The 72,089-nt window shown below is 34.5% G+C and overlaps 5 protein-coding genes across 8 annotated transcripts; all 5 read left to right on the plus strand.

Annotated features, from left to right (window-relative positions):
• The first annotated feature begins 9,789 nt into the window (after positions 1-9,789).
• LOC140003940 (stellacyanin-like) lies at positions 9,790-11,098 on the plus strand. The gene is made up of 2 exons (XM_072070112.1): positions 9,790-9,949; positions 10,716-11,098. The coding sequence occupies exons 1-2, from the start codon at positions 9,790-9,792 to the stop codon at positions 11,096-11,098; spliced, it is 543 nt and encodes a 180-aa protein (XP_071926213.1).
• Positions 11,099-22,298: 11,200 nt separating this feature from the next.
• On the plus strand, positions 22,299-32,222 carry LOC113717782 (histidine kinase 4). Of its 4 annotated transcripts, XM_072070264.1 has the most exons (13): positions 23,527-23,660; positions 24,573-24,976; positions 25,182-25,415; positions 25,537-25,706; positions 27,349-27,567; positions 27,647-27,707; positions 27,789-27,833; positions 27,924-27,975; positions 28,092-28,321; positions 28,541-28,639; positions 28,943-29,646; positions 30,849-31,352; positions 31,593-32,222. In XM_072070264.1, the coding sequence occupies exons 2-13, from the start codon at positions 24,644-24,646 to the stop codon at positions 31,861-31,863; spliced, it is 2,922 nt and encodes a 973-aa protein (XP_071926365.1). In that variant the 5' UTR covers positions 23,527-23,660; positions 24,573-24,643; the 3' UTR covers positions 31,864-32,222. The 4 variants fall into 4 exon arrangements, with proteins under 4 accessions (XP_027098392.1, XP_071926364.1, XP_071926365.1 ...); XM_027242591.2 differs by having other exon boundaries at positions 22,299-23,660; positions 27,647-27,833; XM_072070263.1 differs by having other exon boundaries at positions 23,524-23,660; positions 24,578-24,976; positions 27,647-27,833.
• Positions 32,223-37,034: 4,812 nt separating this feature from the next.
• LOC113718441 (brassinosteroid-related acyltransferase 1-like) lies at positions 37,035-41,803 on the plus strand. Its single transcript, XM_027243347.2, has 3 exons — positions 37,035-37,466; positions 37,913-38,371; positions 41,266-41,803. Exons 1-3 carry the CDS (start codon positions 37,035-37,037, stop codon positions 41,761-41,763), a joined length of 1,389 nt encoding a protein of 462 aa, XP_027099148.1. The 3' UTR covers positions 41,764-41,803.
• A 2,816-nt stretch (positions 41,804-44,619) lies between these two features.
• LOC140016563 (uncharacterized) lies at positions 44,620-46,948 on the plus strand. Its single transcript, XM_072070113.1, has 3 exons — positions 44,620-45,294; positions 45,630-46,090; positions 46,231-46,948. The coding sequence occupies exons 1-3, from the start codon at positions 44,620-44,622 to the stop codon at positions 46,946-46,948; spliced, it is 1,854 nt and encodes a 617-aa protein (XP_071926214.1).
• Positions 46,949-58,548: 11,600 nt separating this feature from the next.
• On the plus strand, positions 58,549-62,594 carry LOC113719237 (receptor protein kinase TMK1-like). The gene is made up of 2 exons (XM_027244393.2): positions 58,549-61,168; positions 61,773-62,594. The coding sequence occupies exons 1-2, from the start codon at positions 58,852-58,854 to the stop codon at positions 62,291-62,293; spliced, it is 2,838 nt and encodes a 945-aa protein (XP_027100194.1). The 5' UTR covers positions 58,549-58,851; the 3' UTR covers positions 62,294-62,594.
• Positions 62,595-72,089: the final 9,495 nt, after the last annotated feature.

Here is a 72,089-nt window from a genome sequence, read left to right on the forward strand (position 1 = left end):
CAATGGTCGATAAAGCTGAAGATGTAAAAGAAAGTCTTTGTAATTGTACCTACTGATATTCCTACTCGTGAAGAGAAGAAGAAAAAAATGCCTGAAAACCTATTTTATAAGAGTATTGATCAACATCCTTCTATTCCATCAATAATATTATAGTCTTGGGTAACTTAACCATGAATTTGTCAATCTATAAGATAATTTTATGTCATGAACTAGTCAATTTCAACCCAACTTTAAGTCTAATAATGGCAAGGGACGAAAGATTTTCACTATGGGGAAAGACCACTGGATTCTCTACCCACTATGAATGAAGATATAACGTGCAAATGCCCATGCATTACGTTCTTACTTAACTAAAAAGGTGCTTAATCATGTTCTCATTACTGTTACATTTTATTCATGCAAAAGAAAAAGAATGTTGCGTTCATTTAGTTTTCTTGTCATAACTGATAAAATTAACCATGAGAGTGCTTGTATAACATTTGTTATTACTAATAATAATATTACTTGCACAATTTCAATAATTACCCAATGTTGATAACATATATTAACTTCCTCAAGTTTATCTAATTTTCAGCCTCTCTTTTTCTTCACGAACTTTTACAAAAGCGCAAACATTCTGCACTAATTTTCAACGTTTCGTAATAGTGGGATCATCTTGTGACATCGTTCTTTGAATCACTAACTAATATGAAGAACAATGACTCACCAAAAGGGCATAGAAGAGGGAATTTATGAGTGAAAAGTCAGATTCTCATAAGGAAAAACTTTCTAAGTGGAATTGCAGATTTAACAAGATAACCAAGGGAATAGATGAGGGAAATTACGAGAGGAAAGTCAAATTGGAGCAAGGTAGAATAAAACTACCAACAAGTTAATATCTAACTGCTCTCAGCGAGCAGAGCGTCTGGTTCCGTAGCCCGCTCTTTAGTACCCAGTTCGACCCCCACTAATAACGTGCTGGCATTCTTGGAAAGGGCTCTGCTAGGCTGCTAGCCGTAGGAAATTAGTCTGATCCACAAGATCAGGATAACTTGCGTCATAAAATAAAATAAAAAAAAGGTTAATGTCTAACTAGATAACTAATTGAGAACCATAACTTTGCTTCCTTACCTCGAAACATCAAGAGAAGCATAAACAAAAATGCCTTATTTGCAGTGATATTGAAACAAAAGGGACAAATAAGATATTACATGATCAATAGTGAGCATGCATCAAAGTGGAATTCAACTTGAAGAAAGTAGTGTTGTTTAACTTTCAAATGGGACCGAGGGTGTGAATTTAGTCCTTAAAGTTCATTACATGTGTTACATGTTTTGTTAAAAAGTACAATTTGTTTCAGTGAATGTAAAAAGTGTACATAATACACAAGTTTTATAATTATACTTGTTGATGTGTACTATACATGTACAGTACAAGTTTTTACTAATTATGGATCCCATGCCTTTTGACTAGAAAATTCTCTCGAGGAAAAAGTATGGATGAGACAAGAAAATTAGGCACGATCATGTTATCTGAAAAACTTTAAACTTGCTCCTGGTAATAATCACTCTTTCAATTTAAACACAGTAAAAACAAAAAAAACTTCGCACATATTTTCTTTATCCAGCTACTTCAAAGTTAAATTTTAAAAAAGGGCAAAATCCATACCCTTATATCCTAAATTCACACCATAATTGCGCTGATAACTTTTACCGATCATATTGAAACTTGAACACATTATGGCTACAGAATGGAAGAGCATTGTTTTAGCCTCTCCCTAAACTTTTTACATATTATACTTTACCAATAAAAGTTCAAGTTATGATGGGATTTTAAATTTTTTTTATGAAGTTGAATTTGTATTTTATGTGTTACGCAAAAAAATATAAGGATATCATTAAATTTCATATACTTGGATATAACATCAAATTTAATATCTCATACACAAAAATACAAATTGAAACCATTGTTAATATAAATGCATAGTATTTAAATGTATTGTATTATTCACGTAAAATATATAAGTGACTCATATTTTTTAGTGAACTTTTAATCTTACTTTCAAGCAAAATATTTAATTTTAGGCATTTTCGTACCTTATTTTACTAACAACTACTATATAATAACTGGATGAAATATTTGTGATATCTCAATATTCATTTACTTTTCAAACCTAAGATTGGACTTCGATATCATCATTTCTTTTCAACTAATTTTTTCTATTCATGCCCTTCGTCGATTATTTCGCTGTCAATTCTCGGCATATTTGGAAATGAGTAGATTGTTGGTAAGATTTGACGAATGTAAATAGCACTAAACAAAATCTAACATTTTGCTTTTTAAGATAACTGAAACTTCATTTACAGGTACACCTGCGTGATGATAAATTGTATAAAATGGTTTGGATAAAAATTATGGCTCTGTTTGGATAACTAATTTTTTCACAAACTATTTTTGTTTGTGGGATCTACAATAACAAATTCTAAAAACAATTTCAAAAGCACACAATCTCAAATATATCTATAAATAAATAAATAAATAAAATTTATACCCTCGTTCTTCTTCCAATCACCCTCACTCACCATACATCACTATCACCACCATCACCTCCTCCCTCCTCCTATATTCTCCCCATCCTTCCTCTTCCTCCCCCTTCCTTTCTCTTCTTCTCTCCTTCTCTTCCCACTACTCCCTCCCCTTTTCAATCGCAACTCCTTTCTCATTGTGATCGAAGTGTCACAAGCAGATATGAGATTTGAACCCTTTGGTTGCAACTGGAAAAGGGGAAGGGACAAGGATGGGGGTTCTAGCGAGGGGAAAGGAGAAGAGGTGAAGAGAGAGAGGTAGAGGAGAAAGGAGGGGAGAAAGAGGGAGGGGGAGGAATGAGTGGACGAAAGAGAGAGAGAGGAGAGAGGAGGCGGAAGGGGTGGTGGATGTGACGGTGACAGTGGCAGTGGCAGTGGCAGTGATGGGTGGTGTAATTTTCAATTTTTAAAAAATATCTCAAAAAAATTTAAAATTCTAAAACTATCCTAAAATACATTCTCAAAAACATCCAAAAAAAAAACCATTTATAATAAAAAATTTTCACATATACTACTATAGTAAAATTTTTAAAAAATATTCAAAAAATATCTAATCCATAGGTAGCCTATGGGTTTATGGGTTTTGAGACGACTTCTCCATAAAAAGTAATGAATAGCTTATTAGTTAAACTAGGTCATCTTTTCCAGGCAAATAAAAGAAACTAGTTTATAGAAACTTAGTTAGAGATCAAACATAAATGAAAATCAGAGGTTAGAAATTCTGTTTAACAAATTAAGCTAGCGGTAGCACTAAGGATTAATTAAGCATTCATTCCAATTTACTTTTAACTCGTCACTGGTGACTGATAGCGTAATTCTCTTTCTATGTAACATTTCCTTGTCAATGATTAGTTGTGTGGTATGGCATTTTAGTGCAAGTAATTAAGCTAGCGGTAGCACTAAGGATTAATTAAGCATTCATTCCAATTTACTTTTAACTCGTCACTGGTGACTGATAGCGTAATTCTCTTTCTATGTAACATTTCCTTGTCAATGATTAGTTGTGTGGTATGGCATTTTAGTGCAAGTAATTAGTGCAAGTAACATTTCCTTGTCAATGATTAGTTGAGCTGTATGGCATTTTAGTGCAAGTAATTAGTGATAAAATGGGATGATTCATCTACAGGAGCTATTACTAAGAAAAAAACACGAATTTTAATGAGGGGTTGAGGTTAAAACAAACACTCAAGGTACATGTCAAATCAAGACAACTTTAACACTAATGTTTATGAATAATGTTTACGTCATATCAAGAGCACTATTAATCTTCAGCAAGTACCATTTGGCTCCATTTGTTTGGACATATACTTATAAAAAAAAATTATAACTCATTTTCTAACCATATTTTTTGTATCTCTAAAATACATTTACCAACGAAGGTATGTGATGGTAAAAACATCCCAAAAAATAAGCATCCACACAAATATGTTGTCAGACTTGAAAGTACAATTTGAAAAATATATCCTGATTTGTCTGTGTATTGTTTTTTGGGGCCTTTTAGAAGTTGGACCGTTGATCCAGTTTTCAGCTGTTTCTGAATCGTGATTCATTTTGACGATGAACGTAAGACAATGGGCCTTCAATGTTAATGGGCTTCACATGCTTCTGTCAAAATAAAAAACGTGCTTTTGTATCGCAACAACTTGCGAGCAATTCATGCACAAATTTAATGTTCTTTATCAAAAAATAAAAATACAAATTTAACCCACTCAATTCCAATACTTAGGGATGGCAATTGGGACGGGTGCCCCAATTTCGATGAAGTTTGGTACTATATATAACATGCAACCAAAAAATGTAATTTTAACCATACTAATTCCGATGAAGTTTGGTGATTAAAATTCTATATTCTATCGCTTTTCTGGTTCAGCACGTAGTTATTAATTTTCTTACTTATCATCCAGTTTATATTAGAAAACTTTGCTAATCAAGCCAGCTATTTCACTTTAGTCCAAAGTCGTAACAATGTTCAAGAAATTGATTGAATTACAAGAAGGTGAGGAACAAATCCTACAATTGCATTGTTTTTCTCCTTGTACTGGTCTTACATTGGCTGAAGAATATTCCTTAACTGCAAATTGAGGAAAAGGAATTGCCATAGGAAACAATAAAACAATTTGCTTATTTGGTTGAAATGGTTTGGGAGCGAAGTTGCAACAACTTACGTAGATAAACTAGCTACATGTTTTTGTATTTTGGTGGCACAGACAATAACTATTGCTTCAAACATAAGGACAAGAACATTTTGTGAACATTTTTTTTCAAAAAAAAAAAAAAATTTATCTTAAGTATCATCGTGATATATAGTCACTAATTAAGAAACAAATCAACAAGAGAAAGCCTATCAAGATGATATATATTTATTGTCTTTGTGATTGCCATCTAACTTTAGTGGCTCTAGATCTCCCAAGTCCAGGGGCAGATTTGCTGTTTGAGATTCAGCCCCTACTAATATCTCCTTCGATCGTGAACCCATCATTTTCTGCTGCAGAAAATTTTCACCTAAACTATTAATCTTTGAGATCATAGTCAACTAGCTTTATTGCCTCTAGATCTTGCAAAGGGGTAGATATGCTGCTTAAGTCTCATCTGTATCTCCTTCAATTGTCAAGACATCAATTGTTGGCGCAGTCAAGAAACCTTCGGCTGGAGCATCTGTGCCTGTCCTGCACACAATTCATCCATTAGTCCATTTGCATTTTCCAAATTTGGTCAACAAGAAACATTAGAATATTTTCCTTATGAATCTATTGAATATAAAAATCACAAACATTTCAGTTGGTATTTATGACAAAAAAATAGATGAGGAAAAATATACTAATATTTTCTCAAAACTTGAGTCTCAGCTGGCGATGAGGTCTTGGTTTACTAGGTTTAGATATTACCAAAGTGTGAGTCTCTTCTAATGTTATGTAGTATTTGTCTCACCAAATGTGGGTGTAAATTATAACTTTGAATTAGAATATGATCCCTTATAATATCTTATGTTGGTCTCACAATCAAGGGTTATATATAATCTTATCTTAAAAAATGAGAAGGAAGAAGAAGAAGAAGCGGAGTCTTAGCTTTGTATAGGGGAACTCAACAATGGCGGATCATTTTCTTTTATTTTCAGCCTTTAAAGCACAAGAAACAATACTTTATGCTTTCACCTTTTGAAATCTTTTGATGATTCGCTCCTTTTTTTCCCTATCGCTTTGAAAGCATGGTAGTGAATCATAATACTTATATCTAAATAATTGTCGAATTAGTATTCTAAAATCACATAAAAAGATGTGAGTCCAATGTTATTTTTCCTGCAAAACAATAAAATTGTTCGGCGAAAGCATTGCAATTTAGAGGGCGGGTAGTAATTTTAAAAATTTAATAGTGGAATCACTTTCCTTTTTGGTGTGCTTATTGTTGTCCTTAGGACACCTAATAGAAAAAAAAAAATCCCTTATTATAGACTTTCATGCATGCCTTGGCCAAGTTTTTTCTTTTTCAATGGGAAAAATCGTTCAAAACGTCTTTCACATTTTGCAAAATAACTTTTTTTATCCCTTATTTTCAAAAGTATACTTTTATATCCCTTACAAATTTATATTAGTCAAATTTGATCCCTACCTAAATTTCTGACTAGTTTTTAGTTGAAATCTACCACGTGCCTTGCACGTGATCATTTTTGAAGAGTAAAATTATCAAATCAAAATTTACATAATACAACCCATAGCCCATCACATTTTATAAAATAAATTTTTTCACTCCTCATACTTTATAAAATGAATTTTTTCATCTCTCACATTTTACAAAATGAATTTTTTTCATCCCTCATTGATCATGTATACGAATAACTTTTTTTAATAAAAACTCATATATATTTATTTGATTTCACCTGAACAATACGAATAGCATGTAATATATTTCTATTTAATTTCATTTAAATGTACTGTTGAAATTAAATAGATATATACAGGAATTTAAAAAAAATTGTTAGTTTTTCATTGGTGTTCATTTCCTTTTACTCAAAAATTGAAAATAACGGAGATATTTAATTCTAAACATTATTAAGTATTTATATCGAATTAAATTTGAACAAAAAAATAAACAATGGAAAAGTATGATAAAAAGAAGTAAATGATTGACACTTTCAAATTTTAAGAAATCACAAGGCAAGAAATTCAACTGTTAATATTAAAGGTGGCAAGTAGAATTTTCAAATTTAAATTACAATTTGTTAACATGACTATAGAATTTGAATTAGGGCCGATTAATTAAATGACCTTATTACACAGCTCAATAAATGAATTATTACTAAAAAAGAAAAGACCACAAATATTGACTAGATTCACATGGTGAAATCAAATATATATATATATATATATATATATATGGATTTAAAATAAAATTGTTAGATTTAAACCCATATACATATTTATTGAATAGCATGTGTACAACTACAATTAGTCTATTTAGGTGAAATCAAATAGAAATATAATATATGCAATTCGTACTATTCAGGTGAAATCAAATAGATATATACTTAGATTTAAAAAAAAATTATTCATACACATGGTTAATGAAGGATGAAAAAATTCATTTTGTGAAATATGAGAGACGAAACAATTCATTTCATAAAATGTAAATGACTATAGATCAGATTATGTAAAATTTGATTTGATAATTTTGCCCCTAAAAATGATCATATGCAAGACATGTAATGAATTCCAACAAAAAACTAGTCAGAAACTTATGTAGGGACCAAATTCAACTAATATGAATTTGTGAGGAACATAAAATTACACTTTTAAAAGTGAGGGACGAAAAAAGTCATTTTACAAAATGTGAGGGACATTTTGAATGATTTTTTATTTCTCGATTAACATGTGCCAATTGTTCAATTCCTTTTTTTTTTTTTTTTGTAAGACCAAGTATATTGTTTTTGTTTCCTAAAAAGATTAACAAATTAAAGAATTTAACTCCTGTTTCATTGTTTTTTTTTTCTTTTCACTGCTATTATAATATTTTTGTAAACTAATCTATCCTAATCTAGATAAAGGGGAGTCCAAAGAGAATACTTTCTAAGACATACTTGCTAAAAGGAGGGGCGGCAACAATAATATTTATATAATATAATCTATTCTATTTTAAAGGGAGGAGAGGCAACGATAATATTTATATAATCTAATCTATCCTATTCTAGAGGAAGGAGAGGCTATGAAAGGCGCTAGTAGGGAAAGGAGGCTAAACAGTGCACCCGTTTGATCCGATGGTGGTTAATCTCCTCTAAATTATCCCAAGATCTCTTCAAACCCTCCCCTTCTCCATAATATAGGGAGCTATCGTATCGACAAAAAAAAAAAAAAAAAAGGGAGGGGAAGCTAAAAAGACTAGCAGGTATACAGACCTGACTAAACAAAAGGGTACTGTATATGGGATTCAAACCCCTGATCTACAATCCAAAAAGGGATTTAGTCCTTTTTCAGTGGTCACTGAGTTTTGCCTAAAGAGAATACTTCCTAAGATATCTCCTTTTGAGAGTTCGCATCCTATTCTTCCCTTTTCTTAGTGGTGAATGGCCCACGGAATATCCTTAAAAGAAAGATCAATGGTATCATACAATGGCGCAGCCATGAATTTTGCGTAGATTAATGAAGTTAGAATGTAAAAGAAAATGTTTTCTTATAAGTATGATTTTGAAAATTATGAATTGAGTGTTAATCTTTTCCATTTCTTTAGTTTAATGATTCAGATTTGAAATGTATTTATAACTTTATGAAAAAAAAATTTCAAAGCAAAATTTTATAACAACTTGGCCCCCTATGCTTATTTTCTGAATTAGCAAAATACATACATCAAAGATTGGGAACCGAGAGAGAGAGAGAGAGAGATCAAAGAATGCCTAAAGAAAGGAAAATTTTCAGCTTACATTGTTTAAGTGGAGACGAGCAAGGCAAGGAGATGAGCAAAGTCCTGCATATTTGATCAAAGTGAACTTTTAAGAAAAAAAAAAAAGGCCCAAGGAGAATGCTATTCTCGAATATCAGCCCCACTCTTCTTATTCTGCTTGTCCTCTAAAATGCAAAACATGCATTTCTTGCAATAGATACATTAGCGTGGCAAGAAATTACCTACACACTTGGCCCCAAGTGTATAGATCTGTTAGGGCACTACCCGATTGGCGATTGGTGATACTTCTCCATTAGATTTGCAGACTCCAAATTAAGATTTTTTTTTTTTATTTTTAGTTAGCATACAGTCCACACGACCACAAAAGTGCAAAATTGAAAAATGTGTTCACGAAAAATATAAAATTTTTTTGAAGAAATATGGCAATTCAAATCCAGCAAGTTCCTCCAGAATTGACCAAAAGATAAATTGAATTTGCCTCACTAGCTAAGTGAAATTGGCATCTGGTATAGCCCTATTGTATGTATCCATTAGGGTACGATAAGGTTAACAGTAAAATGAAGATACATAAACTAATTGCAGTAGAAATTACACTACCTAAACACTATTGTCATTGGTCATCCTATCATCATAAGACATGTATATATAGAGTCAATGCAGATACGTTTAGAGAAGGATAAAATTGGACTAAATAAATTACTCCATTTCCCTCATAATGCACTAATTAAATTGACTTCATTTGCCGAAATTTATCGAAAACTTTCCTATCATAAAAATTTAATAAACATGTTAATCCATGCTGTGGTCCTTCATAAATTACGAAAAGAAAAAAGAGAAAATCATTTCTTTGTGCATTATCAAATAAGTAATTCATGATTCAAAAAAAAAAAAAAAAAAGGAGAACTTCAAGCTCGGGGCTGGGCTAAGTCAAAAAGGAATTTGGTGTTGGAAGGCGTTTAACTCCCTACAACCACCCTACCAAAACTGTCCCCTGGACAAACAACTTCCTCATATATCAAGTCAAGCCTGTTTTAACTATGGATTATCAACCTTAATACTTTCATTGAACTAGTAAGATCAGCACAAACCTAACCTCAAAAGCCGTACAACCAATAATAAAGCAAGCAGAATTTTGGAGAAATGAGTCTTTTAATTCATCAAGCAATTGAGCTTTATGGAACCATCTCTCTTTTATTTAGTTAGGTAAGCTAATCTTGGCTATAGCCAACAACTCACATCCGTTATATATATATATATATATATATATATATATATATATATATACACACACACACACACACACACCTCATAACTGATCATGCATGTCTGATTAGCAATGGAGAACGTCTTCCTAGTTTCAGTTGCCATAATCTTGGGCTTTGCATTAACATGTTCAGGAACTGTGTATACCGTGGGCGATAGTTCTGGCTGGGATATTAGTACAGATGTTGATACATGGTCGAAGGACAAGATTTTTCAAGTTGGAGATGTTCTATGTAAGTGATCTTATGCCCTTTTTGCTACCATATTTTCTCCATTCACTATAGAACGAAAATTTCTGTAATAGAGTCGGTCCATCCCTTGTGAGGCGCTCTAAATTCTCATATTTTTCAAGAAAGTAGATGTTGTTGCATGTTATGATCACTCATTTATAGCTCAAGCGTCTCTAAATTTACAGTGGTGATTGTGAAGTGCAATTAATGGTGAAGATTATTTCAATTTGAAATTGAATGGATGAGATTCAATGATAATCGAAATCTGTCTCCATTTATTATTTTAAAGTCTACATATGTTGTTCTAGTATTGAGCTTTGTTGGCCATGGAGTCTGATTTTCCCCCTTCGTTCATACTCTAAGAGTATGTTAATAGTATCACTTTTTGTAAACATTGTACAGTGCAATTACAATTATGACTAGAAGTTGTAAAAATTCCCAACTCTCCAGTTATTAATCCACTCAGGGGCATGTTTGATAAAACTGAAGTCTGAAATCTGAATTCATTAAATTATTGAATTATTAAGTATTAAATTTAATACATTTGAGTGCATATCACATTCAGTGCCACTTAATTAATTCAGATGTTCAGTTTTTGGTTATCAAACGGTGTGAATATGTTAAGATTTGAATCCATTAAATTTAAATTTTGAATTGAGTTATCAAATAGGATTTTAATTTCTGCAAAACATTTGCTAATTCAATCACCTTATACTACTACACGTGAAAAAAAAAAAAATTTAAATTGACAATTGACGACTTATTGCAGTGTTTCAATATTCATCTTACCACAGTGTAAGCGAGGTAACGCAGCCAAATTACGAGGGGTGCAACACGACCAATGTACTACAAACGAGTAGTAATGGGAACACATCAATCCCTTTGAAGAATCCTGGTGACAGATACTTTGTCTGTGGAAACAGGTTACACTGTCTGGGAGGAATGAAACTTCATGTACACGTACAAGATGATCGAGCCCCATCACCAGCATCTGCACCTGAAGCAGAGGCAGGGGGGTCCCTTCCCCCTGGTTCTACTAAGAACAATAACCCTCCCAGTTCAGCCATTTTCAACCGAGTTGGGAAGGTTGATTTGCTTTTTCATGGCATTTTGGGGCTTGTATTGTGTATTATTTGTTGTGGTGTCGTGTGAATTTTAAACAATTTCGCCTCTTGATGGGAATTAGTAGAAGGATCATTCTTGTTTAGCTTGGATTCTTTTTTTTTCTTAGAACGTCAATTTCTTGTTGGAGAATCACTCAACAGAGGCATTTGTAGGGATTCTGATGACTCCAACAAAACAGGAGTAATCCACAGGAAACAATTCAGTCAGTTAATAATAAAACAAAATGCTAAAATGCATCCCTCAACAAGAAAAGGGCATAAACAATTACGTATTAGTATTTAAATCGTCCGTGAGATGTCAAGTAGGGTTAGCATAATTTCTCCAAAAGTAATTACAGACATTGTTGCACAGTATTTATCTTTGTGAATCACAACCTCAAATGATATTTTTGGATTATAGTTTTCATGACGAAAATTTTTTAATATTTTTTAATTATATTTTTATTTCATGTGCATCAAATCACTACAGTGCAAATTTTTATTAAAAAAAAACTCCAAAAAAGTAACAATCCAAGGGGCGGGCTGCATGTCCGTCCTCAAAACTGCAAGTCTTTAAGAACATAAGTCGAACAAATAATTTTGGCCCAAAACCAACAAATAACTTTTTTTATTCGGGCCAGACTCAACTTCCAAAATGCTTTAGCTCACCAGGCTTAATTGACAGGCCTGCCCTGTAGAAGAATGGTTTGCTAGGAAAAGTGTGAAAAAGGAAAATGGCCAAGTATCAATAACAATAATGTGATGTGATGTGTATGAATAAAAAAGATAATTAAAAAGATATAAAGGGATTTATGGGGTAACTTTCTCAAATAATTGTCCAATCTGACCATATACAATCAAGATGTTTCTCGGTCATCCCACAGATGTGCTGTAGTCTAATTGGAGGCAGAAGATGATATGCTGTACTCCAGAGATGGAGTCCACGGATTGGAGATTTGCAGTATTTCATTATGTCCAATCGAGTGCATTTTTGTTTTTGGAAAGGCCACACTACAAGATCAATAAGCCACACAGCTGAACCACAAAAAAGTTATATTTTTGTTCTTTTTTTTTTTTTTTAGAGAAAAAGTTTGCATAGATTCGACTCTGATCATCATTATAAGTCAGGATATGCTCTCGAAATTATAGGTCGCTCTGGTCTTCATCATTGGTTAGGTATGCCCTTGAAACTGTAGGTCGCTTACAAGAGTTTTTATAAATCGCTTGCCAGCACAGCTCTTACGTTGGCAGTGAAATTTAAACACACGATCTTTTATAACGAAATGATTCATCCTTATCAATTGAGCCAACTTGTGTTGATGTGTATTTTTGTTTCAATTTAGACTTTTGCTGAAAGACCCTAACAATACAATATTCATCTCCTCCACGAGGAATTAAATTCTCATATGCAACATGATGATAAATTCATTAAAGAAAAAGTCAAAATGAATAAGTAATCATACGAACAAGTAAACCAACGTTCACAGTAACAAGCTATGTCAGTATGTTCTCATCTCAGCATGAGGAACTAATCTTTAAACTTGCCATGTCATGGCCAACAAGAAACATAAAAGAGGGTTAACCCACAGTTGATTAGATAAATAAAAAAAAAAAAAAAGAGAAACATGTTGATGTCTATGATCATGAACCATCAAAGATTTGAGCCATTAATTTCTGGTGGGGTTTTGGTTCCACTTTAATTACTGAATCATGGGAACAGAATTCTAAATTAGACAAAAAAAAGGGGTGCCATCCATTGATTTGGGTCGAATAAAATATTAGATTCTCTTGTGTCATTGAAGCTGACCCAACTCATAAATTGAGATGTGAAAGATCATGTGGAAACTCCATTGGAGATATGACTTAGATTTTGGGTTCATATAATCAAAGAATAGACGAGGTTTCAGCCTACGGTTTTTTCTTGGTCTAATTTTAAGTTTTTTTTTTTTTTTTGGTCAATATGAAGACTATGCTAACAACCCTGGAGCTTTGGCCTCTCTTTTCATACATTTTTCATGCAAAAAATTTGACTTGGAGGCTCGAAATATTTGCTATTTTTTTGCTGAGAAAAGGGGAAATACCTACTATTTTTATCATGAAAACTCAAATATTAGTGGCATTTTCTAACAGGGATCGGCTTTCAATGAGTTTGATTGAGGATGACAAGTTTTTAGCTAGACCTCCAAATAGTCAATCACATTTAGTTCAATGAGACAAAAGCATACAAACCGGCAAACACCATGTCAATTTCAATCTGTTGAATTTAGCTATCAATGGGAAAATGTGGATCGTTTCTCAATTTGTTTTCTTCAAGTTTAGGGCTCATTTTGTTTATGGCACCACATGTTTCCATGTTTAGTTAATGTGTTGGCATGAAATGAGCAAATCCCTTTAGCATCATTAACTCAGGGGAGAGGGGCCAGTGCAGTTTGAGTCTAGTGGAGTTCGGTTCGATTATTGTATTTCTTACATTATTTAATGTGTAATTATATTATATTATTATATTCGGAGAAAAAGTGACGTGTATAAATAAAATATTTAGCATATATTCAGTACAATATTGTGATGTATTTATACACTAAAAATTTAAATATGTATAACGACCGACGAAAAAATCGCACGAAACATAATTGTAGCAAGTACTTGCCCATTAAGTGAACAAGTGCACTAACTACAATAATAAAGAATCTTACTTGAGTAGTCTAGAAATCTAGATAAGATCACACAGCGGAATATATTAAATGAGGAAACAGGTCACACCACACGGAAATTCTGATTTGGGAAGAAAAATAAGGACTAATGGGCGCTTAGTTTAAATTATTTTTATTAAATAGGCATCCATGTTACTGTTTGTCTTGGACAGTTATTCAAAGCCGTCACTAACTACTCCCTCCGTTCCACTTTGATAATCTCGTATTCTTTTTTCACCTGTCCCAAATTGTAGTCCACCTTCCAATCGAAGAATATTGTTGTATTTTAATTTTTCTAAAATACCTTTATTCAATGTAAGTAGTTGTTACTATAAACCTACCCCATTTAATGAAAGTTGATTCTTTTTTTACCATCAATTCAAGTTCCCATAAAGTTGTACCATATTTAATGTGAGGGTATTTTAGAAAAATAGCAATCTAAATTTACTTTTCCAACAAAGTTAACTACTTTTTCTTAAACTATGTAAAAAAAGAAACAGGACTATTAAAGTGGGACGGAGGGATTATTAAGAGACTGACGGAGCTTAGAAATTTTATTAAAGGTAAAATATACAAGATGTCTTCAAATTTAGATGATTAATTTCCAAGAGTGGTTGAAATTAGAACACTAAATTTTCCTCAGAAGTTTGGATTGCTATTTTCTAAAGTTTTTATAGAAGAAAAATTTCACTGGAGCGCTTTGATGTATGTGAAATAAAAAAGTTATTGAAAAATGTATTTACGGAAAACATTAAAATTTTTCCTTAGAAAATAGCAATCCAAACATCAACTGCATGTCAGTAGTGATAGGGTTTTGAAATATTTTCGTTAATTAGAAATTATTTTTCATAATCTCAAGGAATGAGGTTTGCAGTCAATTATTCATCCTTAGGTCTTCAAAATGAGATGTAATGCACATCCATGTCAACATGAACCTTTACCTTGGGCTTGAATTTGGAGGGTCCTTGTAACAAAAGTGCTAATAATATCAATAAGTTGGAGGGTCCATTATCAGCATAACCCTTTATTCAAATGTGGAGAAAGTGTGTGAAAAGAGTGAAACAGAAAAACAAGAACTAAAAAGAAGAATTTGGTAAAAGACAAATGATCTGAAAAAATGACCAAGAAACTCATTTTGACAAGGCTATGTGAAATTGCAGTACCAAAAATAAATAGTTGTACATCATGATAAGGTACATCAGGTTAAATTGTAAGAGTAGACCCAGGCCAAACCTATAATAGGATTGGGTAACTTGTGAGTACCAGTAGTGTGATTTCACAACTTCACAAAACTGAATCGAATTTCGATAGTACCGTCCCATAAGAATAGACTGAAATCGTGAAAACCCTACTTTCATGTGCAAATGGATGTCAACAACCTTGTCAAGTACAACAAAAAGTATGAACATACTAGGAAAAGATTATAAACACGTATGAATGCAAGGGATCAGGTTTCTCCCCTGTCACAATAGCGGTGGAAATAGGGTATTTTTGATTGAATGGTAAAGATTAAATGCTCTTCAAATCCTCCTTTGTTCCCAAATCTCTTTGTCCCTTCAAATATTTGAAACCACATAACTATAGAACAAGAATTCCCAAATTATCACCTTTCTTCTCCTTTCAGAACAATAAAGGGCGTACACCCGCATACTGCAATGTGAAATAAAACATGGATAATAGGATTCACAATCCAAGCAAAATTTTTCCATTCTTCGCATTCTCATGTAGATCAATCAAGCTTTTGTACGTCGAAGGATTCTACCTTTGTGTGATTAGTGGTTAAACAAAAAAAAAAAAAAAAAAAAACTTGCTCTCCATTATTCTAAATAAATCTTCTCCTAAAGAATACGAAAAAAATAAATAATTTGCCCTCAATTTGTAGTTTCTAATTAATTCTAACTAGAAAAGATTGTGGGGAAATATTCAACATAATATTTTGCTGAAAAAGTTTGCTTTATTAACTTGGTATCTCTTGAAATCGAGGCCATAAGAATTATGGGATAAGCAAGGGGATAAAAAAAATAACTTAGCTGTATATACGACACAGTATAGATTACGGAGGTATTTTAGTAAAATTATAATTAGGATATAATGACCACTAAAATGAGTCACGTAATTAATTGACACAAAACAACGACGTGGCAGTCAATTCTTTAAGGGATAGCGGGATCGAGAAGGATTTGGGGCGCAACGGATCTTCTGTCCCACATTCTGTGCCACTTTCTGTCTCACTTTTTATTATATTGCTATTTCTCCTACATAAACATCATGTTTTAGTTTTTTTTTTGTTTCCTTAAGATTCAATAACTATTAATTGAATAAAAAATAGATACAGTAGCTTAAAAAAAGCAATATATAATAGAAAATTAAAAAATACAGTAGAAAATTCATAAAAAATCTCATTTTTTATGCATTTTGATTTTTTGAGTTTGTTAAATTTTGTGTATAACTCAATCAATAGTTATTGAATCTTAAGGAAACAAAAAAAAACTAAAACATGATGTTTATGTAGGAGAAATAGCAATATAATAAAAAGTGAGATAGAGAGTGGCACAGGGTGTGGGACAGAAGATCCGTTGTGGATTTGGGGACAGAAGATTTGAAACGGATTAAATGTGGGACATCAATTTTTATGCGCCAAAACAAATTATTGTGTTTTAGTGTCTACATTTATTATATCAATATTTACATTGCTTGAATTAATATTTACACCCTATGTGTGTACCTTATTGTTATCAGTGGTGACAGCAGAGAATCCTGATCCGATTCCAAGAGTTTGTACTTGGCACGAGTTTGGTTTGAATGTGAACGGATGATAGGCATCCATACCTGCATTGGATCCGTGTATAAAAATCATCACAATTATAGTCGGTTTAGACGAAGTATGGATGATATCTGATAAATTAACCATTTTCTTTATTTGGTACATGTGATTCAATTTTGGACTTTGAGAACAAATGATAGACATCCATTTAGTCGGTTTAGATGGAGTATGGGTTATATCCGTTAAATTGACCATTTTCTTTATTTGGTGCATGCGATTCAAATCAAATTTTTGGACTTTGAACTCGAGATCTTACGGTTATAGTTACGGAGACGGCTCGAGTATCACTAAGCTAAATTCATTGGTAATAATTAGCTTGCTTAATGCGTGATAATATTGCAAATGAACCATTTGAATTAAGAATCTCTTTTTTGGGAATCATCCACTAGAAAACAAAGTAATACGGAAATTGGTACCACACCATATATTTTTATTTGAAAAAAAAAAAAAAAAAAGAAGACCAAGGTTACCTCGGGTCAAAGCAAGAGGGTACTACGCAAGGACATAGCCAAAATCAAGGGAGAAGATCTTGGTCTTGACCGAGCCGTTGGATTCAGCGACCGGCACGAATCGGACGGTTAAGGACAACCTAAATGGCTAAATCAGGGACCACACACAAACGTAGCAAATTAAGAGCACGCGTCGCGCGCAGACCTAGCAGATAAGCAAGTCCTCTCTTTCTTCGGCCTCTGGGATCTTAGTAGTTAGTAGTACTATTGTCTAGCATGTACACATGATCAAATCTGCCCCCATGTGAAGGGATAGCAGGATATGACGATATCATTAATTGAACAGGGAAATATAGACTTTTTGTTTGGAAAAGTGATGGGAAACTTGACTAAAAACACATGGCCGACATAAACATATAACACTTTGAGTGGCAGAAATTTGATGGGGCGTAACCATTTGCATTTGGATATATATAGAGGTATAAGAGGACAAATCCCTAAAGAAAAACTAACAAATCTTTGTGTTTTGCTAATATGGTCCCCATGCAATCTTCTTGTTATTCCACTAGACGATACATTCTTCTTCGGGGTGAAAAAAACTAGAACTAGCATCATGCTTGGGGTGAAAATTTCGTTGCATGGATTGGTGTTAGGTCATGATAAGCTGCTAGGCCAACATGACATGTAAGGTTAAAATTGCATTTGGCAAAGTTACATGTAACAATTTTGGCAAAGTTACAATAGGGAGAAAGTTCTAAAGCGTGTAAGACGATTTAAACGATTCGTAATTTAAAGCGAACTAACGTATACGTATTGCAATAGAATGATATATTCAGTCACTGTTTAGTGTTCACAATCATCATCAGTATATATCAGTTACATCAAAGTTATGTAACATTACAGGAATTCAATATTTTCAAAATTTTACATTATTCACCTAATGCTGACAGTATATAATAATTTGTCTCGGCCCCTCGTCCACTTAAGAAGCAGAGCAGTCTGAAAGGCAATTCTGAGCATTACCAACTCTGAGGGCCGCCCAAACAAAATTTATATATTAGCGACCATAAGATTTGTTAATACTTTTAGCTAATCACTTTTTATCCTCCGCCTTAGGGTACAAAGAGAAAATATAAACAACATGGTTTACACTTTACGTCAAAGTGAATTATCATTAATCAACACCATTATGGCCTGCGCCCGGTCTAAAAGTCCATTAGCCTTATTGAATTTCTTAATATATCGAGCATTAGAGTTTCTAAAAGAATCTTATGAAAAGAATGAAATGCCTGCAACTTTTGAATCTTTTCTTGATCAACTTTGACTAGTTTTAGGGTAGGATGAAAAAAAGTGCTTGCCAAAAATTTTGGTCTAAGAAAATTTTTTAATTAGCCCATGATTTCATACTAGTTCAGCAGTGGAATATGACTTTTAAGGGGGATAATTATGGTAAGGTCAACTGGCCAAAGTACTTTATGGAACCACATGAATCAATTTCAAAAATGAAGCCATCTGTTAAATTCACCATTTGACATTACATTCAACTTTTTCTCTATTGTTTTCTAGGTTCCTAGCTTCTATTCATATTGAAGTGAACCGTCTTATCTGCAACACAAACTTTTTGACAATTTCAACCCACAGAGAATATTAGCAACCGAATCCTAAAAGTGGTAAAAACATAACAATTTAAGCTAATCTGAAAAATTAATTTAAGGGCTCGAGGTGGGGGTGAAGGGTAGAGGCAGGTATATTTTTTTTAATTCAATTTTCAAGAATCAGGATCTTTTAGGAATATTATTTGGTTACTCTGAATTTTGATCTTTTCAATCATTTACATTATCCGGCCTCTGGGATAAATAACATTAATAATTAGCCACCATCTATTTTCGGGTGATAAGATATTATTGTAATTTTTAGGATGCTTCTTCATTTTTCTGTTGTCTTTTTTCCCTATTTAGAATCACAAATTATTCTGAAATTTAAAATTTAGCCACCATCATAGATTGTATATTTTCTTGTTGGAACCTTTTTCTTTGTCTTTCGGTCGTGGTTGGACTTGTTTTGGGGGATCTGTTTGTGAAACACCCCTTGCAAATAGATTTGTGTTTTCTCTTTTGAAAAATGTTGAGAATCTAATCAAGACTTGACAATAACGTTCTTGAAACGAAGGGTGTTTTTACACATTAAATTAATTTTCATTTTGGCAAAAGTCCTAGGCATGTTTACACCTTTCAAGTGGTGCTCATCCTAAATAATATTGGTACTTTATTTCCCCACATTTTCAAAAAATCTCCAAATTGACCACTTCTTTAGGGAATTTAATCTGAAACTGGGGATTTTTTTTAAGTGGGAGGTTTTAAAACAGAACCCTCTACGTATAATTTCTTTTGTCTTATCACCTAACTCAACCCTCTTCAAATTGGAGCTATAGTTCGTGACTCTTACATGCAGATGATGATCTTTGATATCAAGTAGTATGGCAACAAAATAGAATAAATACATTAAATATTTAACATATTTTTTGTGCTTGCAAATCTTAAAGTTTAGTACATAACTGTTTATCAAATGATATGCGTCATAAACAAACATGTGATGAACATTTAAACTAACCCGTTCCAATAAAATTTCTTAGAACTTTTCCCCTAGTGAGTGACCTGAATTTCATTTCCACAACAATTATTGGGTTACAATGTCAAAATTGCATTTCCTAAATCCTAGCGCAGTTTAGACTTGAAAAGGGGCTTTTGTCACATTAACAAATTTTGTTTTGAAAACAAAGATTGAACCGTGAAATATTTTCTGCCATCAATCTATAATTTGAGATATGGAAAATTAAAAGAAAACAAGGAATATTTTCCCATTTGCTTTGATAATATTATGTGGAAAAACGAATCACAAATCACCATATTCACCAATTCAGTAGTTGCATCACATTAAATTACTTATGCATCAAGCTTACGGTACCAAGACGAGTTTATATTTCACGATCATCATACTTAAATTAAGTTATCAACCAATCAATCTCCAAACTCCAACTATAGTATATATTTAAAAAAAAAAAACTTTAATTGCGTTTCTCAGTTGAATTTCAAGTTCAAATTTACTAATATATAACAGCGGTATCAAGAACATTAACCTCAAGTTTTTTGGTGAAACATAAAAGAGAGCTCAAGTTTTCGAACTTTTAGTCGCTTTCGGTGTTTTGAACTTGTAAAAAAAAAATTGACAAATATGAGAGAATCAAATTCGTAAAATATTTAAGACCTTATTTATGGTTTTGTTGTGGAAAGGAAACCTGCATCTTTATAATTTTAGCTTGCAAGAGGAGGAATAAAGTAAATAAAAGAGAAAGATAAAGGCAAAATTCTTCAAAAAAAAAAAAGTGGTTATTTATTGGAATTGCATGGATTTTCTTCTTTTGGCAAATGGAGTTATTTTGTTACTATTAGATGCAATTCTTGGCTGCTAGCCATTTGGCAAAATATAGTATCAAATCAGCCTTGGAAGTTGCTTATGAGGCATTCGTCTAGCAGTTAAGCTTCGAGACTCCAGAAATCAACAGTATTAATTAGTATCAAGTCTCATAAATTGCGAGTAAATTTTGTCTAACTTTTTGTCATCCAAGTGTGAGTTATGTATAATTAATGAGTTGTAAGTTATTGTATTGATGGTACAATTGAATAATCAAGTGTGAATCATTTGCAATTGATGAGTTATAACTTCTTGTATTGATCCTCCAATTGAATAGTCTCTTATAAAAAGCAAAAAAAAAAAAAAAAAAGACCTAATTTAGTGTGATAAATAACAAAACACATTATTGCTGCCTAAGTACCAAGACTGAAAGTGGGAGCTAGTACAAATTTTGGGGACAATTGCTCTAGTTCCCCTTAAATATCAACCAATGCTTTGCTTTGCCTTGCCACTTAGACTTTTGCTTGTTTAGGGTGGAATTTTGCCGTCTAGACTTACAGTTTTTGTTATGCTTTGCTTTGCCCTCTCAACTTTTCATGATGTATCAATGTGCCAAAATCATCGTCCATTTTTGGTTAAATCTGACTTAATGCTAGTATGTGTAGCCGTGATCCTTGAACGATGAATCATAGTGATTGACAACATCAAAATCATCAAATATTTGCACGTTGTTCATCTTCCATGGAATTGGTAAGGTGTACTTGATGGAAAGACTTTAACACCTCTTGATTGCTTGTATGCCCATTATAGCCTTTGAATTTTCTCCACCACTACAGTATACATCAATTTTTGGAGTAAATCACAAGCGTCCCTCCATGCCAAAATGGGGAAATTCAAGAGAGGGAGAGAGCAAAAAGGAAAAAAAAAATGTTTTAAGCAAATTTGAGTATATCCATAAAGGTTAACACGTCGCAAAAGTTCTTTTCTTATTTAGTTTAAACTAATTTAGCGTGCGTTTGATAAAACTGAAATTTGAAAATTGAAAACTGAAATCTGAAGTTTGAATTCATCAAGTCAATAAGTTATTGGATTGTTAAATACTAAATCTAATACATTTGAGTATATGTCATTTTAAGTGATAAGTAAATAATTTATCACTTATTTTTTGCAGCGAGTTTTGTCTAGAGAATTCATTGTTAATTAATTGATTTAAATGTTCAATTTTTTGTTATCAAATGTATTTGAATACATTAAGATCTGAATTCACTAAATTTAAATGTTGAATTGTGTCATCAGACAAGGTCTTAGTACACTAGATATTGATAATTCTCAAGGGACAAGTCACAGATAAATGATAATCATAAGGATATTTGCCTTTATGTACATATAACATAACTCTTTCCCTATATTATTTTTTCTGTTGACAGAAAGTTTAGCTGTTTTGTTCAAATTCTAATGTCCTCTGCGATCAAAATCTTAGCCGAATTATCAAGAATTGATGGCATAAAAACTTAACAAGATTCCTCATGTATTCATTCTTACTCACACTAGAAGGAAAAAAAATACTAGGAAGAAGGATTTGGGAAAGAGGGGCAGTATCGTAAATTTAAGCTCTAGACACTTGGCTTGCATGTAATTCGCTAGGAATGAGATCTGCTCCTTGTCGCCCTGTCATTTTCGCTAAGATATCCGATAGCGATATATAATTTCTTTTTCCAAACGTCACTATATTTTCATTTTCATTTTCATTTTGCCCCTTCAGAAAAGTAAGCATAAGAAAATTTTCATTCCTATAAAACCAATTTCAGCTCTCATGTCAGCTGGTCACACACACACACACACATATATATATTTGAACTTCAACATTAATTTTTTACACTATATCTCACATAACTAAGAAAATATATAGCTTTCGCTAAAGAAAGAAAATATATAGCTTTCATTACGCCTGTCTTAATTTTTACGATAACTCGATTTAAAACAGTCAGTATCTAAAATTTTTATATTTTGATTGGAAATAAAAAAAATCGGTTAAACATATATTGAAAATGAAAATGACCAATTTGTCAAAAGTAATTTGAGAGATTCTCTTATTTTATTTTCATCTACTCGCCTTTATTCCAATTTCCATGAGATGAATACGAGTTTCAACAGCTCAGCCAAGTCTTACCGATTATATTCCCATGTTTAGCTATTAAAGCTGGAAAATTGTCTTGCCCCACATATCATAACCTTTCAAAAATGTTCTAAAAAAACTAATAACATACCAATAACATTTTTACAAACAGCCAAGCTGCTGTTGGCCTTTCACTCTTTTTGAGAGCAGCCAATCATCTCCCTTCAAAGGGCCATTGAAATCATTTCTTGTTCCTTTTCAACTGTGTATTTTTTTCACACAGTCCCCCTACTTCTCCCCAAATTACAAAATAGCCCTGCAATTCATTTTCTTGGGCAGTTTCAACTTTCAACTTCTCTTTATTATTTTAGTTAATGCAGATAGTTAATGCAGCTGCAGCTGATTGAACAAAACAACATCCATTTGTCCTTTTTCTTTTTCTTTTTCCTCCCCCTTCTAATCCTTGGGTGAGAGGATTCCATAGCCAAGGCATGATATTGGCTCATAATACTTACAGGTCACAAAAGAAAATGAGATTGAGACACAAATTTATTTTTATTCAATGAAGTACTGAACTCTTATCACTTGAGCTAAATTGGTTTCGTGAGTATATACTAACATTTATTTTTTCTTATATTAAGCTCAATTTGCAGTATACACTGATACTTAAAAGTCAATTTTCGACTAAAAATGATAATAACACGATTTAAACGTAAATTGTGGGTAAACGAAATATTGAACTCTTATCAATTGAGTCAACTTGCGTGCATAAAAATATCCGTATCCCATACTATAAGTTAGGAGTAGTTTACCTAGTGATGAAGATAAATGAAATGTCCAAAATGTCTGCCAAAAAAACACGTCCTAAACTATTTTTAACGGAGGAGCCTTCAAATAAACAGATGCGAGTAAGTAAGAAAAGAAATGGTCAAGAAGGGCAAGGCAAGCAAAATGGCCAACTGGGCTAGGCTAAAAATCTTTTTCTGAGAGAAAAACAAAAGTTGTAGAGTGAGAAGAAGGACGAGAGAGAGAGAAGGGTCAGGACAATAGTTTAGAGGATTTGGGGGACAAGAGCGTATCTGCAAAAATCCTCATATTCGATTCAGTTGCTCTAAAAAGTGGTAAGCAGCATTTCTTTATTATTCCAATAAAACCATATTATTGCAATTAATTAAAGAAACTCCTTCTCAAGTAGTAGTACAATACAAAGGCAAAAAACCAAGAAAACAGTTCATTTTCTTCAATAAAAAGTGGGCTTTTTGCCTTTTTGTTTTTTAAAGTAGTTTTGCTTATCTGATACTGCTGATTATTCTCTCTATTGGCATTATTAGTGCTTAGCTGGTCAATGATCTCTTGGTTTTGTTCTTTGAGTTTAGTGAAGAAGGAAAGAATGTGGTAATATTTTAAAGAGTGATGAACAGAGAAAACAGTGAACGTGCTCTTCTTTGTCTGGATTCTCTATATTCTAACTGAACTTCACGCTTGCAGAGATATAGAGAAAGAAAGGAAGAAAGAGAGAGAATAGGAAGAAGAGGGTATTTTACATTTTCATGATTATAGTAAAGTTTTTCACTTTTTTTTTTTATATTTTTTATTGCATTCAGATCCTCATGCCTCATTGCTAATTCTAAAGCGGACTCTTGAGGAAGAGAGAGGCTTTTTTTTCCATTTTCTTTTAGAGCCCTTTTGGGAATTTGAGCTTTGTCCGTCTTTTGATGGCAGCTGCAAGACATGCTGCTTGTTCCACGAGGGGGGGATTTGATGGATAAGCTTTGATTTAGTCTTGTTTTGTTCTGTTTTTTTTTTTTTAAAGAAGGGGAAATAATTTGCGTGCTGATATTTGATTGTGGGTTTTGGGGTGTCTAATTATTAGTCACACAAAACAATGTTGTAAGAAAGAACTCTTTTTATTGTATTGCACAAAAAAGTGAAGAGTCTCGAAAGACTGCACATCTTCTGAGGAAAGTCATGATTCTGCCTCATGTGTTTATGAATTATATAAGTATCTTTTCTTGGTTGCTTGCTTTCTTGAGGTAAGGGATATGATGTGGAGAAGAGTTGAACAGAGAGGAAGTGAAAGTGAAGATAGGCTGCTGCTGCTGTGATGGGGCAGAAGATGCAGCAAAGTCATCACATGGTGGCTGTGACGGTGAATGAACAGTTGGGGACAAAGAGGAAGTACAAGTTCTTCCCAAGAGCTTGGCTTCCTAAAATTTTGGCACTTTGGATTGTACTTATGTTGTTTGGTAGTAGAACTATATATACAAGATTGGATGTTGTAACCAAGGAAAGAAGGAAGGAGGTTCTTGCGAGTATGTGTGATCAGAGGGCAAGGATGCTACAAGATCAATTTAGTGTTAGTGTTAATCATGTCCATGCCCTTGCAATCCTGATTTCCACCTTTCATTATCTCAAGAACCCTTCTGCAATAGATCAGGTTTGAGCTATTTCTTGTCTTTATAATTGCATTTCAGCTTGAAAATTCGTTTAATTTTGTCTCTCGTATTCAGGGTTTTCATTGTTGCTATCAGCTTTATACTTCGGTTCTTTAAAAGCTTATGCTTTTGTTGATTACCTGGGGCTTAATATTTTTGGACAATTATGAGGTGACCTTACTTTTTTTTTGGATGGGGAACTCTCAGAACACCTTTGCCGAGTATGCAGACAGAACAGGTTTTGAAAGGCCATTGTTTAATGGGGTAGCTTATGCACAGAAGGTTGTGAATTCTGGGAGGGAAGACTTTGAGAGGCAGCATGGATGGATTATAAAGACAATGAAAGGGGAGCCTTCTCCTATTAGAGATGAGTATGCCCCTGTGATATTCTCTCAAGAAACGCTGTCGTATCTTGGATCACTGGATATGATGTCTGGGGAGGTAATGAATTGAATGTATTCAATCTGAATTTGTTTATGATGCTTGTGATTGGAAATTATTACATATTTCAGGATTATATTAAGTAAAATAAAATTGGGATTATTTATTATTTATTATACAGGAAGATCGGGAAAATATCTTGAGGGCTAGAAATACAGGAAAGGCTGTTCTTACAAGCCCTTTTAGACTGTTGGGTTCTCACCATCTTGGGGTTGTTTTGACGATTCCTGTTTACAGAACTGAGCTCTCCCCAAATCCCACAAAGGAGGAACGTATCCAAGCAACTGCAGGGTAGGCTTTGCATTTGTTTTTGTTACTTCACCGTTACTTTTGTGAACTTATGTTGGGAGCATCCCATGGCCACTCTCAAGTTGTTCAAATATGTTTTGCATTTATGGTTTGTTGTGCCTGTGCATTAAAATGAAGCTTGCAAACTTTTTTTTTTTTTGGTGTAATACTTGTGCTTTGGAATGAGCCCTCTGTCAATGTCAACCATTTAAGTATTAATATAATATTGAAGAATTTCCAGAATATGGGATCTGTTGAGTATGAGCATAATCATCACATATCTTATTATCCAATTTTCACCTTAGAGTACCCCAGCCATTCGATCATCCTAGCCAACATGTTTGGATTAAAATGCAAGCCATTAGATCATCCCAGCCAATGTGTTGGGATTCTACTTGAAGTTGATTGTTTCGTTTGGCTCTTTTCCATGATCATGTTAGGATTCAGTTTCAATGTTCTTAGATGGCACATTAATTGCCTAGTGTTGTCTGCAGAATTGCAACTGCAACTTGTAGACAATCACATTGTGGTAACGAAATTGCTATGAGAGAAAAGTGTAGGTTGTGCTAATCTATTTATTCACATCTAGGGGCTTCCCTTTTCTCCGAAAAGGCAAAAAAGTCTTTGAGATGGTGGTGCAGCTGGCATTGTTAATAGATTACTTGAATTACTAGAAAACTAGGAAGAAATTTTACAGAAGGGGTGTTCCATGTGTGTCTAAAGTGGGAAAGGAATATGATTACCACCTACCATGCTACACCAATCCCCCTCCGCCCTCCTAAAAAAAAAAAAAAAAAAAAAAAAAAAAAATTCCTTCCGCCAAAGGAAAGCACAAAGAGAATATGGTTTGTCTCCTCCCTTTAGAGAGATTCATAGTGATGTCTCTCATGATTGAAGAACTTAGGGGTCGTGGTTTGATCGTATTTCTGATGAATTGACCTGCTGAGTTGTAACTCACAGTTAACTGCTTTTACATCATTCTATGTGAATGTGCAATTAAAAATACAATCCATTTACCATCTTAGGCTTGCCAATTCGATGAAACTTCATTGAGTTGATAAATGCTGATTGACTTTTGGTCTTTGTTTGTCGTAATATAATCAAGGTTCAATTTTCACCATCTCCATTTCCCTTCCCCTTCCAGCTTGCTTCGTGTCCCTCTCCTGCTAAAAGTTTTTAAAAAGAAAGGCCTAGATTACTAGTGTATGTAGTGAAAAATTTTATTTGAGACTATACATGGTTGTGTAGTAATCAGATAGAAAGTCAAAAGAACAAGATACTCTCTTTAAAAGGACAGCTCTCTCTTATTCTGTGAAATTTCTATACTCATGAAAAGGAAATTAATATTTATGTTCAGCTTTTATTTTTCTTGGATGGTTCCGTAATCTTGCAAGGCAAGTATGACCACCTTGTCCATTGCCTTTGCAAATTCACATTTTTTTGACTTCTGTTTTGATTATTGAGAAAATAATATTGTAGAAATACCCAACTGCTGACAATTTGCAAAATAAGTAGTCTTGGATGTAGCCTTCTGTGTCAAGAAAATGTAATGATTGACTTGCATCGTCTTTCTTCAATCATCTTCTTTGAATGCTGTTCTTTTTATGAATAGCTTCATATGCTAAATAATGCACATGCTGAGCAGGTATCTAGGTGGAGCCTTTGATGTTGAATCTCTTGTCGAAAATTTACTAAGTCAACTTGCTGGGCATCAAGCAATTGTGGTGAATGTTTATGATGTTACCAACTCTTCTGATCCTCTAATTATGTATGGAAACCAGTATGAAGTTGGAGATATGGCTCTTGAGCATGTCAGCGGGCTTGACTTTGGGGATCCTTATCGTAAGCATGAGATGATGTGTAGGTAAGTTCACATGGCCTTTGATCCTTGAGCTGGTGAACCAGGAAGCAATCTCAGGTTCTTTATTTGGGTTTTTGCACAGATATCTTCAGAAAGCTCCAACACCATGGTCTGCACTGACCACCGCGATGTTGGCCTTTGTGGTTGGCTTTTTAGTTGGATATATTATATATAGTGCTGCAATTCACATTGTCAAGGTTGAGGATGACTTCCATGAGATGCAGGTACTGAAGGTTCGAGCAGAGGCTGCTGATGTTGCCAAATCGCAGGTTTTTCATCAGAACTTTTTTGGATGAGATCTTTTACTGTTGTTTCAATAAATAATCTTTTCACCTTTTTATCCCTTGTGCTAATGCCAGTTTCTAGCAACTGTTTCTCATGAAATAAGGACTCCAATGAATGGTATTCTTGGTATGTTGGAAATTTCATTTCAATTCTACTACATTCAGTTTTCCTTTGAATCTTGAGTACTTGTATGCTTAAAATACCTTGATTTTATTCTTACAAATCTTGATATGTAAATGCAGGAATGCTCGCTCTTCTTCTGGACACAGATTTGAGTGCAACTCAAAAGGACTATGCTCAAACTGCTGAAGCCTGTGGAAGGGCACTTGTAAAAATAATAAATGAAGTGCTTGACCGTGCAAAAATTGAAGCTGGGAAGTTGGTACTCGAGACGGTTCCTTTTAACCTTCGCTCGACACTGGATGATGTTGTTTCTTTATTTTCTGAGAAGTCCAGGCGGAAAGGAATTGAGGTGAGGCTGACCGTATGGTAATAAGATTGAACAGTTCTGCTTATAAGTGTTCTTCCTGTTTCTGGTTTTATAGAGTTGATGAACCGTTGTTTACAGACTAATTTGATGGTTTTTTCTTGTGTTTTTGTATCCCTCTACCTTGTTTGCGTGGGAACAACTGAATGGAACTTCAAACCATGTAATTGCTGGCATCTAATCTGTAAAACCACGGGACTTCAGTTGGCAGTTTTTGTTTCTGATAAAGTTCCTGAATTTGTCATGGGTGACCAAGGAAGATTTCGACAGGTGATCACAAACCTTGTGGGAAATTCTGTCAAAGTAAGTGAACCATGGAATGCTTGCTGCTTTTCATGTTGTTAAAACTATAATTGCTGTTAAATCATCTCCATTATGGAGCCTATTAGTTTTCGTTTTAGATATTCTGTTGATTGTAGCCTTGGACCTGGAAACCCAGTTGTCTATCATTTGGTTTTTGGTACCTACTGGATGGCTTTCTAAAACTAAAAATTCTTTACCAGTATTGGTTTTGTTCGGAATCTAGGCAGGAGTCAAGTATTCTCTTTCAGTAATGGTCTTCTGTACATCTGTTCACAGTGCTCATAGCAGAAATTTTTCTGACAGTTTACTGAGCAAGGTCATGTATTCGTGAAAGTCCATCTACTTGAACAAGCAACAGCTGTCATGGATGCAAAAATGATAAACTGCATGAATGGAGAATCTGAGGGTGTACCTGGTGATCATCAATTTCAAACTTTAAGTGGCTATGAAGCTGCAGATAACCAAAACAATTGGCATACTTTTAAGCATTTGATTGCAGACGAAGACACTGGGTATCATGATTCTGGTAAAGTGAAGACTGATGATGCTTCTCAGAAAGTCAGTTTGTCAGTTTGTGTTGAGGATACTGGAATTGGGATTGCGTTGCATGCACAAGATCGCATTTTCACACCATTTATGCAGGCTGACAGCTCAACATCCAGAAATTATGGAGGAACTGGTATTGGGTTGAGTATTAGTAAGTGCTTGGTTGAGCTGATGGGTGGTCAGATAAACTTCATTAGCCGGCCAAAAATTGGAAGTACGTTCTCATTCACAGTTGACTTCCGAAGATGTGAGAAATATGCTGTCAGTGACCTGAAAAAATCCATCTCTGATGATCTGCCTTCAGCATTTAAAGGTTTTAAGTCCATTCTGGTTGATGCTAAACCAGTTAGAGCTGCTGTGACAAGATACCATCTCAAGAGACTAGGTATCCAGGTTGAAATTGTCAATAGCATCAGGATAGTGGCTGATCTTTTCCGGAAGAATGGTTCCATTATTCCTCTGTAAGTTTCTTGCCTCTGGTAGAATTACATTAATGCTTTTGCACTTCAGCTTTCTACAATTTTCAATCCATTGAGTTTGTGACCAAAATACTTATTTTAATTTGTTTATGCACTTATTTTAACTTGATCTGTCAGATCTTTAGATTGACTAGACACAATCTTAAATCGAGTCAAGCTTGACTTAGACGCTGATGCTTTCTATCCTGGTAGTATAGATTTTGATGAAGGATTACAAATTCATTTATTCGGGAATAGATATCATTGAACATATGAAGTTGTGCATATTGGTACGTTTTATGTGGAGAACGTTGATCTATTTAATATAAGTTTTGAAAAAGAATTTGTAGTCAAAGAAGTTCATCTTTGATTCGAGTTAAAGATGTGTCATTTCTATATGATTCACCTTTTACTAGACATTCATTTCTTCTTGAGTTTAATATTCAGAATGCAACTCATTTAAATCGACCGCTTTCTATGAATTACTGGTTTCTTGTACTCTCTTTGTCCCACTGACCAATTCCCAATTCTACCCTTAATTTTTGTACTTAAAAAATTTGGCCCATTTGTTAAATTTTTCATTTTGTTTGCTTTTAGGTTGTGCTTTATGTTTGTTATTGTTCCTTTTTGAAGGTTACTGAAAGTTTTGTAGAAACTATTGTCAAGGTAATTGCTGGTCATTGAGGATATGCTAACAGCTCCTTTCAGATATGGTCTATTGAGATAATTATTCACGGTTTTCCATCAATAGCAGACTGAAAAAGCAAAGAATAAAGAACTAAACTAGTAAACAGCAAACAGGGAAAGCCTTACGTTGGGCATATGCTACTGGAGATAGTGTCAATAAACTACTTAGCACTACAAGTTACTTGCAGATTTAGTTGTCTATAATGGGGTACTGCAGCATACATTGCTCGCTGAACACTAATTCTCGTTTCAGCAGTGTCCAATGAAGTTGCCTGTGTCTTCTGCATTTCCTTCTATTGGCAATAGTAGCCTTGACTTAGCCTCAGACGAAAAAGCTTATAGAGCCATAAGTGACATCCAACAGGGATTAAAAGGAGTAAATTCCCAACAGGAATTAAATGTGATTTTTAGAAGTAATGTTATGTGACTGACAAACTGTATTTTTGTTCATCTCCATTTATTTCCTTCTGTATGTGATGCCACCCCTGTCGATTGACAATTCTTCTTCATCTGGACAGAAATGAAAGGCTGCCAGACATGATTATAGTTGAGAAAGATTCATGGATGTCTGATGAGGATGGTTGTTCTGGTTTACAACTATTGAACCGCAAACAGAATGGCCACACTTATAAAGAGCCCAAAATGATCCTTCTAGCGACCAATATTAGCAATGGCGAATTTGACAAGGCTAAAGCAGCAGGCTTTGCAGATACTGTGATTGTGAAACCTTTGAGAGCGAGTATGGTGGTTGCATGCCTTCAACAGGTTTTGGGATTGGGGAAGAAGATTCCAGGAAAGGACATGTGCAAGGGATCTACTTTCCTTCGTGGTCTGCTCGATGGCAAGAAAATATTGGTTGTTGATGATAACATTGTAAACCGCAGAGTTGCTGCTGGTGCCCTCAAAAAATTTGGGGCTATTGTTGAGTGTGTTGAGAGTGGTAAAGCTGCTATTAAGAAGCTTGAGGTGCCACATAGTTTCGATGCTTGCTTCATGGATATACAGATGCCGGAAATGGATGGGTATGTCCTGAAATTTTCATATCCAATATTTGATCTGCCATTCGAATTTCAGCCTTGAATCATCTTTATTTATATAATATATGTGGTAATGCGATTACAGAGAAATAAATGTTTATACTGGATCGTCGTCTCTTACAGAGGAATTTCCAGTCTTTATTTCTATATTTTTTTGTGTTAGACCTGGCCTCTGCTCTGGAAGTGATTAAAAGCCTAATTTTCTGCTTTATCCTATGATTCCAGTTTTGAAGCGACTCGTCTTATTAGAGACATGGAAAAAAATGCCAATGAGCAGTGGAATGTCGGGTGCGTCAATAACGATGAAGCCACAAAAAGATGTGCATGGCATCTGCCAATACTGGCCATGACAGCTGATGTGATCCATGCCACATTAGACAAATGCTTGGAAAGTGGAATGGATGGCTATGTCTCAAAGCCATTCGAGGAAGAAAACCTTTATCGGGAAGTTTCGACATTCTTTGAGTCCAAACCTCTCCCAGACTCGGTAGTGTGACTTCCTCCTGATGCAGTAAAGGCAACAGCAAAGCTATAAAGCTCCCAGCAATTTTCCACACCCTGCTGGCTTCGTCTTGTTGGTAACCATTCCAATGAATATCCCTTGCATATTCAAACTTTGTTCGACCAGCACCACTTACAGGTTTGGATGCTAACCAAGATTTAACCTTTGATTTAGGTTCCTCAGTATAACTACAGTTCTAGAGTTACCTTCCTCCCCGCTTGTAACTATGTTAGAAGGGGAGGAGGCCTAAAGCTGATAAATCTAATTTGTTGTATGGTTGTATTGACACTTTCCACAATGGAGCTGTTCAGTTCCCTGTTTTATGCAAGTATCACTGCGTTATATTCTTTTTACACGTTCTGTACGACATGAATTCTTCTTCTTCCCCCCCCCCCCCCCCCCGGGCGGGGTGTGACGAAAAAAACACCAGAAACAAGAACCTCTGTTCCTCGCTTCACTGAGAAGGCGTGGTCTTGAAACCGTGTATGGCATATGAACTTGTTTACTGTAGTTGGATCAATGGTTGTATTTCCATTAATCTTCTCATACTCCTACTCTGCAGGTTTTAAGTTCAATTGTTACGTCCATTTCTCTTCTGCACATTCTTAGCAACAATCCAATTATTGTGAACTCTTTTCTGGAGGTGTTTTCAATATGTAGTCGAGTCAAACTCGAGTAGCGGTGCCTTATTTTTTCGAGTTTAATCGAGGTTTTGCTCATTAGTTTTTTTAAATCTAACCAAATTTTTTCAATAACATTATGAGCACTTCGAGCATTTGTAGGATAAGCATTAAATAATAAGTAAAATATTTAAAAACTAAATTTTGAATAAAAAGTAAAATATCTAAAATTAAAAACTAAATATTATTAATACTCAATTCTTCTTGACGAGTACTCGGGCGTATACAGCACTTTCAAACTTGAATTCGACTTGATTTGCTACTTGAGCAGTTAAAGGTTTTATCATGTTCGAGTTGAGTGCTAAGCTGTTCATGAGTAGCTCGACTTACTTGCTCCCTCTCCCTTGTATATATACTAGTTGAATAATTGATGCCTATTTTCTTTTGTTGTTCAATGTCTATTGTATTTGTTGTCTCGACTTATATACTATCGCATGGCGTGATTGCCAAAACCCTCAATAATCATGTTCTAAAGTGGATTTTTCAATTCTTTTCTTTCGTTTCACTTCGAAGGGAAATTCTATTCCTTCTCGATCTTGTACCCTATGTAGGCTTGCTACACAAGCTTTGTAGCAGGTACTCAATAGAAAGACAGCCCAGCACTGGAGCTTGCTTTGCTCTGTATAGGTTATTTATTTCCCGCTGATACTTCACTAGAGATAGCAATTCTTGCCACTAGCTCATCAGGAAGATAACTGGCTGAAAGCGCTTACCCTTTTTCTATAATTTCTGAAAAGAAAAACATCCCAATGACTGGCTAGGAAAGGGCATTAGATTTAGCATCGGAAAGAACTGAGTCCTTCTCTATGGCTAAAACTCTAGTCTTTACATTATGTTAGTGAAAGGTAGCCCCTTCCTTCTCTATGGAGCTAGAGCCCTGTTTGATAGCTCAATTCTACACTTAGATTTAATGGATTTAGATATTAACATATTCAGATCATTTGATAACCAAAAATGGAATATTTGAATTAATTAAATGGCATTGAATTTTCTAAGCAAAACTTGCTCCCAAAACTAAGTCATAGGCTATTCACTTATCGCCGAATGTGATATGCATTCAAATATATTAGATTTAATACTTAACAATTCAATAACTTGATGGATTCAAACTTCAGATTTTAGATTTCAGATTTCAGTTTGATAAAATTAAAGTTTGAAAATTGAAATCTGAAAATTGAAATTTGAATTCATTAAGTTATTGAATTATTAAGTATTAAATTTGATACATTTGAGTATACACCACTCTAAATTATAAGTGAATACCTTATTACTTATTTTTGGAAACAAGTTTTATCTAGAAAATTTAGTGCTACTTAATTAATTCAGATATTCAATATTTGGTTATCAAATATGTCTGAATATATTAAGATATGATCGATTAAAATTATCAAACATGACCTAAGTGCCGCCCCTGACCGAACCAGGAGAGAACGCACGGTCAAGCTAAGCCCTTACTCGCATGAATGGAAATCATATCTCCTTCGTCTGGTCAAGAAGGGAGAAAGCCCGGGGAATTGGACTGTGCCGCTTCTATTGTCGTTCGATTAAGGAGGTGTCTTTTCCGTCAAAATTCTGATGCAGATTCCTGAAATTTTGGGCCTGGGCCTTCTTATACTCCCAATTCTCTTGTTTTCTAGCTTGTTATGACTGTGGTCGAAGCCCAACAAATTCCATCTCTAATCACGTTCCGGTTGTCGAAAGAATGGAGCTTATTCTAATATTTAGGGCTTAATTAGGGGTTGGAACTTGGTCAGGTTGAAGTTAACTTTAGCGATTCTAAGTATTTACTTTGAACAAAATTATATGTTCACCACTTCAAATATTTACTATAAATATGGTCCTCGATAACCTTATAAGTGCATTTATGAATGGAAAAAAACTATCTTATAATGTGTTCATATTGGTATAAATGTGTAGTATAATATTTCTTATTGGTCAAATTACAATTCCATCAACTAATTTAAGGCTTTAAATAGACATTTCTAGAAAAAGAAATTCACACACACACACACACATAAAAAATTCAACTTAACTAATGATTGAATATAGGGTTCATATTCAAATGGGATTCAAGCTCAAATCCAACCCCGATCTTAGGGTACTAAAACTTTCATGTACAACTTTTGTGACTCTATAAATGGTTTATCATTTGTCTTGTGCACTTTCCTATTAAATATTGGCTTATTTCGGGTCCTAATTTACGTTTCAATGGATAATCAAATTTTATTAAGAAGGGAGGAGGTATGAGTTGAATTGTATTGGGGGAGGGAGTAGTATAAGTGAGAACTGTCGAATTCAAGATATCCTACTTATATTAAAAAAAAAATTTTAAAAAGGAATAACTGTACCAAGAATGAGGGGAATCTTTTATTCAATGGAAGAGGAGAGGCCTAGTGACAGAAATTTTATTGAATTAAATATCAAACTAAAGGCCATGCAAGGCTTTTTTTTTTTTTTTTCTTTTTTCATTACCAAAGAAGTCAAGTGCGTGCACCAATGGCTATGTAAGTTGGAAGAAAAAAATAGTCTCTCTCTCAACAAGAAAAAAAAAATAGGTAAAAATATCGAAATAATTATTCTGGAATTGAAACATATTAAAAATATTTTTGGTGTCCATATATATTGGAATATATAGTTTAAGCAAGTTATGCAAAGTCAAAAGATCTATAGAATTCATTAATGTGGTTGGCCAATTGAAAACCTATGACATGAAGAATGAAGATTGATGATATCGCATAGAAGGGTAAATTTTAATTATTTTATGTGTTTTGAGTCAGACATAAGTATATATAAACATATTTCAATTAGTTTTCAATGTAAGACAGACAGGCCAACAATTAGCATCAAATTGTAGAACTCGAGAACAAAGAAACTGGAGGCTTAAATATGACTCTAGTCGGTTGCTTGATCTTTAAATAATACCACAGCTTTAGAGAAAGGCAAAGGGGCAAAGTGATCCCACTACTATAGTACAATGCTAATTAGAATAGGATTTGCCTAATCCTTTTATGTTTGTCTTTAGCTTTGATAAAGCAAAAATAGAGAAAAATGACAGTGAAAAGATCAGGACAGGTTGCATGTTTTCTGCAAGAAATGTCAGCCATGGAACGTAGCTCACAGCATGCTAACGATTACTTATTCTTTTCTTCTTTTTTAACAAAACGGCAAAATACTGACCTTCACTTGTCGCTTACTATATGAGAAGCTTGCCAAAAGTCGTTTTACTGCTGCAAGTAATCTGTGAAACGTCATAGAATTGCAACTAACATATTGTCACGACGGGAGGGATTAGAAATAAGACCATATCGCAAGTTGAAAGATGAAATATAATTGCATTTAGGGTCATAAATGAGTCGAGTCAGCTCGATGGAGCCAAAGTGTCAAATTTATTTTAAATTTATCGAGTTCGAACTCAATCGTGCACATCACCTACTCTTTCTTCAAGGTTTTTTTTTTTTATTTTTTTTATGAAAAACCCAATTGGAAGAAAGAATGACACTTATACCACTCAATCTCAGGTAATCCAACTTATACACACGTAAACTTCAATTAAGCTCAACGAACTTTTGAGCTAGTATCTCTGTAGTTTGTTCGAGATTTTAAACTAATTCTTCAAGATTTTAAACTAGTTCTTGACCCAGCTAGGGCTCAAGTGCTTTAGCTGGCTGGATTTGATTGCAGCCGATGCAAATCATGCCTTCAAAAGCTAGAAATGACTGCATATTTAAAAATTTGTTGCGTGCAATTGTGATGGATCTCATTCCTGCACTTAGGAGCAAATTCTAACTAAAAGATTAATCTTTCCAGCATGAACAATATACAAATTTCCATCTGTCACAACTTGGCAATATCCGACCTTTGACTAGCACTAGGAATAAGATCATAGAAGTATCAAAATGATGTAGAGATAGTGGTTTTTCATTGTATGGATGCAACTCACAAGAAACTCATTTGCCGATTGCCAGACATTCTAGGTGATCCACTTCCATTTCGTTCTCCAATCACTAGACAACTACGCACAAAAAGACATTGAAAAACAATTCTTGAGGTTTATCAGAAGTACAATAGACATAAAACTAAATAAATATATAATTTCGAGCAACCAACTTGCCTGCCAAATCATAGCCATATAATGCCCTAACTTTTCAGCTAAAATGTAATAAAGGTTTTAATTGTGGTGAAATAATTTGCTAGAATTGCGTAGCAGTTGTCCTCTTCTTCTATATATGATGATGGTTCATTTTATATCATAAAAAATTGGGACTTATTTACTTTCATATTGCACTTAGGCCACCCCACTAGACATCTATGACCTACCTTCCCTAAACAAAAAGGATTTGTCATGTTGATCAAGAACAGTATCCGATCTTCCTGAATTAATTTTTTTATATGTGTCTAGGTTTTTTGTAACTTGGGATTAAGGTTGCGACAGCTTTCTTAATTTCTGCTAAGAGCATTAAATTCTGTGTCAGTATCTTCGTAGCCATGGAACCGCATGTATCCCTGAAGGAAACTATAACTCTTCGGCCATCTGAAGAGGTTGCAAGACAAACTATTGAGCTTTCTGGCCTGGACAGAATTTCACCAGCAATTCTTTACACTATACTCTTCTTTAAGTCTTCGTCGACTGAAAAATCATCTCATCTTGCTGATGAGGTTTTTGAGAGAGCCAAGAAATCTCTAGCTAAGATGCTGGTTTCATGGTTTCCTGCAGCTGGAAGATTTAAGATAAATGAAGCAACAGGAAAACTGGAGATTGATTGCAATAACGAAGGTGTTATTATGGTCACTGCTGAAACTGATTCTACACTTGATGAACTTGGTAAATTATATGAATACAAGCCTAGCTATGAGAAGCTTGTTCCTCAGCTGCCTCATGCTGATGGTATCTCTAAGAATCCACTAGTTGTGGTGCAGGTTTGAACATACAACTCCCCAAGAAACCCTAGATTTTACCAATTGATTATGTAATTTATCTATGAGTATTAGTCACACTTATTATTCTGATTTCTTCGATAATCTTCTTATTATCAGTCTCTCTGTGTTTCTTCAGTGTGTTATATTTGTATAGATATTTAGCAAAAACTAGTGGTTCTTTTATGAGGTTTATGTTTCCTTACTAGTTGTAAATATACAATAACGGCAATACAAATTTATGTTTCTTCTGGTCCATCAATTGGATGAAGGGGTTAAATATATAAATGAAATACTAAAAATATACAGATGAAATACTTGAGTATGGATGTTTCATTAACATATCAGATCACATTATTTATAATGTCTTGGTAGAAAACTTGCCGACAAGTTTCACAGTATTTTTTTTCCATTACATAATTCTCTATTTTTTTTGCTCATGTTGGTAGATCACAGGTTTTGCTTGTGGAGGGTTTTCCGTAGGCTTCGGTAGCAGCCATGCTCTGTTTGATGGTGCAGGAGCATTTAACTTTTTGGCATCATGGGCTCATATATCCTGTGGCAGAGATGTCCCCGAATCGTCTTTGCCAAACCATTCAAGGGATGCTCTTTTAAAGACTGTTTATACCAATAATTCATTCCCTCCATCGACTTCAATAAGTGAACAAAGGCATATCGTAGCCATTCAAGATCTATGCAACATACCTATGCAAGGCATGGCATCTGATGATCGATGTTGGGAAGCAGCTCTTTCTAAATTTACTCAATTTGATCCAAAAGATGGACTTCAACTCATGACTCTGGGCATCACCAAGGAATTTGTGGAGTCACTGAAGAAACTAGCAGTTGAACGAGGCAAATTCACAAGATGTTCAACCTTTGATGCTCTTTGTGCACTAATATGGAAGGTAAGTAGGAGGTAATCTACTTCCACTCTATCACAAATATCCCCTAAAATATTACTTCATTCACTAATACAATGGTCAACAAGTTGGATATTGTAATCATGTTGGTTTAATGGATAGGAGGAGAACTCTTAGAGTTCTTCTTACTGTCAAATTTAGGATTTGAATTTTAGATCTGACAGTTAAAAATAGAAAATGTATTAAGAAGAGAGGAAGGATAAAAAAAAATATTTTGACGTGGAAACAAAATGTTCCCTCTAAATTATAGGTCTGCTAGAAGAATATTAGGAAAAGGAGAAAAGGAAAACCCATCACGTGATAGTTTTAATTTCATTATTGGCCTTCGCTGTTTCTGTAGTAATCATAAAAGTTTACTGGTAGGGTTGCAAATACATGCATCTTCTACTGGTAGAGTTGCTGGTTCTGCCAATCACATTGAGCATAGGCAATGCTCATAACTTTTGTAATTAATGAAAGAAATTTTAAAGTAGATTATAGTTCGAGGCAGAATCAGATTTTAAGAAAATTGCTGAGTTTTTTTTTTATTAATTGTACCCAATAATTGCATCAATCCAAAGGGAAGGTTAGAAAATTTTTAACATTGTGTGTTTAAGGTGACAGAGATGATCATATTAATGCTACAATTTTTTATTCGCTTTTTGTTTTTGTATGCAGATTTATTTTCTTAATGTACAACTAAAATCATGCATGAACGATTGCCTTAGTCTAGACCACCATCATATCTAAGTCAAGATTGAGAGTAGCTGATCAACGATTTATGTTTTCCCCCAACATGAACCAAGAACAACCGTCAAAATAATTAATGATAGCTAGAAGGAACAATGTGATGATGTAAAAAACTATGACTATCATGCTATTCACCATTTACAAGTCTTCCCTTGCTTGTTGGATAAGCATCAACCATTACAAAAATCTTTTCTTATTAAGATTTCTTCACAATTGGCAAATATATCTATTATGTATATAGTAGCAATCAACCTATAAGTAACAAATAGATTGGTACTAAATTTCATGGGTAATCAGAAAGAACTGAAGTGCACATTAATGTGAAAAGTTTCTAATGTCATTGAAAGCCAGAAGCTATGAGTTCAATTTTATTTAAAACAGGATGAAACATTTTTTTTCCCAAAAACTTCGATAAAATATGAATGTGCTGAAACGGTTCTTGCAATATTTCTTCTCATTTGATATAATAAATGAACATAAGACGGCATGTGTAATGATATACTACATTGACATGTTATACGATTGAAAATTGAATCTAGCCACTAAGGAGGTCTTGGCATAGTGATTAAGATTGAAATCTCAGGATGTAAAGGTTCTAAATTTAAATCCCTATTCTTCCTTTCTGTTTCTTAAATTGCACACCTCCTGTGCTGGAAAAAAAAAATTGAATACAACCTAATGAATGTGTGTTTTCATTCCTAAATTTAGTATTAGGGTTTTTTTCGCCATCCCCTCTGACTACTAACCACCCTTCCCTACTTCTTTTTTCCTCTCCTTTCCTTCCACAAAATTATAAAATATAGTAAGAACAAGAGTAGCACTTCGGACGTTTTCTTTCTTCACTTTACTAGTTCTTGGTAAAAGCTATTTCTTTTAGTTGAAAATTTGATGAATTCTACATTACATTATTAAGTAACCAATAGTTAGGAGGGGACTTTTAGAGTCCTACTGCTAGGTTTAGAATTTGAATTTTGAACCTAACTGGAAAGGTATAAGAAGGGGATGAAAGTAAGGAAAAAAACCTTAAAAAATGTAGAATAACCTTCGAGAAAATCCATCATAGACTAAAAAAATTACCAATACATTTGACTTTATTCTTGGCTCAATTTGAGATAGAAATAGGGCTTGGTTTCAATTGTTTCTGATTTTTCATTTTCTTTTTTTCCCAAAAAAAAAAAATCTAAAAAGAGGTTTTAAAAGTCATTGAGTAACCTTCTATAAAATCCATCATGGACTGAGAAAAGAATTACCAGTACATTCGACTTTATTTCTGGTTCAATTTAATATGGAAATAGGGCTTGGTTTCAATCATTTCTGATTTTTTCATTTTCTATTTCCCCCCAAAAAAAAGCTAAAAACAGGCTTTGAAAAGTCATTGAGTACATTGCAAAGTAGCTTTTCATAATTAAAAGCTAAAATCAGGTGTTTTAGAATCATTTGAGACCGAGATTAGGGAAGCAATTACACATGAATGGAGTTAACTAGTGTCACTAATTACATGCCAAACAGATCCTCTGCAAGAATTAATTTAGTAGAAACTATTTTCTATTCGGTCATTCCAAACCCAAAACCAGATATATTGGAGAAAAATTTTGTCCAAATAAGTTTGCCATTGGTGCATGTTTGTCATGTTTTGGGGGATTTTTTCGGCATAAAGCTATAACTAAAAGTTTGTTAGCTATGATGTTTGTCGTGAAATTTACTATTTACCTCTTTAGCCAATAAAGAAATGATAGTTCTTTTTTGCAACGAAATGGATTAGAAGCTAGCCAAGAAAATAGTTTTGGTATTTATTGTTTTCTTTTTCAGTACAATAGACGTTTGTAAGTCTAATGATTATCTAAATATTGAGAAGGTCGTAAATGTTACAATCTTCACCTTTCTAACTAAAATTTCATATTTCAACAGATTTATGAAGTCCACATATCTTTTTCTTGGAAGCAGAATTGAGATTAACTTTGATTCTAATTAGCAAGTCTTACGACAAATATGCATCTAGATAGATCCTTGTATGGTAATAAGAAGCACGAAAGCACATCATTCAGAAATGTAGCAAAATAATGCCATGATTATAAAAAAAAACTGACAATTTGGCCACGCCAAACGGGCAAAAGATGGCACTTTGAGCTATCTAATTTCCAAATATGCAGGCAAGAGTAAAGGCCCTGGATCTAAGTCCAGATGCAAACATATGCTTGCAATTCCCAGTCGATTCTCGAGCCAGATTTCAACCACCACTCGGAGAAAACTTCACGGGGAATGCCTTTGTTCTAGCTTCAGTCTCATGCTTGGTTAAAACCCTACTAGAAGAATCACTTGATGAGACTGTTTTGAAGATTCAAGAAGCAAAAGATGCCATCAAAGATGAATATATCAAGCTCTATGCAACAGCACTGGAGTCCTCAGATAAGTTTTTCCCATCAATGAAAGAGCTCACGATAGTTACTGATTGGATGAAATATTCCTTTGATGCACTTGTTTTTGGATGGGGACAAGTTTCTAATGTAGCTCTTTTGGCCACCCCAGTACCAGAGACTGCTTTTCTTATGTTAAATCTTGAAGAGCCTGGAGGATTTCTTCTAAGGATGGGAATTGGAGAAGAAGAAGCACCAAAATTTGTCGACTTCTTCTACAATTTCAGCCAATGATTGAAAAAGGCTTTAATGCATGTGCATGTGTACAAGTAAGACTGTGGTATTTCATCGTTATTTTCATGCTTATGTGGTGTGTTGATAAATAACAATAACTGGTGTTTGGAACAAAAATTATTTAAGATCAATTGCTACATTTTATATCTCTGGCATTTGAATATCTTTCAAAAAAAATCTCTGGCATATGAATTTGAGAATATTTGGTTTCTGTGTTTGGGACATGAAAAAACGCTTTGTATCTTTAGGCGTTTCCTTTTCAAACAAACTAGGGCTGTTAGGGAAAGCAAAAATCTTTTGAAACCGATTGATGCATTATAAAATGAATTAGAAACACAATTTGGCAAATTTCCTACTATATCCGCAACTGATATGTAAAGAATATAAATTACTTGAATTTGACTTGCTAAAATGTTGTTTGAACTTGGTTTGGAGAATAACAAAACCAAATTTGAATGTGAAATTAGACTTGTTAAAATAAATAAATAAATTCAAATATATGAATGTTAAGTCCATTAAGTTCATTTACATCCCTAACATATTACACAGAAATTTGATTTGTCCTTTGAACTAAAATATACTTGTAAAATGTTTTTCAATTTTTAGATTATTCAATGTTTCTAATTACCAAGTTAAGATATTATTGGGTTGCCTTTACATATTTTATTGTTTCAATACGGGGACACCAGATTAGCTATTTAATTAAAGCTTAGATTAATGAATCTGTATAATATCATAATATACAAAGTGTTAGGTCCGGTCCCAAGAAATTGACGAAAGGTTTTTTGACAACTCCAAAAGACAAATAACAAAGCAAAAATAAAAAAACAAGAACACAGGAATTTACGTGATTCGGTCAAATTGACCTACGTTCATGATCAGAGGAGTAATATTTTACTATGAAAAAGAGAGTACAAAAATGTTTTATAAAAGTGTTTCTAGACCAAAAACACCTAATACTTAAAACACAAGAGAGCTCAAAATAATTTACTAAACAAAAAGGTTTAATGACCCAAAAACTCAAATAACCCATTAAATCTCTCTTTGTTTCATACGCTTAATTTCATCACAGGCCCACTATAATTATAGGCAACTAAGAGAAAGGCTCCCTTATATAAAAAGACGATGTGAGACAAAATCACTTTAACAAATCTCCACTTTGGCATATCCCCAATATCGACAATAGCAAATCTACTCCACCTTCTCCACATATATCCTAATGGGTCTAAATCACTAACAACGAATACCAACCAAGTTCAAACATTGCTTGAACTTGCAAACTAGAAGAGATTTCATGAACATGTCAGCAGGATTCTCTTTGGTATTAATTTTCTGAATAAGGACTTTTCCCTCAGTAATAGTGTCTCGAATGAAATGAAATTTCACATCAATGTGTTTCGTCCTCTAATGATACATCTGATCTTTAATCAAATGAATTGTAGTTCGACTATCACAGTAAATAGTAGTAACACCTTGATGTAGACTGAATTCGCCAAACAAACTCTTCAACCACAAGACTTCTTTGATTGTTTCGATCATGGCCATATATTCTGCCTTTATAATAGATAAAGTTATAACAAGTTATAAAGTAGTTTTCCAACTAACTACACAATCACCAATGCAGAATACGTAACTTGAAAGTGATCTTCTTTTATCAAGATCTCCGGCATAGCTAGGGTTTACAAAATCAACCAAAGTGTTATTATTTCTTTCAAATTTCAAAAAACAGTTTGAAGTCTCTCGCAAGTATCTGAAAATCCATTTCATAACCTGTCAATGTGTTTTTTCAAGACAATACATATATCTGCTAACCACATTGACTGCTTGTGTAATATCTAGACAAGTACAATCCATTGCATATATAATGCTGCCGACTGCACTGGAATAAGAAATCTGTGCCATATACTCTTTCTCTTCAATTGACTATAGTAATTGAGCAGCTGATAGTCGAAAATGACTAGTAAGAGCGTGTACAATCTGACCTATCGATCGAGGCTCATATGGAGCTCCAGCGTGCTCAAGCTAACTTGAAGAGGGTATTAGCGGCGGAAGAGCAATTTTGGAGTCAAAAGGCTAGGGTCAAGTGGCTGCACCACGGCGATCAAAATTCGAGATATTTTCATTCAGTGGTCAAGCAGCGTCATTTTCGATCTACAATTCATAGGATTCAGGACTCAAGGGGGGAGTGGGTGATGGATGAGGAAGGCATTGGGAAGGAAGCAGTAAACTATTTTAGTACCTTATTCTTGGCCGACCCTGTGGGCCAATTTCATCTCCTCCATGTTATTCCCGATTTATGGGATGTTATCGATAATAAGGGCTTGGAGGAGATCCCCTCTGCGGACGAGGTATGGAAGGTGATTTTTGAGATAGATGGTGACAGTGCCGCTGGACCAGATGGGTTCACAGGGAAATTTTTTACGTCTGCCTGGGAGGTGGTGGCAGGGGATGTCTACAAGGCGATTCTGAGTTTCTTCTGTGGCTCGGAGCTTCCTCGCTTCATTACGGCGACGTCTATTGTTCTCCTTCCTAAGGTCATGAACCCTAGGGACTTCACTCAATTTTGGCCTATTAGCATAAGCAACTTTCTCAATAAGGTTATATCTCGAATTTTGGTAGGGCGGCTATCAGGTATTCTGCCTCGTATCATCTCGCCTCAGCAGAGTGGTTTTGTTAGAGAGCGGTCTATGTCAGATAATTTTTTGTTGGCTCAGGAACTGATGTCGGATATGGGAAGGAAGTGTAGGGGGGAACCTGGCACTTAAGTTGGACATGGCTAAGGCGTATGATAGGGTTTCCTGATGGTTCATCATTGCGGTTCTGCGCCAGTTTGGCTTTGGTGAAAGATTTATTGACATGGTTTGGAGGTTGATTTCCAATGTTTGGTTCTCGGTGTTGGTGAATGGTGTGCCTCATGGTTTCTTCAAATCTTCGCGAGGGTTACAACAAGGGGACCCATTATCGCCCGCGCTGTTTATCATTGGTTCAAAGGTTCTCTCCCGAGCCTTAAATTCTCTAGTGTCCTTGTCGAGGTCTGTGGGTTACACGGTACCGAGGCATTGCCCCCCTGTATCTCACTTGGCGTTTGCTGACGATGTTATAATTTTTGCCAATGGGAGTGTGGCTGCATTGAAGAGAGTCATACGGGTATTAGAGAGGTACCAGAATGATTCTGGCCAGTTAGTTAATGTGCAGAAGAGTGGGTATTTAGTGCACCCTCGGGTTTCATCAGCTCGCAAAGGTGTGATTGAGCGGGTTACTAAGTTTCAAAGGAAGCAGTTTCCAGTGCGGTATCTGGGTGCCCCGTTGTTTATTGGTAGAGCCAAGGAGGTGTATTACTCGGACTTGTGCCAAAAGGTCCTTAATACGGTGCTGTCTTGGAAATCTCGGCTGCTCTCTTTTGGCGAGAAACTTATCTTGATTAAGCATGTTCTGTCCAGCATACCGATCCACTTGTTGGTAGTAGGTGTCATGCCAAAAGGAGTGTTTCGGATGCTTGAAAGGTTGTGTGTAGATTTTCTGTGGGGAGCGGTTGGCGAGAGGAAGAAATTCCATTGGATCTGATGGAGAGACTTGTGCTACCCCACAGAAAAAGATGGGGCGGGGTTTCGTTCGCTCAGTGACATATATAGGGCTTTCTCTTGTAAGTTATAGTGGAATTTCCAGTGTGGTGTCTCCTTGTGGGCGAGATTCTTACATGCTAAGTATTGCACAAGGGTCAACCCGTGCCAAGTTGCCGTGTCTCCCTTAGGCTCGGCAACTTGGAAACGTATGCTAGATATTAGGGGGCTAGCGGAGCTGTTGATTGGGTGGAGTCTGCATGATGGACGTTGCAACTTCTGGTATGATATTTGGACTGGACACAGGCTTTTTATCTGTGGGTGGAGGTGCTTGAAGGCATCTCCTTTCACCACGTTATGAAGAATAGGAAATGGGTCACGTCAAGGCTAGCGGAATTTTTGCCGATCGACATGGTGCTGCAGGTACTGGAGGTGGCTGGCCCTAGTGGGGTCTCCCCTGCTCGAATGATATGGTTAGCGTCTAGTTCGGGACAGTTTTCGCTATCGTCTGCATATAGAGAGGTCTGTGAGGTGAGGTCGCCGTCTCTCCTTTTTCACCAGATATGGCAAGCGAGCGTGCCCCTTAAGGTGTCTTTCTTTATGCTGCGGCTTCTGTTTAATCGTCTTCTCTTAGATGATGTATTAGTTTCAAGGGGGTTCCAGCTCCCATCAAAGTGCTCGTGCTGTCCGGTATCGCACTCTGAATCTCTTCACCACTTGTTTGTGGAGGGGTCCATGCAACGTCAGTGTGGCAATTCTTTGGTTCGGTATGTGGGTTGGCGCTTAATGTCGGTCATATCCGAATATGGTTGATTAGTTGGTGGTTAAAGCCGGTAAAATCGGAGAGACTTAGGTTTGTGTACCAACTCTTACCTAGTCTCATATGTTGGCACATTTGGAAGGCTAGGGATAAAGCAGTGTTCCAGGGGACGGTGCAAAGTCCTACAGAGGTATGTCAGGCCGTCTTTCGGGATTTAAAGGATGGTTATTGGCTAAAATTCGGGGAGTTGCAGCGGGTGTGGGATTGGCCTGTATTCCTGGATTCGGTAGAAGGTCGGCCTGATACCATCCTCATTCGACAAATTAGGTGGCACGCCCCATGTCCTGGCAGTATTAAGCTCAATATTGATGGATGCTCGAAAGGTAACCCGGGGGTGAGTGGTGGAGGGGGGATCCTTCGAAACGCTGCAGGGTGTATGGTATTTGCGTTCTCTGGGTATTTTGGGATTTGTACCAGCTTGCAAGCAGAAGCCAAAGCGTTACTACTTGGGCTGCAATTATGTGAACAACGGGGTGTTATTGGTAATTTGGTGGTCGAAACGGATTCCTGGCTGTTACAACAAGTGCTTATGAGGAATCATCAGTGCCCTTGGGCCATTAGTGACGAGGTGGGGAAGATTGAGCTAGTGGTTAGGGGAGGTGTTCTCACACACTGTTATAGGGAAGCAAACAAGGTCACGGATGTGTTGGCGAAGGCAGGCTCTGCTCATCCTCATCAATGGGTTTGTATCTATGAATGTTTAGTTGAATTGCCCATAAGGGCTAGGGGTGAATATCGGTTGGATAAGCTTGGCTTTCCTTCCTTCCGTAGATTTAGGGTACCAAGTGCTACTGCCAGAGTGTAATGATTCCTTATTTTGAATAAAAGTAAAGAAAATGACTAGTAAGAGGAGTAGTCACAGGTTTAGCATCTTTCATACTAAATTTCTTCAAAACTTTCTCAAAATGATTGTTTTGGATCAAGAATAACTTTCCAACTCTTCGGTCTCTCTTGATCTCCATGCCAAGAATTTTTCTAACTACTTCCAAATGTTTCATTTCAAATTCAATACTTAACTGCAATTTTGAAGTGTAAATTTCTAACAAATTCTTGCCAGTAATGAGCATATTATCAATATAAAGTAGCAAATAAATAAAAGAACCATCATCTAACTTTTGAAAATAAACACAACTACTATACGTGTTCCTTTTTTTTTTTTCAATCGAGGGGTCGAAATTTCTCTTCAAAACTCAATTGGTGCCAATCACATTAATTGCGATGCCCAATATGGACTCTTTGGAGAGGTCACGAATAATGCACAAATATGAGACTCTAAGAAAAAAAAAGAAAAATAAAAATAATTATACAAATGTACATGACCTAAAGGAATGCATCATAACGGGTGCGGGGGACTAATTTTCGTGACTTCATAACGTGTGCGGGGGACCATACATGTTCCTTGAATAACCATGATCCAACATAGTATCAAATCTCTTATACTACTGTCTTGAAAACTGTTTCAATCTATATAAAAATTTCTTTAACAAACAAAAATGATCTTCCTTTCCTTTAACTTCAAATTTCTGAAATTGTTTCATATAATTTTTTTTTTCAATTTCACCATGCAAGAAAGTTATCTTAACATCAAGTTACTCCAACTCTAAATCATACATGACAATTAAAACAAGTAAAACACGAATAAAACTATACTTAATAACATGTGAAAATATTTCATTAAAATCAATATCTTGTACTTGACTATAGTCCTTTGTAACCAAACGTGCTTTGTATCTTGCATTTTCGACCCCTAGAATACCTTTTTTCTTCTTGAAAATCTATTTACATCCAATAATTTTCTTATCTGAAGGTGGCTTTACAAGAACCCAAGTTTCTTTTCGATAAAAAAAATTCAATTTCTTCATTCATTACAATCAACCACTTAGCAGAGTCATTACAAGCAATTGCCTCTAAATAGGTAGTAGGCTCACCAGTTACATCAGTTTCTTTTGCAACTGACAAAGCATATACAACTAAATTTACATATCTTTGTGGTGGTCAAATATCCCTTCTTGGCCTATCTATGGCAATGAAATATTCTCTCTCTTCTGAATTATTTTCATCAGTAGATTCAGATGCATCTACTGGCACTTGTTGAATAGAAAGACCAAAACTACCAATCTCAAGTTTCACCTGCTTCTGCATACTATCATCTGCTTGGTAAGAACTAGAAGACTCCTTCTTGAAAAATTACATAGAGATTTCATCAAAAATAACATCTCTACTGATTATAAATTTTAAAAATTTGGGATCAAGACACCATAATCTATATTCTTTCATCCCAAATACATATCCGAGGAAAATACACTTTTTATCTCGAGACTCTAAATTTATATGCATGTATACTGGACACTCAAAAATTTTAAAATTAGAATAATCAGTAGAAGTATCTAACTAAACTTCCTCAGGAGTTTTGAAATTAACAGTAGCAGAAGGAACACGGTTGACAATATAATAAGTCATAGAGATCATCTCTACCCAAAAGTCTTTTGTCAACTGTGCATTAGAGATCATGTACCTCACTTTCTCCAAAAGTGTTCTGTTCATACGTTCGATTATATTATTTTGCTGAAGCGTCATCCTAACAGTGCAATGCCGAACAATTTCTTCATTTTCATAAAATTCATAAAATTCTCTTTCATAAAATTTTATGTCATTATCTGTTTTAAACCGCTTGAACTGGTCACATGTCTGTTTCTCAATCAAAACTTTTCATTGTTTGAAAGTGAAGTAAACATTATTCTTATATTTAAGAAAATAAATCCAAACTTTTCTTAAATAATTATCAATAAAAGTTAATATATACCTGATACCACCCTTAAATGGAACACGAGATGGACCCTATAAATCTGAATGAATATAATCAAGAGTACCTTTCGTCTTATGGATTGCAAGAGAACTGAATCTAACTCTTTTTTGTTTTTCAAAGACACAGTGTTCATAGAATTTTAATGACCCAATACTCTGACCACAAAGAAATCCCCTTTTGCTTAGTATGTCCTAGCCTTTCTCGCTCATATGCTCCAAACACATATGTTACAATTTGATGATGTTAGAATCAGATAAAGATGATGATGACGAAACTATAGCCAATCCTGTGACAGTAGATCCCTGCAAAATATATAAACTACCAACCCCACAAAATTTTATTACAATGAGAGTACCTTTAGAAATCTTCATAACGTAATTTTCAACTGTGTATTTACACCTAAGATTCTATAAGATGCCCAAAGAGATGACAATTTTTTCAAATTAGGAACATGTCTAATATTAGTGAGCGTTCTCATAATACCATCATGCATTTTAATTCAGATTATACCCTTACCAATAACATCACAAACAGCATTATTATCCATCAAAACAATTCCACCATTACAAGATTCATAAGTGAAAAATAAATCTTTATTGGAACACATTATATAAGAGTACGTCGTATCTAAAATTCATTCATTTTTAGATCTTGTTCTATCATCAATCATAAAAAAAATATTTCATTCATTCTAATCAGTTACAACACCAGTTTCGACAGTCCCAATATTTTTCTCACAGGTTTCCCCTTTTGTTTCAATCTATTTTTCAATTTGAAATAATTTGCCTTAATGTGCCTTATTTTATGACAATAATTGCACTCTAAATTTTTATGTCTGAATTTAGATCTACTATTGTCAAATTCTCTTTTCTCAGTTCTACCTTTAACAACCAGACCTTTCGCCTAACCTCCATTAAATTTTTCAGTAATATCCCTATCAATCTGCTCATTAGATTTTAATACAGATTTAATTTTTCAATACGAAATTATTTTTTTTCATAAATCATAGTATCGCGAAAATATTTAAAAGATTGGAGAAAGAAACACAAAAGTAACAGGACCTGATCCTCATCACCAATTTTCGAATCTATATTCTCCAAATCCATAATAATGGAATCAAATTTATCAAGATGTGAAAGTATAGATGTACCTTCAGTCATGCGAAACATATACAGACTTTGCTATAAATAAAATCGATTCTCAACTGTCTTTTTCATATACAAGACCTTAAACTTGTTCCACATGACCTTTGCCTAAATTTCAGAGGCTACCTCCCGCAAAATCTCGTCAGAGAGATTTAAGATAATATTGGACCTTGTCTTCTTATTTATCTCAACAAAATTTGCGTCATCACACCCTCTGATTTTTTCTTAGTTCCATGTATTCCTAAATCAACTCTGTTTTGAACCAAAATGGCCTCTATCTTGAGTTACCACATCCCAAAGTTGATATTTCTGTCGAATTTCTCGATAACAGTTTTTGTTATTGTCATTGTTACCAAAAAATTCAAAGCCTCCGAAGAAAGTCTGATACTAATTTGTAAGGTCTAGCCCTAGAAAATTGATGAAAGGATTTTTGACAACTCTAAAAGACAAATAACAAAGCAAAAAATAAATAAAACAAGAACACAGAAATTTACATGGTTCGATCAAATTGACTTACGTCCATGATCGGAGAAACAATATTTTATTATGAAAAAGAGAGTATAAAAATGCTTTAGAAAAGTGTTGTTAGACCCAAAACACCTAATACTTAAAACACAAGAGAGTCCAAAATATTTTACTAAATAAAAAGACTTAATGACCCAAAGGGCTAAATAACTCACTAAATCTATCTTGGTTTGGTGCGTTTAATTCTATCACAGGTCCACTATATTTATAGACAACTAAGGAAAAGGTTTTCTTATACAAAAGGCGATGTGAGACAAAGCCATTTTAACACAAAATGATAGCCAAATGGACTGGATGGTAAACATAAGATAGAATTTAGTTTTGGTTGAGTCCTTTGAAATTGAAATTACTTGTTTGTTCTGAAAAAAAAAATCCTTAAAAAGATCACAAACAAACATTAGCATAGATCATCCCAAAACTACAAACTTCGAAAGAAGAAATAAGCAAAGGATAATATGTGTTAAACATAAAAAATAAACCACAAAGCTTGCAAAGTTAGGAACTAAATTGTTGAAGTTAAAAAGGATTAATACAACTATAATTTCTTTAAATTTGCTAACCATTTTTTGTTGTTCTTTATTTAAAAAAAACAAAAATACTGAACATTTTTCACTTTTTTTTCATGTTTATACCTTTTTGAGCGTTGAATCATGAGCCTGGTCCGTCAATGTTGGGATTGCAGTCCAATGCCAATGTCCATCTCTTGTTAGCTTTTAAGTGCTGTTTGGGCTCTATTTTACAACATAAAAATATACGAAGGCTGGTGTGGGTCAAAATTCACCATACATAAAAGAGAAGAATCACAAGTTCAATGCCTTTGGTGGCAAATTCGAGAAAGTGTTTTTTGGCTCTAGGATTTTTAGTCGAATAACTTATTACTTGGACCTTTTCTTTTTCCTTCTTTTATTGATACCAATGCAACAGATGTCATGGACAGTTTTGATATTTTATGGATCTTCCAAATGGCAGTCAATTAATTGAGATTGATGAAGATTCATTCTAAGATTTTGTCCAGGGTGCCCTATGTGTCCTGATTAATGAAGATCTAATTTTGAAAGCAAAGTTTCAAAAAGTAAAAGTATTGATATATATGGGGTGCAATAAATATATAAATCTTTCAATTATATGTAAGTAGCTAATTATTGCATACTTGACACCTACTAAAAAAAATTTAATGTCAATGCATATTCCTATTAAGGAATTAATTGATTGGGTTTATTTATTTGGCTGACGTAGCCGTTAGCACCAAATAAGAAGTGGGTCGAGTGTTACTTTTTTTTTTCTGTAAAAGGGTAAAACTTTTTTCTTTTTTTGCGAAAGTGTTGCAATTCAGATGCTGGTGGTAATTTTAAGGGCCTAATAATAGCAGCCTTCTTTTTTTTTTTTTTTGTAATTATTTGGAGCATCAAGTAGGGGAAAAAACTAATTAAAATGACAAGTTACATGATAAACTATTAATACAACAACTAATGTATCCGATTTAAAAGCAATTTATGACAATACACGTTCGCTCACAGTGTAACCATTTTCTCTTCATTCGGATGTACTTGCTAATCTGGGATTGTTGGTTCTAGACCAAAATAAACATATAAGTAATAGTAATTTCTCTAATAGAATTTAACAAAGAAATTAACAAAATCTCATACCTCAATATTGCATTAATAAATGCAAATAATTTGTACCATAAATATGTTGATTTGGCATGGGTTGAGGCGCGGACTAGGTCGCTTTCTTTAAAACAATTCGCGCCTCTACGGAGTATCCTTCGGTGTAGTAGGTCTCAGCACGTTACCTCCAAACTACAACAGCCCAGCCTTTTGCACACTGTAGTCTACTCCAATCTACACTTTTGGAGCAAGACAGAAACCTCACACTAACACTGTTCTTTGCCCTATAAACTCTTATAGTAGTGGAGGAAAAATAGAAGATAGTATAGAGATAGCAAAGTATATATTTGGTTTGATTGATAGATGCCTTATATATAGGCTAAGAAATTAGGAATATTAAAATACCAACATTAATAGGAATTAACAACTCATATTTCAAATATAAATTGAAAAGTCTAGATTTATTGTATAACGGTAAAAAAAATTACTAAATGATTTCATAAAACCTAATCATTACATAAGTTACAAAAGCAAGACATAAATCCCATAAGTTACACATTTAAATGTTTCAATTTCTAACTGAAAATTTATTTAAAGAATTTGTAATTTATTTTATTTGAATTCAAAATAAATATGTGATATTTTTTATTAAAATATCCAACAGGGATAATACATTATTTATTTTCTCCTAAAATGCCTTCTATTAGAGATCTCCTATTTAGTTGTTTCTTGTCTCCCAGAATTTCTGAAAAGCTTTTTTTTTTCTCGAGAACTAAAATTTGCTTCTTTTTTTTTTCCTTCTCCTATATTAACCCAATGGGTTGATGTTTTGCAATGAGTTTGACATATAAAGAGACATAATTATCATTCAATCTCAAGCTATTAAATTTGTCATGATTTTAAAAGGGATCCAGGTAAGGACTAGGGTGTAGGTAAGGGATTCGAAACCCTTACCTGCATTTTCCGTTCAGACCCTTACCTGCATTTTCCGTGCAGAATTTTCTGGAACATTTTCGGATGTGGTTTAGTTAAATTTATTAGAAGCTGGTGAGGGTATAAATGTGAGCCACATCATATTTTGTTAATTTTTTTTTGATACATTTGTATAACTTACTCTATCTTTATCTAGGGAAAGGAGGAGCCTAAGGAGGCTGTGGTAGGGAGCTAGCGGGTATACAGACCCAACTAGACAAAGGGAGTGTTATGGCACAACCATTAGATTTTTTTCGCTGCAAGTGAGATTTGAATCCTCACCTACAGCCCAAAGAGAGATTTAAGCCCGTCCCTGGTGGCCACTAAACCATCGGGTTATATTTTGTCAATTAGATGGACAGGATGTTTGTTGACAATTCATTGAGGTCATTGAAAAAGCATAGGAACATTGTCAAGACTGCACAAGCTCTGTATAAAGTTTGTAATATATGAAGAATTAAGAGGGTGCAGCTGAAGAGAGAGATGAATGTGTGGTGGTGTTAATTTGCAGAAAAGGAAAGGGGAGAAAAAAAAAAAACAAAGAACAAATCGAAACAGGGATGATTAGGTGGGCAAGTTGGGATATTGAATGATCTAAATTTATTGCGGGCTGTGATATGTCAAAGGAATTAGAAGCAGTCCACTTCTTGTTGTTTTCTTGATTTCTGTATAATCATTCAATTTTTTTCTTTATTTTATGAAATAGTCCCTGAAAAGTTGGTTCGATTAATTTGGTTTCTAGAGAAGAATTTTTGGAAAATATAATTGTAGAAATTTTTTTTTGTGGGTTTATGTGTGGCGAAAATTTAGTTAAAATTAAAATATATTTGAAAAAAATTTCTGAGAAAAAATGCCAACTATGAGACTTAAGAATAGCCTATTTTACACATCAGCAATAAATAATAAATACTTTTATCCAATACTAGAACTGAATGGAAATGATGTCCACAAGTTCGTAGTAAAAGTTTCATAATGACTTGCCCTTAAAACAATTGTTATATTCTTTTTTCAAACTCCCAAAGGGAAAGGTACAAACTTGGCTAAGCAGTTAAACTCTAAAATGATGGTCAGTATTAGAGCTGTAAATCATACTAAGCAACTTGGTACTCGACTCAAATTAGACCCGTTGAAGTTTGTTTATTTAGGTATCAATCTAGATTCGAACATGATTTCATATTCAAAAATATTAACAAACTAATCACAATCTTTACTTTGTTCGGTTCGATATGTTCAAGAGTATATAAGGCAAGTAAATTTCATTAAAAAAAATGAGTAAATCTTATATACACTGACAGTGTATACACTATCATCGTAAGATTCATGACATGTGTGCAAAAGTTGAATTTCAAATTCAAATTTTGCATAGTTATCATTCATCCAACGCTGACAGTGTATACACTGTCAATGTAAGAAAGATGAATCCTAAAAAAATAGCTAAAGTTTCCTTCTTTAACTCCACTTCTTTCCTTTTTGTATATTGTTTATCTTATAAAATAGCAAACATATAATACTCTTATCTCTTGAATAAGTATAATTGATTTTAATCATATCCGTAATTCAACGTAATATATTTCTTGAATAGGCCTAATTGTCTTTAATCACATCCCTGATTCATCGTAACATATATAGTTCTTGAATATCAGACAACAAAAATTAAGGGAAAAAAGCAACAAATTAGGGTGAGAATCTCTATATAATACAACATGAAATTTCAAACCAAGTTTTGATTGTACGTGTTTAAACTCGATATTAAGACAAATCAAGCCAAATTTTTTTTGTGAACATACATCAGAAATTTCAAACCAACCTCGATCAATATCTATCAAAAAATTATCAAACACAAGCCAAGCTTAAACATTCCTTTTAATTTGCAAACCAACTCCGAATATACTTCTGTCCGACTCATTGAGGATTGTTTTCAGCCGTAGTCAGTATACATTTCTTTTCTTTTCTTGAGCAAGAAAATAAATTTCTATGCACAAACTAGTGCTATTTAAAGAAAATAAAAATAGCAAATAATTTGGGCCAACAGAAAATGAGACATGTTGGGGTAAAACACGCAAGAAAAATTTCTGATTCGCATGCATCCCAAACACGAGAAACAAAAGGCAAGTTTGGGAGTCAAACTACGAAAGTCATGGATCTTACAAATATCTGTACCAGCTATCAAAGCAACTCTTGCTTCTATTGGACAGAGATAAGGTGATCCTATCCAGCCATTCATCTCGAATTTCAATAGTCTTTGTTTGATTTTATATAAATTTTAGTATTGATGGCTCACGTCGAAGATACGTTAGCTTAAAATTAACCAAGTGATCAACTGTGTTTGCAGTTGCAATACATAAAAACTTGTCTCATATTAGAACTAGTAACTAGTAGAATGGACTTAACAAAGTCACCAAGATTAGTTTTAATGAAACATAAAAGTTAAAATCAGCAATTCGACTACGTTTAAGCCGCGGGCTAATCCTCATCGCTAATCTCTCTTCCTGCGAAGGGTTGGGCTTGCTGTACAATTGATGTACTTTTGTCAAAAAGTGTTGTTCGTTTATAATCGTAATTATATTAAATTCTTGAGTTGGTGTACAAGAACAAAAATTATGTGTATAACAAAGAAATGTAAGTATAAACCAAAGAGTGAATCTCATATACACTATCAGTATATACACTATCACATTTGGATGGATGACATATGAGTAAATTTTGGATTTCAAATTCAAATTTTGCACATGTGTCATATATTTAATGGTGATAGTGTATACAGTGTATATAAGATTAATCCTAAACGAAATCATGTAAAATGTACAATAATCGCACAATTGTACAAAAATCCCAACCGTACTTACCTCTTGTCCATCCCTTCCTAAGGTTGAGAGACTAATCAAGTTACTCGATATTCGAATTGAGTTTGGCTTACTAAGAGGTCATTTGAGTTTGATTCGCTAATTAATCAAATCAACTGGACTCAATTAGCATAAAATTAGATTTTTAATTATAAAAAATTCAAACTACTCAAATCATATATATATATATATATATATATATATATATATATATATATATATATATATATATATATATATATATAATAAAGTCGTATTTTCATACTTATCCCTTCATATTTTCTCTTTCCTATGTGGTTTAACGAGACGGTAAGTAATTTCCTACGTGGCTTGCTCCTTTTTTGTTTGGATATATATCAATTCTTATTTTCTATAAAAATTCTTAATATTATATGATTCTTATTTCCTACCCAAAAAAGGAACTGGAAAGTAATGCGATATAAATAAAAAAAACATAAATCTCCTCTATTAGATATATAGGAATAAATGATAATATATTTTTTATAGGAATAAATGATAAAATGTTTGTTAATTGATTTTTGTGATCATATACTACGATGTTTGTTAATTTGCCTTCAACAAAAACAACCAAAAACAAAAGGCAATGGAAAGTAATGCGATATAAATACAAGAGACATAAATATCTCTATTAGATATATCTGCAAATTCATTAGTTAATTAAAAGACTCTGATCGTTTACTTAATTATAATCTTTACGTATTGTTATACACAAACTTGAATGCGATAAATCATTTATTTTTTTTATACTTAGTTATCCTATTTTGCTATCATGCAGTGATAATAGAAAATCAATAAATGCTGATTTGCACGGACAAATCGAGAAGAATGTTCAAACAAAAAAAAATAAAAACAAGTTTCTGAATAGTAGAATATTATTTGATACTATTTACTGCACTTTTTATTTATTTTCAAGTTTTTGAATGTTATGGTATTGTTGAATGTTATTTTTTCTATTTTTGAATTATTATTCACTGAATTAGATGTTCAAATTTATATTATAAGAATACTTTACATTACAATGCGCACATAGTAATATACTTAAGACAAGTTATAATAGATTATACATTAAATATGTATTTTATATCGACATTTTTATAAATTGACTAAAGTTTATTATTTTTCGACGATTTCCGTTCAACGAACGGGTACAAAACTAGATAGAAACGTATTTGAGTTTAGCACGTTAAATAATCAAGTCAATCTTGAATATTAAAATATTCAAATTGATTAGATTCCTTCGTACCCAGTACCTTCCCCACTCTAGGCAAGACTAGGCTCCGTTTGATAAAAGTAAATCTGAATTCTGAATTCTGAATACTGAAATAATTAATTTGTTGAATATTAAGCATTGAAAATAGATATATGAATATCTAAATCTTAATGCTGAACATATTTATATTGTTTGATAAACATTTATAACTTAATGCTTAATAAGCTAAATTGTACAATTTTGCCCTTCTATCTTTTAATCCAAAAAGGAAATAGAACCTATGATTTAATTAGTTTAAAATTATTAGGTATGAAAATGACAATGTTTATTTTTAAATCAAAGTACTATAAAAGAAGAAATATATTATGGGAAAGTCCAAATATCGGTGCAAATATATTTTTAAATTAGAGTTTGATAAGAAAAGTCCAAATATAAGCAAAAGGAAGCTGCAATAAATTAGACAAAGAATGTCAGATTGTTTAATTAGATAAGGATTTTGGATAGAGAATATTAGGTTATTTAATTAGATAAGAATTTTGAATGTAATTAACAAACAAGAATAAATTTGGTAGATGAGATAAAGTAGTTGAAGTAAATCTCTTGATTCTTATCAAATTAAACATTCGGTTATGATTCTTGTGCTGAAAAAAATACATACAAATTCAGCTCCACTTAATAAGTTCAGCAGAAAAATTTTTATTTATCAAACACCCAAAACATCTGAATGTTTAAATGAATTCAGTTTCAACACTTTTTTACGTTATCAAACAGATACTAGACTGTTTCATATTGCCACAATTTGTGTACAACTTACTAATCTAGTCAAATTTGAATAATATTCTGTGTTCACTCTTCTCATTCAGCATAAAATTATATTTTTAATTATAAAAATTCAACCTAATTGAATTTAACTCGATGAAAGCTGGTTTGAGTTTATCATGTTAAATAATCAGGTCAAACTTAAAAATAAAAAATTTTAAATTTATCAAAATAATCAAATAAATTTAAATACTAACACCCCAACCCCTCCCCACCCTAATCAAGGCTAGACTGCTTCATATTGCCACAATTAGTGCACAACTTACTGCTAATAACACTAGTCTACTAACATTCCCTACAAGCCAAGGAAAATCTTCAAAATCCCCCGCAATCTATGTCCACATCCTACAAACTAAAATCCCCACCCTACGTGACTGGACCCCACACGCATGTGCCAACTGTATCCCAAACATTCACTTTCCCTTCATCTTTTCTTCTCCACTCCTCCTTTCCAAATTCCCACCTTTTCCTATTTTCTTGTTTCTTCCCCTTCCCCTCTATCCCCGCCGTTCCTTCTGCCCCATCAAAAACCCCACCAGAATATATATATATCTATATATATAAGAAAAGAAAACCCTCAATTCTTCCTCCTTCTCTCTCCAAAAATCACTTCATTTCCCCACATGTCCACTCAAAAAGCCTTAAAAAAATTTTAGTCCCCATTTTAAAACCAAAAATCCCATTTTTCCCCCCTTGCATTCTCTCAAGAAACTCTGAAAAATTGAAACTTTTCTTGCAGAAGGAAGAATTTCAGTGGAAAATGGGAGAAGCCCACCTGGGATTTCCCTTTATGCTTTCTTTTGTGATAATTTTTCTGGGTTTTTCCCCTTCTATCCACTCCCAGTCCAGTGATGCTTCAGTAATGCAAGACTTGAAGAAGGCTCTCAACCCACCGAGTTCACTTGGCTGGGATGACCCAGACCCCTGTCAATGGAAGAACGTTGATTGCTCCAAGAATGACAACCGGGTCAACCGGATCCTGATTGGGAACCAGGGCCTGACTGGGTCTCTTCCAGATAGCCTCAGCAAGCTCAATGCTCTGCAATTTCTGGAGCTCCAGAACAACCATCTTACAGGGCCGTTGCCGAGTCTTAACGGGTTCGGTTCACTCCAGCGTGCTCTACTCGGCTACAACAATTTTTCATACATACCGCCGGATTTCTTCGCTGGTATGAACTCATTGCAAGTAGTTAGTCTGGATTATAATCAGTTTTCTTCATGGGTTATTCCTGATAGTATCAAAAGTGCTGCTTCCTTGAGTAGTTTCTCTGCAACATCAACTAATATTTCCGGGTCAATCCCGGACTTTTTTGGCCCGGATACATTGCCGAGTCTGACATCGCTTCATTTGTCTTTCAACAATCTCGTGGGCGGCCTGCCCGCGAGCTTTTCGGGTTCTTTGATACAGTCTTTATGGTTAAATGGTAACAAATTGAATGGTAGTATTGATGTTATAGGGAGTATGACTGAGTTAACTGAACTTTGGTTACATGGAAATGCGATTACTGGGCCGTTGCCCGATTTTTCGCGCTTGAAACAGTTGCAGAATGTTAGTTTTAGGGACAATAGTTTGACCGGACCAGTGCCGGAGTCGTTGGTAGCGTTGCCTTCGTTGTATATCGTGAATTTGACTAACAATAAGTTACAGGGGCCGACTCCGAAGTTTGCTGCAAAGTCTGTTCAATTGGATATGAATCCAGGGTCGAATAGTTTTTGTTCAGATGCGCCTGGGGAGCCGTGTGATCCGAGGGTTAATAGTTTGCTTGCTGTGGCAAAGGATATGGGGTATCCGATTCTGTTTGCGTCGGACTGGAGAGGGAATGATCCGTGTACGCCGTTGTGGTCGGGTATTAGCTGTATTAATGGGAACATAACCGTGGTGAATTATCCTGGTATGAAGTTGAATGGAACGATTTCTCCAAATTTTTCGTCAATTACAAGCTTACAGAAGTTGATTTTGTCAAATAATAATCTGACCGGAAGTGTTCCAGTGGAGTTGACTAGTTTGCCTAACCTTCAGCTTTTGGATCTGTCAAACAATTCGCTTTCTGGTTTTGTTCCGTCGTTTAAGAATAATGTGGTAGTGAGAGTTGCTGGAAATCCAAATATTGGGAAGCCTAGTCCTCCACCAAATGCACCTGGAACACCTCCTGGGAGTCCGCCTGGTTCCTCAGGTGGTGGTGGCGGCAGCCGTGGCGGTAATACAGGTGGTGGCAAAAAGTCATCTTCTACTGGTGTGATTGTGGGTTTGGTGGTTGGCATTGCTGCTGCCGTTGTGTGCATTGCATTCTTAGTTTTCTGTGTTCGTAAAAATAAACGTAAAGTTTCTGGAAGAGCTCAGGGTCCTAGCACTGTGGTTATTCATCCTCGCCATTCAGGGTCGGACCAAGATACTGTTAAGATCACGGTCGCAGGTTCTAGCGCTAATGGTGGAACAAGTGAAACATTCAGTATTGGAAGCAATGGACATCATAATATCCACATTGTTGAGCGAGACGGCCATACAATTAGAATTGAGGTCTTAAGGAATGTGACTGGGAATTTCAGTGAGGAGAATATATTGGGAAGAGGTGGATTTGGAACTGTTTACAAAGGGGAGTTGGATGATGGGACAAAGATTGCTGCCAAGAGAATGGAAACTGGAGTTATGAGCGACAAAGGTTTAGATGAGTTCAAGGCAGAGATTGCAGTTGTCACAAAAGTCCGACATAGGCATTTGGTCGCACTTCATGGTTATTGTTTGGAAGACAATGAGAGGATACTTGTTTATGAATATATGCCTCAGGGGCCACTCAGCAAGCATTTGTTCAGCTGGAAGGATGAACAGTTGAAACCCCTTGAGTGGAAGCAAAGGCTGACCGTTGCCCTTGATGTGGCTAGGGGTGTTGAATATTTACATGGTTTAGCTCAACAAAGTTTTATCCATAGAGATCTTAAACCATCCAACATCCTTCTGGGAGATGATATGAGAGCTAAAGTTGCAGATTTTGGACTTGTTCGCCTTGTGCCTGAAGGAAAAGCTACTGTGGTGACAAGATTAGCCGGAACTTTTGGCTACCTTGCACCAGAATATGCAGGTAACCTCTGCCTTGCTTTTTTGCATTTATAAACTTGTCTAATCGACCGATTGGAGGAATTGGCTGGGCCAGGTTGATTTAAAAATAAATGACTAAGTTAATACATTTTAAGTATGATGACAAATTGAAACAGAGTGGTAAATGCTAGCTCATATTTTCGATAGATTTGAAAGCATGGATCATTTTCATCACACTCCTAGGATATTTATTTGCTGTTAAGAGCCTTTACATTTTTGCTGCTTTTGTTGCGACTTTGGAGCAACACTGTCCAATCGTTACTGTCTCAATTTATGTTTGGGAAGGGAAATCTTTCACCTGTTAGTTGCAAAATGCTTGAAACCTTCTGAGATTGACTGTGATTTGTCATGCCCTGTGCTTTAGGACTTGTATACCTCAATTTTCCTCTATGGGAGGCAGTTCAGTGGTTGTATGAATTTTTGCTTTTCAATGTAATAGTATAATTTAAGTTTCTTATGGACTCAAAATTGAACATTCTGCTATTATGTTCTATTTCATGTACCTCATTGTATTGTTTAATATACTTGACTAAATTCACTCCATCTCAAATTACCCAACTACAACTAACACGCTACATCCTTGACAGTCATGGGCCGTGTGACTACAAAAATTGACGTTTTTGCCTTTGGGGTGATATTGATGGAGCTAATTACTGGAAGAAAAGCTTTAGATGAAAGCCAGCCAGAGGAAAGCGCTCATCTTGTCCCATGGTTTCGTAGAATGCAGATCAGTAAGGATTTTCAGAAGGCCATTGACCCCATGATTGATCTTAATGAAGAAACTCTTTCTAGCGTGAACACTGTTGCTGAGCTGGCTGGCCACTGTTGCGCAAGGGAACCACATCAAAGACCTGACATGGGCCATGCAGTGAATGTGCTTTCATCCCTTGCCGAGCTTTGGAAACCAAGTGAACCTGATCCTGATGACATATATGGAATTGATTATGAGATGACATTACCGCAGGCCGTTAAGAAGTGGCAAGCTCTTGAAGGAATGAGCAGTATGGATAATACTTCTTTCATTGGCAGTAGTGAAAATACCCAAACCAGCATACCTACTCGGCCTTCTGGATTTGCAGATTCTTTTACATCCTCTGATGGAAGGTGATTTTTAGGAAAGGATGACAGTGACCAATGAGATTTAGGCTCCTGTTAATTGCCTCAGTGGAGGTTTGGTTTGTTCATTCCTTAAGCTTATTATTCCTAAAGAAGTTTTTTTTTTTTTTAATTGGGGGTATCATGCAGGGTTTGTCTATGTGCCCATGAATTGCTGTGAGGTGCATTAATTGTAGTGTGGATAGATTAATACTGCCCTTTTCTCCTCTCTTTTGCTACTCACGATGATGCAAATAGATAAGAGTTTTGCTATATGCTATTTAGTGGGGAACTTTCTATGAGTGTGATCAGCATTTCAAGTCTTTTTGCTGCTTTTTCATTTTGTTTTCAGTTTCCTATGGATGATTTTACCCTCTTTAAGCAATTGAATCTCATGATTGGCAATTGTCCAAGTCCTAATCTTTGTAGAGCATATGAAGATGCTTGGCAGCTAGAAGGACTGGTGTTTCTACTGATTAAACACTTCTAATCTAATCGAATATTAGCCATCATTATTTAAAATCATTATTGATTCTACATCAGTTTTTGGGACTGCTGGCCACATCAGTATTCAAGGAACAGAAAAGATGCGGTGCCTTTCATTTTGTCATGATTTGTAGCAAATTAAGTCAACCATTAGCAGTAAACAAATGCTGGAATTTTCATGCAGATATTATTAGTTTTGTTGGTGTCATCATCATACAGAAATAAACATCCTACCTAAATTTAAACTTAAAACTAGGGAATGATGTCAGAAACACTGACTGGCCTGGCACAGCTCATCTGCACCTGTGAATGCCTGACAAAACTTCGATTCTTGCCATCTCTTGCTTGTGCTTCTTTTTCACCACCAAAGTATTAAAGCACCAATTGCCACATTAAAAGTGACTTCCGAGTTATTCCTGGCTTCTTTAGATCCGTCCCCGTTCTCTAGTGTAGGATACATTAGGTTATATGACAGTTCTCTAGTGTAGGATAGATTAGGTTACATGACAGTTATCGTCTTTAGAAAAAAATACTAATGCTTCTTTTTGGTGTAATCATGTTTAAAAAAATCTGTCCAGATAACTATGATGATGCATTCTATTGGATGCATGTTTGGACAAAGACAAATGTTTGATTATTGATGGCCGTCTGACATGCTTGCCAACACGATGACTTTGTTTATGTCAGATATTGTTCAAAACTGACTACGTGGGATTCATTCCTCCATCTTATCTAATGCGTCTCCATCCTGCTTCAGTACTATAATATACATGTAACCTGCAATTTGGTGGCCAAAGAACTAGATGCTTCCCACTTGTTCCGTTTTGGTTCTTCTGTGTAAAATTCTTCCCAAGATTCTTTAACATTTTCTCGTATTCAATTCTTTCTCCATGCTTATTCTCTTTCCCAACTTCCTAGCCCTTGACTTGTATTGTACGTGCGCCCACGCAAAGTAGTTGCTTCTTTCGTGATGATATATTCAGAGACGTTTTCTAACCGCCTTTATTTGCACGTACATATCCAAATTCCTGAGTTATACGTGCGCACACGCTCATAGTTGCTATTTTTCGATGATATATTCATAATACATTACAGACACGTTTTTCAATCATTTTCTTAAGTTACACGTGTGCACGTGCACATAGTAGGTTTTTTTTTTTTTTTTGGACTACCGACACGCATTCATAACACATTGTAAACACGTTTTTCAACCATCTCTGTGTGTTACGTATGCATTTTTATCCAAAGAACGATATAATGAAATTATTGTGAAAAAGACCCCAAAAGAAGTAAAGAACGGTTGAAATGGAGCAACGTGGGATGAAATTAGTTGTACACTGCTATGGTGGCTAAATTTATGGATCAACTGGGCATTAGTTGGCAGCATTTTGAGGATGCAGTTCAATAGTTTATACTAGCAGAGTTATCATTGGTCAGACATTGTCCACGTGACATGTTGAAAGGTGGATGAAATATAGTTGTAGTAGTTCTCTGCTTCTCTTTCTGGATTTTTTATGAATGTATCAAAAGAAATAATCGAAAGCATGAACAGAAAAAAAAAATTTTTTTTTTCTGGTTGTTGCCTTGATTATTTTTTTTTATAGCCATTCAAGAACTTCTCTTGTGTAGCTGTATTGTGCTCTCTCTTTTGACACAATGTAGCAAGGATAGTGAAATCCATTTTCAGCCTGTAGATCTACCAAAAACCATTTAATCTCTCAATTATGTGGTTCTAATGCTGGTACTAGGATTGTAGGTAGCCTAGAAATTATGTCCACTGTTGAGGCACATTTTTTTAGTTTTTCTTCATTCATTTGCCTGGTTGTATCTTTCATTCATGCTGGTGGACCAAATTAGGTTTGATTCTAATCGGACAAATAAAAGACTAATGAATTAATGGGTATATTTGTGTTGTATTGCTTTTTGCAAATTCGATTTTCTGGTGGATTCATTATACCAAATTATATGCTCTAAGTCTAGTCAGACGTGAAAGCAAAACTATATCCTGGCAAAAAGTGTTATAGTAATTATTTCAAATAATATTTCAAATAATATTATATCCAAACAAATTGATTTGTTTTCTTCTTTGCAGGAAAACTTTCGCAAGGAGCAAGCTTGTAGTCCGTTTGGGTTAGAGTTTTTTTTTTAATTAAAAAATATACTGTATCGATGTGATATATATTAAGTAAAAAATTTTAAAAAATGTGTCAAAAAAATAATTTTAAACTTTTTCTTAGAAAACTGGCAACCCAAATAGGACGCAAGCTTATACAAAAAACAAATTTAAGATGAATCTCAAAAGTCAAAACCCTTCACCAATATAGTAGAATTTTTAGTTTGTTTTTGTGAAAATTCCAATCCATGAAAGCTACTTGCTGAGTAGGTCGGTAGGTCTTAAAGTCTACTTTCTCCATTCCCTCTCCCTTTTCTTTTCTTCCTTTTCCAGTCATCTGCAAAATTAGCTCCTTAAATGTGGGTGGTGGTCGTCTCAGGCCATACCAACTTTCTTTAAAGCTTTATAATTGGTACCAACTTTCTTTAGAATTTTGATAAAATCATGATATCTGATCCAAAAAAAGGTACACTAGCAACAGTGAATTGGTACCAAAAATAAAACAAAAATTGAAAATAAATACCAAGAAATGATACATGGTAGCAAAGATATTGGAAAGCAAAAGGAAAAGAATAGGCTTAAATGATTACCATAGACGTGTAACCTTTTAGTCGAAGTGGAATGAAAAGGGAAAAAAAAAAAAACTATCATAGAATCCTAATACTGGTTCATCAAATTCAAATTCGTCAAAATGTACTGTAGAATTTCTTGCAATTAGCATAGACTTGCACATAGAGTTTTCAAGAAGGGCAATAATATTGGGACACTATTTGACATTTTGAGGTTCATTATTGACAATCATCAACATTGTTGAATGGTTTAGGTATCAATTTTATAGAACACAGAAGGCTAAAGAAATTTGATGTATTAAAGGACTATAATGCCATTGTTCGACAATATTAAGTTCCAAATTGACATTGCCCCAATAACTTTAAGTTCCACCCTATGAGTAAGACGTCCAAGTACCTTTTTTTAAACAAAATATATATATGTTTCTAGTAAGGGAGATGCGAGATTTAAAAAACGAGGAGAGAATAGGAGGATTAAAACTCAGAACCTCTAATTTCTTGGACCTTAATCTTAACTTCTAAGTACTTATGAAAGCACTAGTTTTTAGATTAACTTTCATATTATTTATTTCAAATTTTTATATTCTTATTGTTCAATTGTTAAATAGTATGTAATTTTACGACATAGTGCACGGATAGGAAAAATTGATAATTAGACTTATTGGGCATTGTAAGTAAATATTTAAAATTAATGATGGGTGCAAATTGGTATAAAATGATAATTTAGTTTACAAAATGAATTTAGATGAATTTGTAAAAAATTAGAATAAATGGGTTATAATTGGATAATTGGGTTACCCAACTCATTTTTTAACTTACTCATTTATACTCATCTAATTAAATGGATATAACTAAGTTGACTCACTTATACCCATTATCCATTTTAATCAATCCAAACCCACCAAATCACCAATTTTGACACCTCTACCTATGACGTCTAGGTAATTTTTTTTTATTTGTTTCTATTAAGGGAGAGGCGAGTTTATTACTAAGGTTGCTGGAAAATCGTCCAACACCTCTTTCTATTTGTTTTCTTATATAAAAAAAAATGGAGAGGCGAGATTTAAAAAACGAGAAGAGAATAAAAAGATTAAAACTCAGAACCTCTAATTTCTCGTACCTCAATCTTAACGTCTAAGTACTTACGAAAGCACTAGTTTAATTACCGTCAATTATTTTTGCAATGTACGTAAGCCTGTGCTATCTGGGATAGGCTGTCGTGGTCCAAAAAAAATTTAAGAAAATACAAAAGGTCTATTCAGTGGTGGGATTAAGTGAGCAACTCTGAATTTGATGTATCAATTTCTCTCTCTCTCTCTTCTAATTTCTGAATTTATTATATTGAGGAACATTATTCTGATGGATATGGTCCAAATGTTATCTGTTGCAAGACATAGAGGGTCACAAAGGCCAATGTCATCAAATATGCTGTTTCCATTGCAAGGTGGGATGTGGGGTTGGGAAGATTGGTAGAGTGGCTAATGGGAGATAGGGACCAATTTGCTCCGTTTGGATTAGTTATTTTGGGGTTGTTTTTGAAAAATTTTGTTGTAGCAGAGTTTTTAGATTATATTTTAAGATATTTTCAAAAAATATCTTGAGATATTTAATAGTAGAAAAGTTTCTAGAATATATTTTAAGATATTTTTTAAAATTTTAAAAAAAATTTAAACTAATTTTTAGATTACCTTTTAAAGTACTTTTTAAAAATTTTTATTGTATTTGAAGAACTAGTTTTTGAAAAACAGTATTTGCATAAAGGGCATGAAAGGGGATTTTATTTTTCTTTTTGGCTAGTATTGTCTGGACCACAAATAATTTGTGGATTACTTCTATTTCTTGAAATGCAATTTACTTGAAATTTTGGGGTATAGGCTAAATTTACAGCGTAGTATACGGGATAGTTGGTGGTGGATCTGAATACGGGCTAGGCCGGTCTAGGCCACATAGAATGTGGAGTGAACATCCCGTTTAAAGCCCATATTTTAAGCCAAGCCCAATTAATGCTCTCTCTTTTCAGCGATCGCATCCTGAAGGCAGAGTTCTCCCGGATCACAAGCCACTAAGATTTGGACTTTGAATTGGTCTTTGATGCATGAACAAACCTCTTTGACATGAATTTTTGTTTTTTTTTTTTTAAAAGTGATGACTAGGAGGTTTTGAATCCAAAACAGCATACTTGTAATCCTTCCAATTTACCACTCAACCCAACCCTTTTCTCCTCATTGACATCAATGTTTTGAAATCAATTGTAAAGAATTTCTTAAACAAGCCCTCTTTTATAACAAAGCCATATTTTGTAACAAAATGAGTACAAATGTAAGAGAAATTTTCTCATAAGTTGGAGATAATAAAATAAGGATAATAAAAAAGAACGTCCCATCAATTTTTTTTGGGTAAATAAAAAAATTTAAAAGAGGAAGAGACACATCCCATTCCAAGACCATCATCAAAATGCTACTCATCAAAGTTAATTTTTTATTTTAATTTTTGGTTAATTGATCAAGGGAAAGCTCTTAGAGTCTTCTCCATTGCCAAATTCAGGATTCTGAGTCCTGTACTTGACAATTGGAGGCAAGAAGGATATGGGGATGGGGTGGAGGGTTTTTAAAAGAATCACATAATATGTCTTCACAAAAAAAAAAAGTGGATTTTTCTAAGTCCATTTTGAAACGTCTTAATTGATGCATATTATTGCTTAAACAATATTGCTAAGCATTTAAAATTGGCGTAATACTCACAAATGTCTTAAAATTTGGGTCCTTACAAATTTTGGTAATTTACTTGCTAATTTGTGGCTTTTGGTTATGATTTTTGGCAACATGCTAATCAGAAAGTACGTATATTTCCTTTTGGTTGAGACTATAAATATTCTTTTATCAGTATTGCATGAAATGTGTATTCTTCATTGATATACTTCATGTAGTATGCGAAATATATATTCATGAATGGCATTCTATCTCTAAGTATGACTCTTAAGGTACTTATAAATTCGTGTCTTCTTGATCAACTGCCATTGTTGACGTATAATCCAACTGTACAGTGTATGGTAAAAGGTGATCATTTTGCTAATCGAATCCTAAAAGAACTAGAAGGAAAATCACTTTGTGTGTCAGAATTAGAAATAAAATGGTGTATTAGTCTAATTCCCTTGACTTGTTCTTTCTATCTCGTTTTGTATTACTGCATTGAAACAGTGCTTTACTCCTAGATGTCCAGTCAACTGCTGTACCTCAACGCCCTTCGGGGTTCGGTTCCGTGGTTGTAGCTCAGTTGGGTGAGAGCCAGGTCAAGGGATTGAGTCCCCGGGTAAACTTGGTCGGTGACGTTGGGCAGCCTCTCCCGGCCCGCAGTTGGGATTAGTTGGGCCGTACGGTATTACCAGTCCATGGGCCCACATACCCAACTGTGTTGACAAAAAAAAAAAAAAAAAAAAAAACTGTTGCACGTCAACTCATTTCAGGGAGAACCAGCTAGCTCTGGGTTCAAGTGACATTTCATTCCTATCCACAACTTATCCCCTAATTCTTCAACATCGGTCAGTTTGGACTTTCACTTAGTTTAACCCAAGTTTCATTCTGATAATAGATAGATCACCTGGGCTCGAATCTATAAGCAATGACAACTCGCTTTCGTTATGTCTCCGGTGGGTTTCCTTAACCAAGCCACTGTGTGTGAGTGGCCAACTCATTCTTCAACAGACGCGCGGTCAGAGCCTTGGGCCCCTCCCACTGCTTGGGATTGTCAACTTCTGATTATTGATTAAATAGCATAAATTAGATATGATTTAATGAAATTAAGTCACCACAGTCTAGTCTAAGAATAGAAGTACCTTTTTACAATGTTTTAAAAACCGGACCATTAATTGAACCGGTGAAGTGAAAGAGTCGAAGTTCAACCGGTCGGACCGGTTCAACCCCGGTTCAATGAATTTTTTAAAAAATAATTTATATAAATATATATATGCACAAAATAAGACATGTAATGGACTAATTTAATACTTTATATGATGAAAAGTTTACTATTTTTTAATAACTTGGATTTTTAAAAATAAAATTTTAAATTATAAGTTAAAACAAATAAATTTTATCTCAATTTCAATTATATCTAAATCCAACCCAAAAATATCACAATATTTTGAAACTATACAAAATTCACGTGTATGAGAATTTAGACATTGTGAACTTAAATTTTAATTTACGTTTTGGGATTTAGAGATTGCAATTTAAAAAAGAAAGTTTGGAATTCGAAGGAAGTCAAGAGAATCGAAAATAGAAATGTAAACTTGATAAGAAACAAAAAATGAGATAAAAGTGAGTGGTTATGGCATTAAATAATTTGGGTTAAAGAAAAATAATTTTTTTAACTTTTTTTAATTTAATGGATAAAAACAAAATTAAAAGATGAAAAAAAATATCAATAAATTAAAAATAATGAGGTTTGATTAAAAAGGGAGTAATAAAAGAAAAGAGAGAGAGAGAGAGAGAGAGAGATAGTTGAAGATTAAAAACAAAGAAACATGAGAGAATGAGATTTTGTAAGAAAAATGGAAAAAAAAATATGAGTGTTTTTTTTTATATAAATAAGTTCTCAAAAAAAACTAATAAGATGTGATGGTGCAACGGTTAATACATTGGTCTTCTATTACAAAGGTCTTGAGTTCAAATCTTGATAGTTGCATTTTGCAAAACTTAAAAAAAAGGGGGGGGGGGGGGGAAAGCCGAAAACCGGAAAACCGCCGGTTCAATCCGGTTCGACGGGTTTTGACCGGTTTTCTGGCAAAGTCAACTATGGCATAGAACCGGACCAGTGCCATGGCCGGTTCGCGGTTCAACCGGTCGAATCGACAGGTCCGGTCCGGTTTCAAAACAATGCCTTTTTATGATTTATATTACATCATTTTTGATAAATCCTCGTGCATTGCATGGAGTATAAAAAAAAATATTATTTCTGCACAACGAACATGTTCACAATTAATGGTACTATCTACTATCCATTGTCAACAGGTACTTCAAAGATTGCCATCCTTGTCAAGGCTGTCTTTGTTTGATAATGGCCTTAGCAATTTTTGCATTCACCCCGACCAATTTTGGGCAATCCTTCTTAAGTCCTGCATTTTGCATACCATTTAAATTTCATTGACCATTTTGACATTTTTTTTTGGCAAAAATGTTAGTGCTATACACCTTTGGATAATATCAAGATGTATGTATATCAAACAAATTGCAAGTAACTCAATTTGCTAGCTAGTTTGCACCTTGAGTTACATCTCCCTAATAATGTCAAAATTTTACAACTTTTATTCCAGAGCTTAGCCTATCGCTCTCTCTTTTGAACTCATACCATTGCATGGAAAGATTTCTTGATGTTTATTTTGTTTTGTTCAATGCACAAGGATAGTGTTTGCTATTGATAGAAAATGATATGCGTAAATCACCCCAATAATTTTATTCTTAAAGTAGGATAACGTATCCCTCTGAATATCAATGTGGACAACCAGTTCGACTGAGCTCGACCTTTTTCGCCAATCCTCAGGGGCTAAGCTCCTATGTATGAGGAGTTGCATGTTAGAAAATAGTATGCAACATTTCACAAGCATAAAGAACCCCGAAGAAGCCATATTGTGACATATCACTTTCCTTATTTTTCAACGATTCTATCATTCCATGCAACGCTCGTTTTCTGTGGCTGCAACCTGAATCCAAGCAATATGTGCAATCCCACTTCAACAGCTCTTCTTCTGCCTTCCGATTTACATCTACAACTTGCCAAACCCTTTGCCCTGTGGAGATAGATGTGGAGCCAGCATCAATTGGCATTGCTTACAGATTTTGTAGATGGCTGGATAAAAGCTATGCCTGGCTTTGAGGAGGTCTATTCATTTAATAGAAGTGTTATTCCTGATTCAAACAATATTTTTAAATGGCCGTCCAGGCTTAAATTACCTTGTTGCAGAAACAGATGTGCACAATCCAAAGTGTGGTGGGGCCAATCCACCACGGCCATGCGTCAGTTCGGGCAAGTTGACCTATCAGCTCGGTCGGCTCAATTCGGACAGGGTGGCGGTCAGTTCGCGTAGGGCCGCCGTCGCTCCTACCAGATGGGCCTGATGGGCTGCACCCCTGAACTCTTCGGAGCCACCCAATGGAGCCCTAGAGAGAATCCCTCTCTAATAAGACTACTTTTCCTATAAGGAAACTACTATTCCGGAGCCTATAAATACACCCCCCATAAAACAAAGTAAGGTACGCCATTTAAAGCCTTCAATACTGTTACTCTGACCTAAAAAGCTTTTACTGACTTGGCCGTTGGAGTTGCACCGGGGAATTAGCCCCGCCATTCGTATCCCTTTGCAGGACAGTTCGTCTGCCTCTGTCTCACGTCAGCTCGTTCCCACCCAGCTCGCTCAGCTCTCTGCAGCACAGTTCGGATCGTACTTTCAGCTGTCGCATAACAAAGCAAGATAGATCTCCCAATTCCTGGTCAATTTGCAGCATTCTGTGATATTATTTATAAAGAAAAAGACTCCAGGAATTAATGTGACCCTTGGTGATGGATTTCCCAATAAAGTTTACTTCAATGGGGATGAGTGTTCACTCCCTACAATGCTTCCGTTTTTCATCAGTATCTACTAAAATCAG

Source organism: Coffea arabica, chromosome 11c (assembly GCF_036785885.1).
Source record: "Coffea arabica cultivar ET-39 chromosome 11c, Coffea Arabica ET-39 HiFi, whole genome shotgun sequence".
NCBI lineage: Eukaryota > Viridiplantae > Streptophyta > Magnoliopsida > Gentianales > Rubiaceae > Coffea > Coffea arabica.

Excerpts from the sequence above, each read along its gene's own strand:
- LOC140003940 (XM_072070112.1), top strand. The coding sequence starts at position 9,790 with ATGGAGAACGTCTTCCTAGTTTCAGTTGCCATAATCTTGGGCTTTGCA. Across the intron at positions 9,950-10,715 it reads TCAAGTTGGAGATGTTCTAT|TGTTTCAATATTCATCTTAC; the intron begins GTAAGTGATCTT and ends GACTTATTGCAG.
- LOC113717782 (XM_027242591.2), top strand. The coding sequence starts at position 24,644 with ATGGGGCAGAAGATGCAGCAAAGTCATCACATGGTGGCTGTGACGGTG. Across the intron at positions 28,640-28,942 it reads TTGTGGGAAATTCTGTCAAA|TTTACTGAGCAAGGTCATGT; the intron begins GTAAGTGAACCA and ends TTTTTCTGACAG. Across the intron at positions 31,353-31,592 it reads CAGATGCCGGAAATGGATGG|TTTTGAAGCGACTCGTCTTA; the intron begins GTATGTCCTGAA and ends CTATGATTCCAG.
- LOC113718441 (XM_027243347.2), top strand. The coding sequence starts at position 37,035 with ATGGAACCGCATGTATCCCTGAAGGAAACTATAACTCTTCGGCCATCT. Across the intron at positions 37,467-37,912 it reads ATCCACTAGTTGTGGTGCAG|ATCACAGGTTTTGCTTGTGG; the intron begins GTTTGAACATAC and ends TCATGTTGGTAG. Across the intron at positions 38,372-41,265 it reads TTTGTGCACTAATATGGAAG|GCAAGAGTAAAGGCCCTGGA; the intron begins GTAAGTAGGAGG and ends CCAAATATGCAG.
- LOC140016563 (XM_072070113.1), top strand. The coding sequence starts at position 44,620 with ATGGTTTGGAGGTTGATTTCCAATGTTTGGTTCTCGGTGTTGGTGAAT. Across the intron at positions 45,295-45,629 it reads TAGATTTTCTGTGGGGAGCG|GCTTTTTATCTGTGGGTGGA; the intron begins GTTGGCGAGAGG and ends GACTGGACACAG. Across the intron at positions 46,091-46,230 it reads TGTGGCAATTCTTTGGTTCG|GGATAAAGCAGTGTTCCAGG; the intron begins GTATGTGGGTTG and ends TTGGAAGGCTAG.
- LOC113719237 (XM_027244393.2), top strand. The coding sequence starts at position 58,852 with ATGGGAGAAGCCCACCTGGGATTTCCCTTTATGCTTTCTTTTGTGATA. Across the intron at positions 61,169-61,772 it reads CCTTGCACCAGAATATGCAG|TCATGGGCCGTGTGACTACA; the intron begins GTAACCTCTGCC and ends CATCCTTGACAG.